General features: G+C 48.8%; 2 protein-coding genes across 3 annotated transcripts in view; one reads left to right on the top strand and one right to left on the bottom strand.

Moving 5' to 3' along the window:
• The first annotated feature begins 34,222 nt into the window (after nucleotides 1-34,222).
• LOC103647986 (EMB2756) lies at nucleotides 34,223-39,813 on the top strand. Of its 2 annotated transcripts, none has more exons than XM_008672499.3 (7): nucleotides 34,223-34,665; nucleotides 34,874-35,545; nucleotides 36,509-36,861; nucleotides 37,389-37,600; nucleotides 38,670-38,926; nucleotides 39,002-39,180; nucleotides 39,295-39,813. In XM_008672499.3, exons 1-7 carry the CDS (start codon nucleotides 34,428-34,430, stop codon nucleotides 39,373-39,375), a joined length of 1,992 nt encoding a protein of 663 aa, XP_008670721.1. In that variant the 5' UTR covers nucleotides 34,223-34,427; the 3' UTR covers nucleotides 39,376-39,813. The 2 variants fall into 2 exon arrangements, with proteins under 2 accessions (XP_008670721.1, XP_008670720.1); XM_008672498.2 differs by having other exon boundaries at nucleotides 34,874-35,557.
• A 31,053-nt stretch (nucleotides 39,814-70,866) lies between these two features.
• LOC606410 (protein disulfide isomerase 2) overlaps nucleotides 70,867-71,652 on the bottom strand; it is a 3,970-nt gene continuing 3,184 nt past the window's right edge. Inside the window, exons 9-10 of the mRNA NM_001112285.2 lie at nucleotides 71,501-71,613; nucleotides 70,867-71,415 (exon numbers count right to left, since the gene is read on the bottom strand). Coding sequence (NP_001105755.1) covers nucleotides 71,179-71,415; nucleotides 71,501-71,613 — 350 coding nt within the window. The 3' untranslated portion in view covers nucleotides 70,867-71,178. The remainder of the gene's footprint in view (nucleotides 71,416-71,500; nucleotides 71,614-71,652) is intronic.

Below are 71,652 nucleotides of genomic sequence, written 5' to 3'. Positions count from 1 at the left end.
GGAGAGCTCGGCCGCCGCTGCGGGTGCCGGGGCCGCGCCGCCGCGCCACGCACGCATGGGGCACTTGGCCGCGCCTGCAGGAGGCCGCGCCGCCGCCGCGGGCTACCGTGCCCTAAGCCGCTCGGCTGCCACGGCCGGCCGCCACCGCGGCGCTGCGGGCAGGGCGAGCGCGCGCACAGGGCTGGGGCCGCGCCGCCAGGGATCCGTGGGGAGAGAGAGAGGGGCTGCGCAGGGAGGAGAGAAGAAAAGAAGAATTAGGTTGAAATCCATGGAGGAAACTCACCGGGGAAGAAGACCCTCACCGGAGCCGAGAGAAAATCCGTCGATTGCCGGAGATTCGGGGATCCAATCGACGAACCGAACGCGCTGCGACGAAGCCCTCGACGAGACGAACGCAACGGTATCCTCGGATTCCGCAGACGATGCAGGGATTGGGAGTAATTGCTCGCCGGAGTTGTCACTGGAGTTGGAACCGCTCCGAACTTCGGCGAGCAATACCGAGAGCTAGGGATTGGATTTGGAGAAAACGTTTCGTATTCTAGAACGGGCTCGACGAGATAAAGCCGGACATGTATATATATCTAGGGTTCGGACGAGATGAAAATTCGGTTAAAATTCGGAATTTACCATTTTTAAAATTTGGAAAATCCTAGAAATCCATAATTTGTGCTCAAAATATTATATATGCTTTAAACAATTCCAGAAAAATTCCTACAAATGTTTTGGCACCTAATAAACTCAAAAACATAATTAGAATTTCTAAACACATTTTTAAGTTCCTCAAATAAATAGATTTTGGTTTCCAGAAAATAGAAAAATATTCCGAAAATATGAAAATTTACCGAGCGCTTCTACAAGATATGTTAACATGTTTCAAACACATTTTGTACTTAGAAACACCATGCAACGGCATGAATGCAACAACCAAAGTGCCTCTAGGGCTCATTCCACTAGGTTTACGCTAATATAAAACAAAATGATTCTCCATTTTTAGGAAAAAGAGAAAGGAAAGCGAAGAACTCAGAGAGTAACACCTGAATTTGGTGGATATTAGAAAAGAAATTTTATACCCCCAAATTCAGGGTGTTACAAATCTAACCCCCTTAACAGAATCTCGTCCTCGAGATTCAAGAAGAGGCTAGCAAGAAAATGAGATTGGTTCATTAGTCTTTCATAGCTTCTTCTAACTCAACTTTGACTCTGCCGGCTTGACTTGTGGATTGGTTGCTTTGACCATCAGATGCTTGAGACCGATTGATGCAATTCTTGAGGATCTCCTGGACCTGTGGGTTAGGACCCACACACGCTTTCGCTGCGCCACTCTGATCTTGTTAGTTGATGTTGATTGCATTGTGTCACACCCGGTTTTAGAAGGCAAACCGAATGCGAACCATGTACGTGCCAGGATCAGCAATTCACGTACACAGCAGTTACATAACATGGACATCATCACACAGTGCTCGAATAGTATTAAAAGGGAAATAGTAGTCGGTTACATCATATGTCTAAGACATCCACATAGTCTTTACAATAAATCAAAGTGCGGAAAAGAAACGTAGATAAACGCGGCCATCACAGGCAGCCGACTGGGGGTTGCCACTAACCCACGCCTAGAACTCGTCGTAGTCTTGAAACTCCTGGAAGTCTCCTTTCACGGCTTCGCCTTCTCCTGAGCAGGGGTTGCAATGCTGACAACCTGGGGATGGGGGGGGGGGTTTGGTGTGTAGAGCAAGGGTGAGTACACATCAACATACTCAGCAAGTATCCTGTTTGGCTGTAGTGGACTAGCTTTATGTGGGGGTAAGTCAAGCAGCTGCTTTTAGTTGGTAAGATTATTATTACTAGTAGAGAAAGCCAAGTTTTAGAGTTAACCCACGTTATTAACCCAAACGTACTCCTTTCCAAACGGAAAGAGTACCACTTACCATTACCAGAGTCAATACCAAGAACCATCAATCTCATTGCCACCTGCAAATCCGAACATCTCTAATCAAGTACCACTAATCACTGGAGCTCCCTTGACCACTCATAACCGCGAGCACGGCTAATATATCAGTTTTCAAACACTCTGCAGAGGTTGTGCACTTTACCCACAAGTCGTTATTCCCTTTCTACCCAGAGATCATGACTCTCCATTGATCACTACCAAGGTGACCCGGCAGGGTTTCACTACGTAGCCTTTACAAAGATTCCCCGGGGCTGTAGTCGCCCGTTAGGTTTCCTAAATGCACCGCACTCCTCCCCAAGGGGCGAACCCAAACTTGGCAGAGCGAGCCGCATACACCGAGCCCCATTAACGGCACGACGGCTAAGCGAACTACACCCCGGATCCTCCAATTATTCAGCTAAGGGCACCCCATTCCACCCTCATGGTTGCATTGTTTTCCCGGGCGGTCATCCAAAGAACAGGTCCTTACGGAGAGGCACTCGAGAAACCGCTCGAGCCCCCTTAAAGGCCACAAGTATAACATCATAATAAAAGAGGGGACAACAGCATATCATTGATAATTCTCATCATGTTCGTTGATTAGAGTTGAGCAATAGCATAAGACTAAGCAATAATAATCCAACCCAAATAGGTAAACAAGGACATGGATAACAAAAGCTAGTCAATCCTTAGGTATAAATGTGTAATGCAGGAGGTGAATTAAAGTATGTATAGGACAAAGATAGGTCAAGGGACACTTGCCTCCACCAACCGACTGCTGCTCAGGGGCTTCTCCTGCGAGTTCTTCGGGCTCTCCGACCGGATCGTTCTCTATGCGAGCGCAAACATACATACATCCACATATTTAATACAAAAGAACAGTACACCATATAATAGAAATGCAGTAAGTAAACAGACGTTCCACGCGGGCTCGCAACTACGGTTAAGAGAGAAAGAGGAAAAGACAGTCGAGCAACGATCACGTTACATTATTATAAATTAAACCACTCGCTCGATTGAACGGCATTAATGTAGACACTACGTTTAGCATAAAGTAAAGTCATGTTTCATGTCTAGTCATTATAAGCAGGTGAAGATAAATTAAAAGGATTGTCGCGCGGCGAGACGCGTGACATAGTACTCTAAATCGAAATAGGAAATCAACGACTCGTCGCGCGACGGAGCGCACGACGAGACACTTTCATTAATTAAAAAGAGATGTTAAGCGTCGCGCGGCGAAACGCACGACGACATACGTCAACATAACTGAGTTTAAAGCGGAACGTCGCGTGGCTTGACGCGCGACGTTACACATTAAACAACCTGAAATTAAAAAGGATCATCGCGCGACGAAGCGCACGATGCAACACATCAATAGAATATGAAATTACATAAACTCGTCGCGCGACGAAGCGCGCGACACAGCATGTTAACTAACGGAGTTTGAAATTAACTAAAACCTAAGAATAATCACCGCGTGCGTGGGGTTGCGCACGCGGGAACGCGTTAGGGGTAAACGGGGGAGCGCGAGGCCACGCGAGTCACGCCGAGGGCCGGGACGCTGCGCGCAGGGGGCCGAGACCGCGCGCAGGGGGGCGAGGCCGCGCCGGGGGCCGAACGCCGCGCCGGGGGGGCCGAGCCGCCGTGCCGGTGCCGAACCGCGCCGGGGGCGGGGCAGGGGGCGGGCACCGCGCTAGGGCCAAGGCGAGGGCGGGCGCCGCCACGGGGGAGGGGCAGAGGCGGGCACCGCGCTGGGGCCAAGGCAAGGGCGGGCGCCGCCGCGCAGGGGGCCGGGGCGAGCAGGGCGAGCGCTGCCATGGGCAGGGGCACGCGCGCAGGGGAGAGAGGGAGGGCGCGCGCAGGGAAGAGAAGGGGAGGGAGAGGGAGAGAGAGGGGAAGGGGAGGGGACCTCACCTCGGGATCCAACTCCGGCGATCACCGTCTCCAAAACCTAGGGCACCACGGGGAGAGAGAGAGGTGGAAGAGGGAGAGGGAGGTTGCTGCGCGGGAAATCCAAATGAGAGAGGGAGGAGAGGAGGGGGCGCATGGGGGGGTGTGGGGCGCCAGGGGCGCGTAGGGCCAGGCCGGGCCGGACCGGGCCGGGCTGGGCTGGGTTGGGTTGGACCGAGCCACTTCATGGATTGAAACCTACGACACGCACGACCCTCAAACGGGCTCCAATCGCGAATCGAAATCCGAGACGGAACGAGACGAACACGCGACATCAAACAAAGAAATGCGCTTTGGCATGATGCAACACCCATGACACTTAGGTTTTGTTCATACACGACACAGACACCTATCACTATACTGGTTTGAAATTGGGAAGAGGGAGCGAAACAGGAAGAGAAAAGAGAGTAACGCCCGAATTTGGTGAGAGAAAAGAAGAAAAAATTCTACCCCCAAATTCAGGGCGTTACAAACCTATCCCCCTTAAAAGAATCTCGCCCTCGAGATTCAAGGTTGGCTAGCAAAGAGCTCAGGGTATTTGGCCATCAGATCATCTTCACGCTCCCAGGTTGCTTCTTCCTCAGAGTGGTGATTCTACCTGACTTTGCACATTCTGATGGTCTTCCTTCGGGTGACTCTGTCTGCAGTCTCAAGGATTTGTGTTGGTTTCTCTGTGTAGGTCAAGTCCTCCTGAACCTCCAGACCTTCCACTGGCAACTGCTCTTCTGGCACACGCAGACACTTCTTCAACTGAGACACATGAAAAACATCATGCACTGCGGACAGACCTTCTGGCAAACTGAGCTGATAGGCCACTTCTCCACGCCTTGCGAGGATTTGATACGGACCGATGTAGCGGGGTGCTAGCTTGCCTTTCACTCTGAACCTTCTGACTCCTCTGATCGGTGACACTTTCAGATAGACAAAGTCTCCAACTTCGAAACTCAGCTCTCTTCTTCTTGTGTCTGCATAGCTTCGCTGCCTTGATTGCGCTATCTTCAGATTCTCTCGGACCATCTTGATGTTCTCTTCAGCTTCAAGCAGAATGTCTGGCCCGAACACTTGCTTTTCTCCAGGCTGATCCCATTGCAACGGAGTTCTACAACTCCTTCCATAAAGCGCCTGAAAAGGTGACATCTTCAAACTGGCCTGGTAACTGTTGTTATAGGAGAACTCTGCATAAGGCAATCACTTGTCCCATCCGGACTGATCTTGCAACGCACAGGCTCTCAACATGTCTTCAAGAATTTGATTGGTCCTTTCGGTCTGACCATCTGTCTGCGAATGATAAGCTGAACTGAAATTCAGATGTGTGCCCAAGGCTTCATGCAACTGCTGCCAGAAATGAGAGGTGAACTGTGTTCCTCTGTCTGACACTATCTTCTTTGGCACACCATGAAGACAAACGATTCGAGACATGTACAACTCTGCCAATACTGCACTGCTGTAGTTGGTCTTGATAGGTATGAAGTGGGCTGACTTGGTTAAGCGATCCACCACTACCCAAATGGAATCGTAGCCGGCTCGAGTACGAGGCAATCTGACTATGAAATCCATGTCGATTTCATCCCATTTCCACTGGGGAATTTGCAATGGTTGCAACAATCCAACTGGTCTCTGGTGCTCCGCCTTGATCCACCGACAACTATCACACATAGCCACATGCTCCGTGATTTCCCTCTTCATTCCGTACCACCAAAATTTCTTCTTCAGATCCTGATACATCTTCTCACTACCAGGGTGAATCGAATAGGCTGTCTCATGAACTTCCTTGAGAATCAACTCCCGAATAGACTAGACATTGGGAACACACAAGTGGTCTTTGAACCATATCACACCTTCTGCATCTTCCTGAAAATCTTTGCCTCTACCATCTAGAATCAGTCGCCGGATCTCACTAATCTTCTCATCATTCTTCTGCGCCTCTTTGATTTTCCCGCTCCAGGGTAGGTTCCAACTCAATTGTGACTCCTCGCGAGTTGTTCAGAAATCCGAGACTCAACCTGCCAAACTCCTTGGCCAACTCATAAGGCATCGGACGAGCGACCATCAGATTGACTTGACTCTTTCTGCTCAAAGCATCTGCCACTACGTTCGCTTTGCCTGGATGGTAATGGATCTCCAACTCATAGTCTTTGATTAGTTCTAACCATCTTTGTTGCCTCATATTCAGTTCTGACTGAGTGAATATGTACTTCAAACTCTTGTGGTCTGTGTAAACATCGCATTTCTGTCCATACAGATAGTGCCTCCATGTCTTCAGTGCGTGAACCACTGCTGCCAACTCTAGGTCATGGATTGGGTAATTCTTCTCATGAACCTTCAGTTGTCGGGACGAGTAAGCCACAACTCTTCCCTCTTGCATCAATACACATCCCAAACCTGTGTAACAAGCATCGCAATACACCGAGAAGGGCTTGTGCACATCAGGCAAGACTAGGACAGGCGTTGTAGTCAACTTCTCTTTCAGCGCTTCAAAGGCCTCTTGGCATTTTTGGGTCCACTTGAACTCAACCTTGTTGCCTTGCAACGTTGTCATTGGTTTCGCAATCTTCGAAAACCCTTCAATGAATTGCCGATAATATCCGGCCATTCCGATGAAGCTCTTGATTCCTCGGGCATCTGTTGGCGCTTTCTAGTTCAGAATGTCTGCCACTTTCTTCGGATCCACAACCAATCCTTCTTTGTTGATTATATGACCCAAGAACAGGACTTCACTGATCCAGAACTCGCACTTGCTCAACTTTGCATACAACTGGTGCTCTCGCAATCTCTGCAATACCATCCTCAAATGACTTGCATGCTCTTCTTCGCTATGAGAATAAATCAGAATATCATCGATGAATACCACCACAAACTTATCAAGATAATCCATGAATACACTGTTCATCAAGTTCATGAAGAAGGCCGGTGCATTGGTTAGGCCGAAAGACATCACAGTGAACTTATACAACCCATACTTGGTAATGAATGCCGTTTTCGGAATGTCTGAAGGTCGGATCCTGAGCTGATGATAACCTGACCTCAGATCTATCTTGGAGAACACGCTGGCTCCTCTCAACTGGTCGAACAGATCTTCTATTCTGGGCAAAGGGTACTTGTTCTTGATTGTGACCTCATTCAGAGCTCGATAATCGATACACATCCTTTTGGTGCCATCTTTCTTCTCCACGAATAGGACAGGGGCGGCCCAAGGCGAGGTGCTTGGCCGAATGTAACCTTTCTCTGACAGCTCATCAATCTGCTTCTTAAGCTCAACCAACTCTGGTCCTGATACTCTGTAAGCTCTCTTAAAGATTGGGGCGGTTCCAGGAAGAAGCTCTATGGCAAATTCAACTTTCCGCTCTGGTGGCATACCCGGTAAGTCCTTTGGAAACACATCTGGAAACTCAGACACAACCTTGATACTCTCAATTGGGTCTGCTTCACTGCTATCGACAGCCATCTGATAACAACTTCCTTTCTTCGGCTCAGGCGAGACTAATTCGGTCACCACTTCCTCTCCTAGTGGGGACACCAACTTGATTGTCCTCTTATCACAACTGATAACTGCCTGATACTTATCTAGCCAATTCATCCCTAGGATGACGTCTATTCCCTGTGCACCCATTACTATGAGGTTGGCGGGAAACGCTATCCCCCTTATTTCCACACATACATTCAAACAAATGCTATCGGCTCGAATTCTACCACCGGCTGAGTCAATTTGAATGGGGGTTGACATGGTAGTAATTGGAAGATTATGTGATTCTACCCATGATGCAGTAATGAAAGAATGCGTTGCTCCAGTATCAAATAACACTTCTGCAATATGGGAGTTGACTGGAAACATACCTACTATCATGCCGGGGGCCTCCTGAACTGTTTCAGCCTCCAAGTGATTCAGTCTCCCATGGTTATAACGCGGCTGAGAGCGGTTGCCTGCTCCAGGCTGAGACCCATTCTTCTTTGCTGGGGCATTGGGGCCTGACTGCTGCTAGGCTGCCTTCTTCGGACATTGCATCACCCAATGGCCTTGCTCTCCACAGTGGAAACATGCTCTGTTTCTGACCTGAGCTGGTGCTGCCTGACTGTTCTGCTGGGCTGCTGGGGCAGGAAGACGAGGTGCCTGCTGATTCTGCCTCTGGAACTGACCTCCTCCTGACTGATTGTTCTGACGATTCTGATACTGGTGCTGAGGATACTGCCTTTGGAACTGCTGATGCTGAGTTGGACGCTGGTTCTGCCTAAACTGCTGAGGTTGATTGCCTGAGAAACAAGGACGATTGCTGCTTCCAGGCTGGGGTCCACTGATCTTGCGCTTACGATCCTCCATCTCCTTATGCTTCCTCTCTGTTATGATTGCCCTAGCAATCAGGTGTTGGAATGTCGGGAAGGTATGATTCATCAGTTGGTACTGAAGAGGGTCGACCAAGCCTCTCAGGAAACGATACTGTCTCTTGGCGTCGGTGTTGACATCTTCAGGAGCATAGCGAGACAATTGCAGAAACATGTCTCGGTACTCACTGACAGACGATGACCCTTGCTTGAGGGCCAGGAACTCCTCCTTCTTTACTGTCATCAGACCTGCAGGAACATGGTACTGACGAAAGCTACCTCTGAACTCTTCCCAGGTGATGGTGTCGGGGTTGGCATGGGTGGTGAGATAAGACTCCCACCATGACTGAGCTGCTCCTCTCAACAGACGGGGACCATACAGGACTTTCTCCCTGTCGTCACACTGAGCGGTATGCAACTCCCGCTCCACAGTGCGCAGCCAGTCTTCAGCATCCATGGGGTTAGAAGAATGAGCAAACGTTGGGGGATGACCTCTCATGAATTCGACACGCTTATCCCTGGGCATCTGAGGCATCTGAGGTTGAGGTGGTGGCTGTTGTTGTTGTTGCTGCTGAATGGCGGCCAGAGTCTGACCGATGGCTTGGACTGCCTGAGTCTGCATTAGGAACATCTGCTTGATGGACATCGGGGGCGGGGCGGCAGTTGCTGTTGCTGAGGCACCTCATCCTGCTGAGCGGCTTGCTCCTACTGAGCACGCCTTCCTCCTCTGCGCCTGTTCTCTGACATCTGCAGAATGCAATCACACATCAGAACTGATCTTGCAAATCTTGCAGCATAAGAAAAGAGTATAGAATTCTTCAACAACCCTGACCAGATGAGCATCTTCACTGATCTCCAACACAGACCAACACAACTTCTCAGATAAAGAGGAAAGTGGAATAAAAGGCTTTCCAACTAGATAACTAACTCCATTAACATAACAGGTAAACCAAAATGCAGGGGATACCCGCACTCTGGTGACAGTCATTACAAAGATCCAAACCAAACATAGTTCATCATGACAAACATAAATGCACAGGATATAACAAACTATCCTGTCTAACTAAGACTAACTAAGAGCGAGACTAACGCTAAGACTATAGCTTCTATGTATATGTTTCGTATTAATTACAAGATCCGACTCTAACGATCTATGGTTCTAGATTTATCTTGGTCTTGCAGTCGGGATTGCCATAAGACTGGCGTCCACGTCGAGGTGAGCGGTACGGGTGCTGAGTCCCGACGGGAGCGGGGGAACCATCATCCAGGTGACGACGTTCCGCGCGCTCAGCCCGCAGCAGGGCGATCTCAGCATGAGCCCTACTTAGCTCGTCTAACGCATGGTCCAGCTCCGTGTTTAGCACGGCGGCTAGGTTGACTGTGCTGCTCAACGTAGGATTGTCCTCACCAATAGGTGAGACAATCACGCCTCCTGTGCTGCCAGATGGACGGTGGGGGTAATACTTCAGGTTGAGACCGTCAGCTACCCCGCCGAGAACTGAGCAGTAGTGCGGAAGCGCACGCCGTCTGGCATCTTGCATGGCCGCCTCAGCTGAGTCCCGCTTAGAGATAGAATAGTGCTCTAAGCAGGCCTCCGCACCCTGGAGACTGTTCTCCGGACGGCGCACCAAGCAGGTCGCCTCCCAGCGGTCCGGGTAGACCCCGCGACTATGCTGGTAGACCACACAGCGATACTCGATGGACCAAGTACGCCGGTTAAGTGCCTGACGTAGCAGGGTGTCGAGCGCATCGTGAAAGTGACACCCACGAGCAGCGTCGCGAGTGATGGGTCGAGCAACCCATCCTTCCGGTTCCTGGTCAGCAGAAAAGTCGGTGTCGTGGCTCGAGCTATCGTCGCCACCTTCGTCGTCTGGGTCTCCTCCAGCAGCTACTCCAGAGGCTGGGGCGCCCAGTGGTGGTGCAGGGGGCGCCTCCAGAGGAAGCACGGGGGAGCAGCTCCTCACAGACTCTATCTCCTGCTGGAGCGAGAAAGAAGAGCCCTGCTGCTCCTCATGCAGGCGGTGGTGCAGCCTCTCCAAGTGACTGGACTGATCGGCCACGGGACGGCGAAGCGGACGCTCCGCGTGACGAGAGGGTAAGAAGGGGATGATAGACTTCCGTGCGGTGTGTCTAAGACGAGCCATCTACAAAAGACACCGCAAGCAAAAGAGTGAGAACATAACTAATATGACCAGCAAGTAATGAACCATAAATAAATGAAGGATTAGAATAAAACACAATTTTCAGCAAGGTATAATATACAGTAGAACATAGTTTTGGTCGATATGACCAACTTTTGAAGGGATACCAAAGTCAAGGCAGGGACAGAGGTCTATAATCCTTAGAACGACCATTCAATTCTAGGTTAGCGGTCCTACAGTCAACCTGGCTCTGATACCACCTATGTCACACCCGGTTTTAGAAGGCAAACAGAATGCGAACCATGTACGTGCCAGGATCAGCAATTCACGTACACAGCAGTTACATAACATGGACATCATCACACAGTGCTCGAATAGTATTAAAAAGGGAAATAGTAGTCGGTTACATCATATGTCTAAGACATCCACATAGTCTTTACAATAAATCAAAGTGCGGAAAAGAAACGTAGATAAACGCGGCCATCACAGGCAGCCGACTGGGGGTTGCCACTAACCCACGCCTAGAACTCGTCGTAGTCTTGGAACTCCTGGAAGTCTCCTTCCACGACTTCACCTTCTCCTGAGCAGGGGTTGCAATGCTGACAACCTGGGGATGGGGGGGTTTGGTGTGTAGAGCAAGGGTGAGTACACATCAACATACTCAGCAAGTATCCTGTTTGGCTGTAGTGGACTAGCTTTATGTGGGGGTAAGTCAAGCAGTTGCTTTTAGTTGGTAAGATTATTATTACTAGTAGAGAAAGCCAAGTTTTAGAGTTAACCCACGTTATTAACCCAAACGTACTCCTTTCCAAACGGAAAGAGTACCACTTACCATTACCAGAGTCAATACCAAGAACCATCAATCTCATTGCCACCTGCAAATCCGAACATCTCTAATCAAGTACCACTAATCACTGGAGCTCCCTTGGCCGCTCATAACCGCGAGCACGGCTAATATATCAGTTTTCAAACACTCTGCAGAGGTTGTGCACTTTACCCACAAGCCGTGATTCCCTTTCTGCCCGGAGATCATGACTCTCCATTGATCACTACCAAAGTGACCCAGCAGGGCATCACTACGTAGCCTTTACAAAGATTCCCCGGGGCTGTAGCCACCCGTTAGGTTTCCTAAATGCACCGCACTCCTCCCCAAGGGGCGAACCCAAACTTGGCAGAGCGAGCCGCATACACCGAGCCCCATTAACGGCACGACGGCTAAGTGATCTACACCCCGGATCCTCTAATTATTCAGCTAAGGGCATCCCATTCCACCCTCACGGTTGCACTGTTTTCCCGGGCGGTCATCCAAAGAACAGGTCCTTACGGAGAGGCACTCGAGAAACCGCTCGAGCCCCCCTTAAGGCCACAAGTACAACATCATAATAAGAGAAGGGAAAACAGCGTATCATAGATAATCTCATCATGTTCATTGATTAGAGTTTGAGCAATAGCATAAAGCTAAACAATAATAATCCAACCCAAATAGGTAATCAAGGACATGGATAACAAAAGCTAGTCAATCCTTAGGCATAAATGTGTAAAGCGGGAGGTGAATTAAATAATGAATAGGACAGAGATAGGTCAAAGGACACTTGCCTCCACCAACCGACTGCTGCTCAGGGGCTTCTCCTGCGAGTTCCTCGGGCTCTTCAACCGGATCGTTCTCTATGCGAGTGCACACATACATACATCCATCCATTGAAATTAGAAAACCAACAATACACCATACAAGAGAACAAGTAGATTAAACATGCATAGAATATCACATACAATAATGAATTTACCATGGTTAGAAAGAGGCGGGGAAAGGTCTCGCGAGAGTTAAATCTTATGCCCGAGACGCACTACGGGTAAACAAATAACTAAACGCTACGTGCTCTAGTTCCAATTGGTTCTAACAAAAGAATTAGCTACATGCACTAATGTAAACGTGACCACTTTTAGTAGATTAACATTGAATGAGATAGATGATTAGTTGTACAAATTAACTAACGTAACCAATTTCCAAATTGAGACTCCTATCTTATTAATATAAACATGTGATTAGCGCACATAGGACACGGGGGGGGGGGGGGGGGGTAGACGGGGGCGTCTGGGGGGTAGACGGGGACACGACGGGTCGTGCCGAGGCACTGCGCACTACGCGAGCACGCGCGCGAGGCCGCACGCACACGCCACGAACTAGTCGTGCGCACGTCGGGGCCGCGCGCTAGCCGAGTTCAAGGCCACGCGCCATAGGCACGCTGGGCCGAGCTCGAGGCCGCGCCGGGGCCGTCACGACGCGAGCAAGGCACGCGGGGCGGGCGGACGAGCACGGCGCATGGGCGGGGCGGGGGGCACGGCTGGGGCCGGGACGGCACGGGGCCGAGGCGGGCGCGGCCGAGGCGGGCGCGGCGGAGACGGCCGAGCCGGGGCGGGCTCGCCGGGGGGCGGCCGAACCGGGTGCGGGGGCGGGCGGGTCGCCGGAGGGCGGCGGCCGGGCCAGGCACGGGGGCGGGTTCGCCGGGGGCGGCCGAGCCGGGCACGAGACGGGGCGGGCTCGCCGGGGCGCCGGGCGGACGGAGCGGGGTCGGGCTCGCCGGGGCCGGACGGGGTCGGGGCGGGGGCGGCCGGACGCGGGGTCGGGGCGGGTGCGGCTCGCCGAGGCGGGGTCGGGGCGGGGGCTCGCCGGGGGGGGGGGGGGGGGGCCGAGGCGGCTCGCCGGAGCCGGACGGGGTCGGGGCGGGGGCGGCCGGACGCGGGGTCGGGGCGGGGGCGGCTCGCCGAGGCGGGGTCGGGGCGGGGGCTCGCCGGGGGGCCGAGGCGGCTCGCCGGAGCCGGACGGAATCGGGGCGGGGGCGGCCGGACACGGGGTCGGGGCGGGGGCGGCTCGCCGGGGCGGGGCCGGGTGCGGCGGCGCCGGCCGAGGACGGCGCGGGAGCGGCCGGGGCGAGGCTGGACGCGGGACGCCGGGGCGGGTTCGGCCGAACCGGGTGGCCGGGCGGGCGAGGGAGGAGGGAGAAGGGGGAAGGAGAGGGGAGGAGGGGGGGCCTCACCGCGGCAGGGGGGGCGCGGCGGCGCTAGGGCAGGGGAGCGGCGGCGGCAGCGCTAGGGCAGGGGGAGGGCGGCGGCGGCGCTAGGGCAGGGGAGAGGGAGTTGGGGAAAGGGAGGGGTATGACAAGCGGGGCCCGCGGGGGAGAGGAGAGAGATTTGGGGGGGAGGGGGAGGGAGGGGCGGCTGGGCCGGCCATGGGCCCAAAGTGAGGGCGCGGGGGGGGGGGGGGGGGGGCGAGGTGGGCCGCGGCCAAGTCGGCCCACGACGCGAGGGGGGGGAGGGGGAGAGCCGGCTGGGCCGACCGGCCAGCTGGGCCGCTCGCGCCAAGGGGGGGCGGCTGGGCCAAAAGGGGAGGAGAGGGAGGAGAGAGAAAAGAAAAGATTTTCCTTTTTTATATCTATTTTCTATATGGATGCTTTCATACTTTCAAACAACCAAAAAAATGCATGGTTCGACATGATGCAGCAAATCAAAGAAATTAACCCTAGGGTTTACTATTATCACGTAACTTAAAGTTTTGAAGACGGTTGAGGTTTTAGCGAAAAGAAAAGGGGAAAGAGAGGTAACACCCGAATTTGGAGAGTGATATATAGAAAGAAGAAAAAAATCCAACTCGAAATTCGGGGCGTTACAATGTGTCTGTCTTTAGAAGAAGTGATGGTTCATTAGCTTTTAAGGGTGTACTAGACGGCAAACTTTATTTAGTTGATTTTGCAAAAGAGGAGGCCGGTCTAGATGCATGCTTAATTGCTAAGACTAGCATGGGCTGGCTGTGGCATCGTCGTTTAGCACATGTGGGGATGAAGAAACTTCACAAACTTCTAAAGGGAGAACATGTGTTAGGTCTAACAAATGTGACTTTCGAAAAAGATAGACCTTGTGCAGCTTGTCAAGCAGGTAAACAAGTGGGAAATGCTCATCACAGCAAGAACGTGATGACCACATCAAGACCCCTGGAGCTGCTGCATATGGACCTCTTCGGACCCGTCGCCTACCTTAGCATCGGGGGAAGTAAGTATGGTTTAGTAATTGTTGATGATTTTCCCGCTTCACTTGGGTATTCTTCTTGCAGGATAAATCTGAAACCCAAGGGACCCTCAAGCGCTTCCTAAGGAGAGCTCAAAATGAATTTGAGCTCAAGGTGAAGAAGATAAGGAGCGACAACGGGTCCGAGTTCAAGAACCTTCAAGTGGAGGAGTACCTTGAGGACGAAGGAATCAAGCACGAGTTCTCCTCTCCCTACACACCACAGCAAAACGGTGTGGTAGAGAGGAAGAACAGGACGCTCATCGACATCGCGAGGACAATGCTTGGAGAGTTCAAGACGCCCGAGCAGTTTTGGTCGGAAGCCGTGAACACGGCTTGCCACGCCATAAACCGGGTCTACCTTCATCGCCTCCTCAAGAAGACTTCGTATGAGCTTCTAACCGGTAACAAACCCAATGTTTCATACTTTCGTGTATTTGGGAGTAAATGCTACATTCTAGTGAAGAAAGGTAGGAATTCTAAATTTGCTCCCAAAGCTGTAGAAGGGTTTTTGTTAGGTTATGACTCAAATACAAAGGCATATAGGGTCTTCAACAAATCATCGGGTTTGGTTGAAGTCTCTAGCGATGTTGTATTTGATGAGACTAATGGCTCTCCAAGAGAGCAAGTTGTTGATCTTGATGATGTAGATGAAGAAGACGTTCCAACGACCGCAATATGCACCATGGCAATTGGAGATGTGCGGCCACAGGAACAAAAGGAGCAAGATCAACCTTCTTCCTCAATAATGGTGCAACCCCCAACTCAAGACGATGAACAGGTTCATCAAGAAGAGGCGCGTGATCAAGGGGGAGCACAAGACGATCATGTTATGGAGGAAGAATCACAACATGCCTCTCCAACTCTAGTTCGAGCGAGGATTCAAAGGAATCATCCCGTCGACCAGATATTGGGTGATATTAGCAAGGGAGTAACTACTCGCTCTAGATTAGTTAATTTTTGTGAGCATTACTCCTTTGTCTCTTCTATTGAGCCTTTCAGGGTAGAAGAGGCCTTGCTAGATCCGAACTGGGTGTTGGCCATGCAGGAAGAGCTCAACAATTTCAAGAGAAATGAAGTTTGGACACTGGTGCCACGTCCCAAGCAAAACGTTGTGGGAACCAAGTGGGTGTTCCGTAACAAACAGAACGAGCACGGGGTGGTGACAAGGAACAAGGCACGACTTGTGGCAAAAGGTTATGCCCAAGTCGCAGGTTTGGACTTTGAGGAGACTTTTGCTCCTGTGGCTAGGCTAGAGTCAATTCGCATATTGTTAGCCTATGCCGCTCACCATTCATTCAGGTTGTTCCAAATGGATGTGAAGAGCGCCTTCCTCAACGGGCCAATCAAGGAGGAGGTGTACGTAGAGCAACCCCCTGGCTTTGAGGATGAATGGTACCCCGACCACGTGTGTAAGCTCTCTAAGGCGCTCTATGGACTTAAGCAAGCCCTAAGAGCATGGTATGAATGCCTTAGAGACTTTTTAATTGCTAATGCTTTCAAGGTTGGGAAAGCCGATCCAACTTTATTCACTAAGACTTGTGATGGTGACTTATTCGTGTGCCAAATTTATGTCGATGACATAATATTTGGTTCTACTAACCAAAAGTCTTGTGAAGAGTTTAGCAGGGTGATGACTCAAAAGTTTGAAATGTCGATGATGGGCGAGTTGAACTACTTCCTTGGGTTCCAAGTGCAGCAACTCAAGGACGACACCTTCATCTCCCAAACAAAGTACACACAAGACTTGATCAAGCGGTTTGGGATGAAGGACGCCAAGCCCGCAAAGACTCCAATGGGAACTGACGGACACGTCGACCTCAACAAAGGAGGTAAGTCGGTTGATCAAAAAGCATACCGATCTATGATAGGTTCCTTGCTTTACTTATGTGTCGAATAGACCGGTATGCTTTTTGATCAACGGACTTACCTCCTTTGTTGAGGTCGGTGTGTCCGTCAGTTCCCATTGGAGTCTTTGCGGGCTTGGCGTCCTTCATCCCAAACCTCTTGAGCAAGTCTTGTGTATACTTCATTTGTGAGATGAAGGTGCCATCTTTGAGTTGCTTCACTTGAAACCCAAGGAAGTAGTTCAACTCACCCATCATCGACATCTCAAACTTTTGAGTCACCACCCTGCTAAACTCTTCACAAGACTTTTGGTTAGTAGAACCAAATATTATGTCATCGACATAAATTTGGCACACAAATAAGTCACCATCACATGTCTTAGTGAAAAGAGTTGGATCGGCTTTCCCAACCTTGAAAGCATTAGCAATTAAAAAGTCTCTAAGGCATTCATACCATGCTCTTGGGGCTTGCTTAAGTCCATAGAGCGCCTTAGAGAGCTTACACACATGGTCGGGGTACCGTTCATCCTCAAAGCCAGGGGGTTGCTCCACGTACACCTCCTCCTTGATTGACCCGTTGAGGAAAGCGCTCTTCACGTCCATTTGGAACAACCTGAAAGAATGGTGAGCGGCATAGGCTAACAATATGCGAATTGACTCTAGCCTAGCCACAGGAGCAAAAGTCTCCTCAAAGTCCAAACCTGCGACTTGGGCATAACCTTTTGCCACAAGTCTAGCCTTATTCCTTGTCACCACTCCGTGCTCGTCTTGTTTGTTGCAGAACACCCACTTGGTTCCCACAACGTTTTGCTTGGTACGAGACACCAGTGTCCAAACTTCATTTCGCTTGAAGTTGTTGAGCTCTTCCTGCATGGCCAACACCCAGTCCGGATCTAGCAAGGCCTCTTCTACCCTGAAAGGCTCAATAGAAGAGACAAAAGAGTAATGCTCACAAAAATTAGCTAATCGAGAGCGAGTAGTTACTCCCTTGCTAATATCACCCAATATCTGGTCGACGGGATGATTCCTTTGAATCGTCGCTCGAACTTGAGTTGGAGGGGCTTGAGGTGCTTCTTCCTCCATAACATGATCATTTTGTGCTCCCCGTTGATCACACGCCTCTTCTTGATGAACTTGTTCATCGTCTTGAGTTGGGGGTTGCACCATTATTGAGGAAGAAGGTTGATCTTGCTCCTTTTGTTCCTGTGGTCGTACATCGCCAATCGCCATGGTGCGTATGGCGGCCGTTGGAACATCTTCTTCATCTACATCATCAAGATCAATAACTTGCTCTCTTGGAGAGCCATTAGTCTCATCAAATACAACGTCGCTAGAGACTTCAACCAAACCCGATGATTTGTTGAAGACTCTATACGCCTTTGTATTTGAGTCATAACCTAACAAAAACCCTTCTACAGCTTTGGGAGCAAATTTAGAATTTCTACCTTTCTTCACCAGAATGTAGCATTTACTCCCAAAAACTCAAAAATACGAAACGTTGGGTTTGTTACCGGTTAGAAGCTCGTATGATGTCTTCTTGAGGAGGCGATGAAGGTAGACCCGGTTTATGGCGTGGCAAGCCGTGTTCACAGCTTCCGACCAAAACCGCTCGGGCGTCTTGAATTCTCCAAGCATCGTCCTCGCCTTGTCTATAAGAGTCCTGTTCTTCCTCTCTACCACACCATTTTGCTGTGGTGTGTAGGGAGCGGAGAACTCGTGCTTGATTTCTTCCTCCTCAAGGTATTCCTCCACTTGAAGGTTCTTGAACTCAGACCCGTTGTCGCTCCTTATCTTCTTCACCTTGAGCTCAAACTCATTTTGAGCTCTCCTTAGGAAGCGCTTGAGGATCCCTTGGGTTTCAGATTTATCCTGCAAAAAGAATACCCAAGTGAAGCGGGAAAAATCATCAACAATTACTAAACCATACTTACTTCCCCCGATGCTGAGGTAGGCGACTGGTCCGAAGAGGTCCATATGCAGCAGCTCCAGGGGTCTTGAAGTAGTCATCACGTTCTTGATATGATGAGAGCTTTCCACCTGTTTACCTGCTTGACAAGCTGCACAAGGTCTATCTTTTTCGAAGGTTACATTTGTTAGACCTATCACATGTTCTCCCTTTAGAAGTTTGTGAAGGTTCTTCATCCCCAGATGAGCTAAGCGGCGATGCCACAGCCAGCCCATGCTAGTCTTAGCCATTAAGCATGCATCTAGACCGGCCTCCTCTTTTGCAAAATCAACTAAATAAAGTTTGTCGTCTAGTATACCCTTAGAAGCTAATGAACCATCACTTCTTCTAAAGACAGACACATCTACATTTGTGAATAAGCAATTATAACCCATATTACATAATTGACTAACAGACAACAAATTATACCTGAGCAATTCAACTAAAAACACATTAGAGATAGAATGCTCGGATGAAATAGCAATCTTTCCTAACCCTTTAACCTTGCCTTGATTCCTGTCACCGAATATGATTGAGTTTTGGGAGTCTTTGTTCTTGACGTAGGAAGAGAACATCTTCTTCTCCCCCGTCATGTGGTTTGTGCATCCGCTGTCGATAATCCAGCTTGAGCCCCCAGATGCATAAACCTGCAAGGCAATTTAGGCTTGGGTCTTAGGTACCCAACTCTTGTTGGGTCCTACAAGGTTAGTAACAATGGTCTTAGGGACCCAAATGCAAGCTTTATCTCCCTTTCATTTTGCCCCTAATTTCCTAGCAATCACCTTCTTATCCTTTCTACAAATTGCAAAGGAAGCATTGCAAGTATGATAAATTGTAGAAGATTCATTAACTATTTTCCTAGGAACATGAATAACATTTCTTCTAGGCATAACACTTTTCTTAGCCAAATTTCTATCATGCATAATGGAAGAACTTGAAGCAAACATGGCATTTGAATCATAAGCATTACAACTCCTATCATAATGAATATTTCTAGAATATCTCTTATCACGATAAATGAAAGCATGATTCTTTTGACTATTGTTAGTCATAGGAGCCTTCCCTTTCTCCTTTGCGGGAATGGGAGCCTTATGACTCGTTAAGTTCTTGGCTTCTCTCTTAAAGCCAAGCCCATCCTTAATTGAGGGGTGTCTACCAATGGTGTAGGCATCCCTTGTAAATTTTAGTTTATCAAATTCATTTTTGCTAGTCTTAAGTTGGGCATTAAGACTAGCCACTTCATCATTTAACTTTGCAATAGAAACTAGGTGTTTACTACAAGCATCAACATTAAAATCTTTACACCTATTGCAAATCACAACATGTTCTACACAAGAGTTAGATCTATTTGCTACTTCTAGTTTAGCGTTTAACTCATTATTAACACTTTTTAAACTAGAAATGGTCTCATGGCAAGTAGATAGTTCACAAGAAAGCATTTCATAACTTTTAACTTCTAAAGCAAGAGATTTTTGTGCCTCTACAAATTTATCATGTTCTTCATACAAAAGATCCTCTTGCTTTTCTAACAATCTATTCTTATCATTCAAAGCATCAATCAATTCATTGATCTTATCGATTTTAGTTCTTTCTAAGCCCTTGAACAAACTAGCGTAGTCTATTTCATCATCGCTAGATTCATCATCACTAGAAGAAGCATAAGTAGACTTTTGAGTGTTTACCTTCTTCTCCTTTGCCATGAGGCAGGTGTGATGCTCGTTGGGAAAGAGGGACGATTTGTTGAAGGCTGAGGCGGCGAGTCCTTCGTTGTCGGAGTCGGACGACGAACAATCCGAGTCCCACTCCTTGCCAAGGTGTGCCTCGCCCTTAGCCTTCTTGTAAGCCTTCTTCTTTTCCCTTTTCTTCTCTTGTTCCGGGTCACTATCATTATCGGGACAATTAGCGATAAAATGACCAATCTTACCACACTTGAAGCAGGAGCGCTTTCCCTTCGTCTTGCTTTTGTTGGGATGCTCCTTGCGACCTTTGAGTGTCGTCTTGAATCGCTTGACGATGAGGGCCATTTCTTCCTCATTGAGCCCCGCCGCCTCAACTTGTACCACCTTGCTAGGTAGCGCCTCCTTGCTATTTGTTGCCTTGAGAGCAATGGCTTGAGGCTCATGAATTGGACCATTCAACGCCTCATCGACGTATCTTGCCTCCTTGATCATCATCCGCCCGCTTACGAACTTTCCAAGTATTTCTTCAGGCGACATCTTGGTGTACCTGGGATTCTCACGAATATTGTTTACCAGATGTGGACCAAGGACAGTGAAAGACCTTAGCATTAGGCGGACGACGTCGTGGTCCGTCCATCGTGTGCTTCCATAGCTCCTTATTTTGTTGACGAGGGTCTTGAGCCGGTTGTACGTTTGGGTTGGCTCCTCTCCCCTGATCATTGCGAATCTCCCAAGTTCGCCCTCCACCAACTCCATCTTGGTGAGCATGGTGACGTCATTTCCCTCATGAGAGATCCTGAGGGTGTCCCAAATCTGCTTGGTGTTATCCAAGCCGCTCACCTTATGGTATTCATCCCTGCACAATGAGGCTAACAACACAGTAGTAGCTTGTGCATTTTTATGAATTTGTTCATTAATAAACAAGGGACTATCCGTGCTATCAAATCGCATTCCATTTTCTACTATCTCCCATATACTTGGATGGAGAGAGAACAGGTGACTACGCATTTTGTGACTCCAAAATCCGTAGTCCTCTCCATCAAAGTGTGGAGGTTTGCCAAGAGGAATGGAAAGCAAATGAGCATTTGAACTATGCGGAATACGAGAGTAATCAAAAGAAAAGTTCGAGTTAACCGTCTTCTTTTTCTCGTAGTCATTGTCGTCGTTGTCCTTTTGGGAAGAAGAGGACTCGTCGCTGTTGTCGTAGTAGACGATCTTCTTAATGTGCCTCTTTTTCTTCCCGTCCTTCTTATGACTTGAGCCAGAGTCAGTGGGCTTGTCGTCTTTCGGCTTGTTGATGAAGGACTCCTTCTCCTTGTCGTTGATCACCATCCCCTTTCCCTTAGGATCCATCCCTTCGGGCAATTAGTCCCTTTCTTGAAGAGAACGCCTTTGATACCAATTGAGAGCACCTAGAGGGGGGGTGAATAGGTGATCCTGTAAAAACTTGAAACTTAATGCCACAAAACTTGATTAGGAGTTAGCACAATAAAGCCAAGTGGCTAGAGAGGAGTTCTTGCAAAACACAATAACCACAAGAAGATCAACACAGATAGGCACAATGGTTTATCCCGTGGTTCGGCCAAGTCCAACCCTTGCCTACTCCACGTTGTGGCGTCCCAACGGACGAGGGTTGCACTCAACCCCTCTCAAGCGGTCCAAAGACCCACTTGAATACCATAGTGTTTTGCTTTGTTTCACTATATCCCGCTTGCGAGGAATCTCCACAACTTGGAGCCTCTCGCCCTTACAATTTGATGTTCACTAAGAAGCAAGGAAGTAAGGATGGGATGAGCAACGCACACAAGACACAAAATCAGAGCACAAACACGCACACAAGTCACAACTCGAGCTCACAACACAACCCGAAGAGTTCTCTACTCAAATGGAGCTCTAGTTGCTATCACAAAGAATCAAATGCGTGGAATTGGAGTCTTGGTGCTTAGGAATGCTTAGAGAATGCTTGGTGTAATCCTCCATGCGCCTAGGGGTCCCTTTTATAGCCCCAAGGCAGCTAGGAGCCGTTGAGAGCATTCCAGGAAGGTATTTCTTGCCTTCTGTCGACTGGCGCACCGGACAGTCCGGTGCACCACCGGACACTGTCTGGTGCAGATTTCTTTCCTATTTTGGCGCAGCCGACCGTTGGCGATTTGGAGCCGTTGGCGCACCGGACACTGTCCGGTGCACACCGGACAGTCCGGTGCCCCCTTCAGACCGTTGGCCCGGCCACGCGTCACGCGCGGATTGCGCGGCCGACCGTTGGCTCACCGGACAGTCCGGTGAATTTTAGTCGTACGCCGCCGACGAAATCCCGAGAGCGGCCTTTTCACCAGAGCCAGCCTGGCGCACCGGACACTGTCTGGTGCACCACCGGACAGTCCGGTGCTCCCAGACTGAACTGTCTTTGGCTGAACAAAAGCCATCTCTTTTCCAAATTGATTCCTCCTATTTCCAGCACTTAGACACAATACATTAGTCCTTAAAACAAAGTACTAAGTCTTAGAAACATACCTTTATGTTGATTTTCACTTTGTCCATCATTTGGCATAGATTAACACATGACCACTTGTGTTGGCACTCAATCACCAAAATACTTAGAAATGGCCCAAGGGCACATTTCCCTTTCACCAGCCAGTCCTTCAGCTTTGAATCATTCTCTAGAATATATTATTCGGGTTACGGTGAGAGAGCAACTGCGTAAAAAGCATTTGCATCAAGCAAGTACAAACAACTACTTGAAGCCTTAATGAGTAAGTAAACAAAATACCTTCGAGTTCTTTCAACCTTAAAGCTTCTTTTGTTTCTATAGCCATTTTTGTAGCTCTATGAATATGCAGGACATGCACAATGTGTGAATATTAAGGTGCCATTTGGTTCACAAAATGTAACATAAATGGTAATGATAATGATTCACACTCCAATACCGGCGGTAACAAGTTTGAATAAGACGATATCCATTTATAGTGTGGTATCTGATTTTGGTTAAACTTAAACAAACATGATTTAACATTATCAGTTACCCATTACGTTACCAATATGTGAACCAAACGACACCTAAACTTCGTAAATCGATGGTAAAGTGTGAATGTTATAAAAAGGAACATTTCCCACATTTTCTCTAGCAGCTTCATCATCTAGCTTTTCCCCCGCCAAAGACATGCATCTGTATAGATTTTCCTCCCAAATTATATAGCTTAGGCTAAAGGGTATTTGATATTTTCAATAGAGAATTAAAACTCTAGCTGGATAACAGCTTTTATATGTTCGCACCCAGCCTTCTCTAGGATCAAAGCTACCCCTCGAGCCCCTACACTTGTGCAATAGTCACTGTGGGTAGATAGGACTTCATCAAAAGCCTCAACTTCCCCTTCAATCCACTTCACTACCCCGGACGGATCACCTCGCACAAATTCATTTTCACTAGAAAAGGCCCATATGAGAACGAAGTTGTTTTTTAATTTTTAATAGCACTGGGCAGCAGTAGAAGAGCATTCCTCTTTAGTTTGCCGAAGCTCGTTGATAATTTTTTGCAAGAGGTTTCGCTCATCTTCGGCAATCTCACTCTTGCAATTCAAAATTGTACTTTGTCTCTTCAAGCTTATCCTTCAATAGAGCCATTTCAACTTTGTGCTCTTTGGCTTGCTCCTTTATTTGTGCCTCGAGCTGGTCCTTCGGCATAGCAGATAGCCCACACTCCAGTTTAGGATAGCCCATTTTATCCATCATCTCGTGGCACACTTCAAGTTCTCTAGTGTCTAGGAGACAGTAGAGATACTCATCCTTGTCATTTCCTCGGTACACTAGTGACCCCGATGGGTATTTTATATCTTCAGCAAAATCATGCACCTCGGCAATTTGCTCGGCGGTCAGATGCCCTCCGGAAGCATGACAAATGATGTATTCGTGTGGCCCAGCTGGTTCCTCTTCAACTACTACAGTTGTTTCCCCTTCACAATCTTTAGCCTTCTTAGCCTCCTCTCTTGATTTTTTCTTGAATGCATCTTAAATGTTGTAGGACCTCGAAGTAGCATATTTTTTTGGAGCAGCATCGCTCTTCGGCACATCATCTGTTTTCTTCGTCAGATCATTTTTTCGGTTAGATCTTTGGGCACGATATCTTTTGACGGAGAAGGTAGAGTAACCTTTGTATTAATGGGCCCTTCTTTGTGGGTTTAAGGATGACCTTCAAAATGTTAGTCATCCTCTTCCCTTTCTAAGGCATTCCTTCAGTGGCTATTTTCAACTTCGACTCAACCTTGGCTTCGGCTCATGCTGTAGGCTGGCTATGGAGACTTTGTCATGGATAAGCAGTTCCACCACCTCTTCATCCCCCTGCATCAAAACCAAAATTAACACTAAACCCTTCAAAATAGACTCAATTTTTATGAAATCAAAACATTTACCTTCATTGAACCAGAAGAGCCAATCTTTGGCTCAATATTAGACGTTTCTTGGGCGACGACTTCTTCAATAGGAGTAGTTGCTACAGACAACATTGGCTCAACAACAGGCGCGCTCTCTTCATAATAAGATTTTGGTCGCTTTGTCGAATTTTCACTCTTTACTGCTTTGGAGCACATGCTGATGATTTCAAAGCACCTTTACTTTTCTTCCCCTTGCCTTGTATCGGGAAGGAATACTTTGGGTAAAAGAAGCGAGTAGCTTCAAAAACCTGATTTAGTCTTCTTTTGCCTTGGGCTCCAAAAGAAACCATTAAGGCTTCATCTTCCTTCTTCGTATAATTACCCAAAATTTCATTGCATGTTTACTCGATGGCCTCCAACCAGTCATCATCTAGCTCACCAAATTGATTTCTGTATTGGTATGTATATTTTAGATTCATTAAACCACCCTTCTCCGCCCCTTGCTTAGACGAGCTACCTTCTTCCCCCTTCGGCCATTCCCACTAATTTACAAGTGGCCACACCTAAGGATAGGTGTTCCTAGACTAGATCCCTTGTGCCGATATAGCTGCACACGACATTGAAAGCCACCAAACAAGATTGAGCTTTGTAAGTCATGACACTCGTTGGCCTTTTTATACCGAAGCAAGACACCACATGCCTTTGAATGATTCCCCTAATGTCTTCTCTCTTTTCCAAATCATTCTTCACGTAAAACCATTCCTTCAACCAAGCTTTTGGTTGTTGATCAACAAACAAACGGGTCTTGGCCGGTCAAATGGTATTGTTGTTGCCGATGAAGCTTTCTGGAGGGAAAACACAAATGTACTTGTGGAGCCTGCCTTCTGTTTGTGTTTTTTATGACACACAAAGGTACTAATAATTCTAAATTTTGCTAGAATCACTAGGAATGGAAGAAGTTACAATATGGACCACCTAAAATCTTGATCAACTTCAACAAATGTATGAGCACACTGCTATTGATGGTTCATCTTCTTGTATTATTGGAGAGCATATGATTGAAGGTGATGACTTGGATGAGGATACTACGAGTCCAGCTAGTGGAGCAAGAAAGAAGCGGGTATGCAACAAGTCCATTAAAGAGAGGACAAAGCCCTATGTTGAAGATTGTGAGGGGAATGTGGGGAACTTTGCAGTCTAATAGTGCTACTGCAAAAAGGGTTCTAGAGGAAGAATTAAGGACAGAGTCAATCAAGAAGGTGATGAATCTGGTTAAGGAATGTGGTGAAGTGTTGAGCATTACATGGCTACAAAATTGTTCGTGAAAGCTGAAAACCGAGATATGATCGAGATATGTTCTTTACTTTTGAATCAAATGAAGTAGATTGTCTTGGTTATATAGAAATTGTAAGGACTATGGGTTGTATTGAGTTGGTAGTTGTCATGAGTGTGTCACAAACCTTTTATGTACTGTTGTGTAAACCTTTTATGTACTGCTTCATGAACCTTTTATGTACTAGTTGCATGAACCTTCTATATGTGTCTGTTGTCATAAACCTTTTATGTACTACTGCCATGAACTTTTTGTGTACTACTGTCATGAACCTTTTATGAATCTTCTATGTGTTCCAAATCATATGTATGTGCCTTGAATGAGTAAGTTTGACGATCCCTTATTATTGTCTATGTAGATTGATTTTTTCCCAAATGATGAGGATGAGACATCTCTACTACTTCTTAAGTTTGTATTGTAGGTGTCCACTTCTCAACGGTTCTGCCATCGCGTTGCGCTGCGCTGCCGCCCCCTGTCTCATCGATCCGCGGCTGCCGCTCCACCGCTGATGACGGGTCCCTCTCCCACCGCCCTCGCCCTGGCCCTCTCCCTCTCCCCTGATAATCTCACCCGCGCCCGCCCCATCCAAGCTCGGATCCATTGCTCGCTCTGGTCTTCCTCGCCACTACGCCGTCATAATTACCGGCGCCCTGCACGCTCTTGCCTTCTTCGCCACCACTCCGACGCGCACCCTCCTCGCCACCAGACCATCCAAATTTCCGGCGCCGACTGCGCGCTCTTGCCTTCCTTGCCACCACTCGGACGCGCCTAACCTCGCCCTATTCCCGGCTCGCCCAACATCAACACGAGCCGCGCTCGCCATCCGCGCTCCAAATGCTGCTCCGCCCTTCCCCTGACGCGTCACCTACCTCCTCCTCCCCTGCGTGCTTCTCACCACCACTGGCCTCGTCGTCCTCGCCTTCCCCTACGACCTCCCGCGCGGCACCAACATCTACGGTAGAGCCAAGACAGGCAAGAGCTCCCACGAGGCCGACAGTGGTGGTGAAGCTCTTGGAGTTTGCAGCTACCTCGACGCCTAGATCCCACGTTTCACGAGGCCACCGGTGGTGGAGAAGCACCTTGGGCGAAGAGTTCGACAAGGTACGCCCCGATCCCCCCGCCCCCGTTCCCCGTGGCTTTGGTCGTGCCCCGTCCTCCCAGACACCGTGGGCCGCCGCGCCACCTGGCTCATGATACTCCCCACCCCCCGTGCCCAGCGCTGCTGTCTATCAACGCGTGATGCTGAGCGGTGAGTTCCTGGAAAGGATAGAGGATAGGAGAGTCCGGGAACGAGGCACGCGTCGCGACGCGGGAGGCACACCACACCGCTACGCGCTGGCCATGCCCGTGCCGGCGCCGGTCGGCCATGTCCCCGAGTAGGACGTGGAGGGGAGGACAGATAACAGTGGGGAGGTTCAAGAACAGATGCTTGTACAGACCTACAGATGTTCTGCACTTGAACAGACATACCTTTTCGAGCAGATGAACAACAGTGGGATTACTGAATTAGGGGAAAGCGAGAAGGTCTTGTTGGGCACGGATGCCTCGCCCAATGGGACGTCGTTGTCGATTGTGGTGGTGGTCACGGCGAAGTCGTTGTAGACGTAGGCGAGAAGATGTACTACCAGCCACCGCCATCCCAAAGCCAACGAGGTTCACTCACTGGTGCTAATCCATACAATATGCCTTTACCAGACATCCAACTACAATGTGTTATTGACTAAGAAATGATATTTTTAACATGGATTTTTTGGTCGCTGGCGAATGAGTTGTGAGGCTCTTCAATGCGGTAATCACACCAATCTTATATCATTCTCTATAACTTTTAAACTTTGCATGCTACTTTCTTCATTGTAGTGAGTTGATCTATGTTTACTCCACCTATTCTTACTTCAGTAATGTTTTTATGTGTTTCATCGATTATATGAAAGTAGATACAGTAACATTCTAGGTCTTAGGACAGATAACCCTATGATCTCCATGTTTGTTCAACAGATACAATAGCAGACATTTTTATCATTGTCAGATCAATGTATTTTTCTGTTGCATTTGTTGGTTCTGAAAATTGTATAATTGCTCGACCTATTTTTGTCGTGGAAGGAAAACGAGCTAAACTAAAATGAGACAGGAAAATGCTCGAATAAATGGACTTGCAGCTTAGCTTGACACTATGTTGTACAACTGTAGTATCTGTTCATAACATCTGGTTACAAGACCTGAAAGCAGACGTTACCTATAGTTAGTGTGAAAGTTTTGATTTAATGGAGTTGTGTTTATATTGACTGTGATGGGTTTTATGTTTTCTACTGTTTGTACAATGGACATCAGTTCACTTGTTTTAGTCGCTTTCACATAGGCTTTTCAAAGACCTTGATACTGTATTCACATAACTCTCTAACTCATTGCTTACCTCCATTGAGTTTTGGCGCAGGTTGGCAGGTCTACTGCATTTTCAGATGTCAATGACTTCGTGGAAGTACATTTCCATTAACATCCTATTCACCACACCGCTTTGTACTTCTTCTATAAATTTCTACTTGACATCATTCTTTTATTGTAGAAAAAAACATGTGTTTTCTAGACATCTTCTATTCAAAAAATACTTAAGCTACCAGGTAACGATTCCTCCTTCCCTTCTTCTCAAGACTGCCCATGATCTGTGCATGTGCTTATTTGTGTGTGGGATTCTATAGGACAAAAGGGGTAGTTCGTGGAGTTCTCTATGGAGGTTTAGGTCGTGGGGTACATCCACAAGGGGTGAGTGTGATTTCTTCTCTGGATCCTTTTGTGTCCATCTCAGGTCAGGAAGAAGCATGGACATCAAGGACTTATGAAACGACTATTTAGGAGTGCTGCTAACTAGAGAGTTCTGTCTGAATTTTTCTGAAGCAGAAAAACTCAGGAAGGAGCTGAGGAAGGAGTGCCTGCAGAAGGGGACGGAACTAGGGCAGGCGGTGGCCGATGCCCTCTTCGCTCTACAACCCACCGAGGACCGCGACGGCCCTATCGTATACCTCCCACCGCCCACTGTCCGACTCCTGCGAGAGAAGCATGTGAGAACCTATCTCTTAAATATGATGTGCTATACAAGTATTCAGTCACATGGGATGGACTGCAGTTTGGCATGCTGCTATAAATCTGGTGCCTTCTCCCTATCGTTGTACAAGTATTCAGTCACATAATGAATTGTTTTGGCTGACCCTTACCTTCTCCATATCATTTCTATTTTGTTAACAATGTTAATACAGTAGATGTAAGTGAGTGTTGATAGGTGTTGGATGGAAAACGTTCTCTGCAAATAGAATTGTTTGTTTGAATCAATTAGACCTACTTGAGCAACCAAGTTATTGCTAAGGAGAACATTGGTTGTTTGATTCATATTGAGGTCATGTATCAAAATCACAATCAACTTAAAGTGAAACATGTCCCAAAAAAGAATAAACAAATCACATTACAATCCATAACTACTACAATAATTTTAGGTGCAATAGAATTGATAATGTGCAATGCAACTCAGTTGTGACAGTGGATAATAAATAAATAGGAAGATATTTTGGTGATGATAATCTTCCTTGTGAGGTGGCTTGTTGCTGGTGTAAACTAGGGATGGTTGCAGTCACCCCAGACGATGGAGGCAGCGGTACTGGAGTTGGACCAGTGGCGGCGTGCCCATGGCCACAATATATATGCTGCAAATAGAATGTCATAGATGTTTGCCTTGGTTTGGCAAAATTTAAATTACTGAGGTTGCAGTGTATTGCTGCTGAAGGAAGGGGCCAAATCATATTTGCAGCTGTTCTTTTGTCCAGTTCTTCTTTTAAAGTATCTTTTTATTTTATCCATATTGGTATGTTGTTACATTTGTCAGCATATTCATGGCTCTATTGTTGTGGCGGCTTCGACGGCTGTGGTGGCGGCTGTGGTTGTGGCGGGTTTGTTGATGGAGCTAGGGACGGTGATGGTCGCTGCTTTGACGCTGGTCCTGGACCACCGCTGCTCCCACCTCCAAGTGGTTTCTGGGACGGTGACGGTGATGGTCGCTACGTGAGTCCATTTCCTCTGCAATTTGCATCCCCTCTGTTCCTCGCTGCATTTTGTTTCTTGGGCTGCAAGCCAGGTGTTTGACAAAATGCCTTGCCGTATCTGTTATGGCATACTAGCTCAGTTCTTTTTTTTATTTGTCACGTTTTAGTTTAAAAAATATAGAGTTAGTATTATGTTGTTTGGTTCGTCCACTCTTATGGTTTGAGCTAGCCGAGTAGTTCCGCGTAATTTGATCCAATTGTACATTGCAACACTTGCGTGCAGCCTGGTTAGAACATCTCCTTGTTTTATGGGGCCTAATTTTAGACGCAGTGCAGAGTTTACCAATGAGATTTTCATTTTGCTCACTGGTTTCTAGCAGCCCCATCTATCTGGACTGCATTTCAGTTGTATATGTTCTATTTGTGATTCTACTTGTTTCTTGACAGACGGGTTAGCGTGGTACTCAGATTAGTAGTTGATGGTCGAGTTCCTATTTAGTAACTTATGCAGTGTAGAATCCACACATGCTGCAAAGCGTTACCTCAACTAAGAAAATTGAATATGGTGTTGTATTGTTAGATAAAGCATGGCATAAGTGACAGTGCATCACATTGTTCTTTGACTACATCACATTCAGCTTTTTCTTTTTTTGATCAAATTATTACAGCATTAAAATTATTTTCTAATATATGTCATTGCGAAGCTCTCTCAGTTACTCAAATTATTCCTTCCAGATGGATTCGCTGGAGAAACTGACTGCATTGCTTGATGCGTGTAGTGAGCTGGGTGTGGATACATGCCCAAGAACAATAGGTGACTTGGGAATCATACCATTGTTCTGTCCAGGTAATATTATGCACCATTCAAATTATCAACTAATTCTTTTAATTCAAAATAAGAAAATGGACCAAGCTCATGCCCAGTGCCATCAAGGTAGTACCAGTTACCCTAATTAACTGATAGCTCATCATAAGTGCATACACAGTCCTTTGGAATGCTTGGAACATGCTTGGACTTGTGCAAACTTTCTGAATCATGGTCATGGTGCTTCTAGAAATCAGACAAACCTTCAAGGACATAACTTATCTCAGCTCCAATTGAATGGAACGTGATGCATTTCCTCTTAAATCAGTGTTAAATACCACCTTATATATTTTATCTATTTCTACAAACTCAGTTAGTATTTATTCTCTCTATTCCATGACATAACTATTTTGGTCTGACCATTTAGCTTAACATTACCTGAAAAGGAATAATAAGACAATGATATTGTCTTCCTTTGTTAGCACTAGCCAAATTATATTTTTAATAATCAGATGAAGTTAGAGCTTAAACTATTTTGGTGTGAATTAGATGTACTCTACTTCAAAAACAAATTATTCATTTAGAAGTTAGTGGATCTAAAAAAGTCTCTTCCTTGATATTTTATGTGTAACTCTGCTTGTTAATTGTTGCACATACGTTTCTTCATTTTGCAATGGTCCTTTTGCATATGAGAATTTATTTATGTTCTCTTTTTGCAATAGGGAGTTTTACAGAAGCAGCATAAGTGGGACAATACCCCCTTGACTGGGGAACCTGACTAACCTGGTCAGTTAGTATTTATTCTCCTGTTCTGTGACATAACTATTTTGGTCTAGCCATTTAGCTCAATATTACCTAACATAAACACCTATTTATCTGGTTTGTTCAGTGTTCTGTAACAACCAACAGAACCACCTGAAACGAAATGATAAGACAAGACCCCAGTTGATGAAGCAAAGGAATTCTACCCGTTATTTGGCCTTGGGGCTACTATTGACCTTATCTTTTTCGGGCGTACATTGAAGTATTTTTTAAATTTGCGCAAGACATTGGGTCCTGGAATTGATGGCTGGGAAGTATCTTTGAAAGTAACGATGAGCATAGTGGTACTTCTTGGACTTGTCATAACTTCCATCTATTGGGGAGTGAACAAGTTTGTTTTAGCGGTCCTTCACTTCCAAAGTCTGATCGTAAGAAGAAAAAAAGTTAGTACCACTATATATCATGCTTTCCTTTTTCCCCTTACTCAAAGCAATCTGCTAACAGTTTATTCAACCAGGAAAACCCTAAACTTGCATGAAAGAGAGTCTGAAGGTTCTGCTCTCCACGAGATATGTGAGGGATATAGCTACCCTCGGTGCCCTCGATAACCCTGGTCTCATCCGCGTCTACTAACATATCTCGGCCGCCACCTGCCTCGAGATATGTGAGGGATCTAAGTGTCTACTAACATCAGATGCATTTGTTGATGTCTTGATAAGCTGTAGCAGGTTAATCTCTATATCTATGTCACAACATCATCAAAGATGTGATACTTAGTTATTTTTGGAAACCGTAGCAACACACATCAGTGTTACGATGATATTTTGCATATCATAGTGATATTTGTCGTTCCGTTTCTATATTTCGTACAAAATTTTTACTCCCGTCGCAACGCACGGGCATATACCTAGTATGTAATATGATGCTACCTTGTTTAATAAAAGAAGTCGTAGGGAACCTCAAGTCACTGGATATAATTGGGTAGTGATGACACTTAATGAACCTATAGAGTGCTTTAATATGTTTAGAATGAGTAAGCATGTATTTGAAAGCCTTCATGATGTGCTCGCATCAACATATGCATTGTAGTCAACATGTCAGATGAGTTCCATAGAAGCTTTAGCCATGTTTTTGTGGATCATTGGTACTCCTCAGTTAATTAGACAAGCTGTCAATCGTTTTGAGAGGTCAAAAGAGACGATTTGTAGAAAATTTGAGGAAGTGTTACATTGTGTTTATAAGATGTCTGCTGATATCATTAAACCAAAAGATCTAGAATTTTCTAATGTGCACCCAAGAGTACAAGCTTCCCAATTTTCACCGCATTTCTATAAATGTATTGGAGCTATAGATGGGACACATGTGCTTGTTGTCCCATCATCGAAGGTGCTGCAACATACATGGTGTCATGGGTATACAACTCAGAATGTATTGACCATATGTGACTTTGATATGAGGTTTACCTTTGTGGTCACTGGATGGCCAGGGTTAGTTCATGATATGAGAGTGTTTAATAATGCTCTGCGTAAATATGGCGACAAATTTTCCCATCCTCCTCCTGGTAAACATATATACTACAAAGTTATTTTATGGTCATGGCTTTTCTCATTTTCTAATGGTATAACTTTTTGTAGGAAAATTTTATCTTGTTGACTCGGGGTACCCTAACCGTGATAGTTACCTAGCTCCATACAAGGGAATTAAGTATCATGTACCAGAGTTTTGGCAGGGTCCTAGACCAAGTGGGAAGGAGTTATTCAATTTTTGTCACTCGTCTCTTCGCAACGTCATCGAGCGTTTGATTGGCGTGTTGAAGATGAAATGGAGGATCATGTTACAATTACCATCGTATCCAATAGTAAAGCAAACAAAAATTATACTTGCGTGCATGACTCTCCATAATTTCATTAGGGAAAACACTATGGTTGATGCAAATTTTGAAATGTGTGACTATGATGAGAACTATATACCAATTCAGAACAACAATTTATCTAAAGAAGATGGTGATGAAGAACATGACATGAACGCTTTTCGTGATAACATTGCAAATGTGTTGTTCATCATAGGAGGGATGCTATTTGTGTTTACAAAGTAGTTTATGAGACAAGTTTGTATGATTTTAATTTTTAGTGATTTTTTGTTGGCTGATTGACATTGAAAAAAGGGATATTTCAAACTGCTGCTACTAGGAATTCGAAAGAGCAAGATGCTATGTCAACAACGAAGTAATTGCTAACTATACTGCATTATGCCCCAAATGCAACAATTGCACTACGGCTACCACATAAAAACAAACCTGCGAAATGACTGCTGCTAGTTATTTCAAAGTGCTAGAGAACCCAAACCGCTAGGTTGACCCATTAGCTTTGATATCTAAACAACACCTAACTAATAGTTAGTAGCTAATAATTAGCCAACTATTTTTGCTAGCAACTTAGGTCCTATTTGGAACCCTAGAGCTAATAGTTAACCAATTAATATATTATTAGTTATGTTGAGCGAGCTAATGAATTAATTGTTAGTTGTGAGATAACTAACATATAACTGCAGTATTAATTGAGATTGTTTGTGAGATAGCTAACATATAACTGCAGTATTAATTGAGATTGTTTGGAACCCAATAACTAAGGGCATGTACACACAACTAAAACATAACATAATACAGTGGACATGTCTAAAATATGTGTTTTACTATATTCATTGTACCAATTAGAGCATTCAATAAATTAAATTGACCCGTCATCTAGTCCCCTATCTCAAACATAGAGCTAAGACACTGTGTTTTCGTCAAAATATATGTCTTGAGTTTTTTTACATCCTCCTTAGGCACACTTGAAGAAGACACAACTCAAGATATCCATTATGCATGCCTAATTTTTAGTAGCTAATTATTAGTTTTAAAGATTACAAACAAAGTTTTATTAGCTAATTATTAACTCTAATGTATTTAAATACTCTGCAGTATTGTTTCTGTAGTATTGTTGTATTTAAGTTGTTTGTTGCAGTCCTAATTTATAGGACAAAGCCCGCTATGGTAATACTTATGGACATGTCGGCTCGCATGTCTTCCCGTCTCACCAAACCCCCATATGATTCTGACGGTAATAGTCATTCGCCGCCGCTCCTAATCCTCACCATCATCACGTGCAATTAACAACCCTCTCCGACCAATCCCCGTCATAATTACAAGGAAGACCTTGCTTCCCGTTCCCCCTCCTCTGCGTTCATGGTGCTGGTGGCCGTCGACCGCCACCTCCGCTGCGGGGGCCTCTAATGGCGCAGTACAGGCAGCAGTACGGCGGTGGCTTCTCCGACTCCCGCGGCCATCAGCACCAGGCGCTCCCGGACTGGCACCGGCCTCACCACGCCTCTGCCAAGCCATCCTCCCGGATCCGCCGCCCCGGGAAGCCCGCGCCGCGCCGCCGATCGCCTGCCGCTGCCGTTGCCGCCGCGCTCCTCCTCCTTGCCGCCGTCTTCCTCCTCTCGCGCCGCATTTCACGCAGTTCTGCAGGTTGGGTTCCTCGCGCCCGTTGGCCTTCCTCCTCTCGCTTTTCTCTCCTATAAAAAGATCGCATTTTGGCGCGTCTGGGCTCTTTTGTGGCGCGATTCGGTACCGTCCGAGAGTTCTCGATCCAGTTTCATGTTTGGTTGAAGCTCCCATTGCCCGCTTGATTTGAAAATTTCTCCGCTTGGTTCTTGTCGCTTGTGTGATTTCGTAGAGGTCAGCCAAGATTCGAGCGCCGGGGAGGCGTTGCCAGAGTGGAACCAGAGCAAAAGCTGGAAGAAGCTCAAGTTCGGGCAAGGCGGAGGTGGCCGGAGCGCGCGAGACTCCAGGTACTGGGACCGGGACGATAGGCGCCGCGACGAGGACTACACTGAGGACGAGAAGGAGAAGAACTCAGGTGGAACTGGGGCCTCCACAGATGCTGGTGGCAGTGGCGATAAAGGTACCACCTCTGAGGCAGGTGGCGAGGATAAAGGATTGACTCTAGAGACTGGCAGTGGCGCTAAGGATGTTCCAGAGGCGTCTGAAGGTGGGAAAGCAGGGACCTTGTACAATGAGGGTGGCAGGAAGGAGCTGGCGCAGTATGAGGCTGCAGCCATGGGAGCCACAGGAACAGGGGTGAAGGAGGTTGATCCAGACGATGAGTATGATGATGGCATCGATATGCAGGATGATTTGGAGGATGCTCATCTGCATTCATCTGATGGTGGGAGGAAGCTTGGTGGTGGCAGCCATGAGAGTGTTGAGGAGAAGGACGATGTAACTACTGAGAGGCGCACAGAAGCAGGTGGAGGGATCGCTGATAATCATGATATTACTAGTCCAGACAAAAAGAAGGTTTCAGGTACTGGAGATAAGAAGCATGTGTCCAAGAAGAAACCAAAACGTAAGAAGTCTGGTGAGTTGTTTCACTCTTTGAAGTTGCTTACAATATGAAACTTTTTAATCCTTATGTAATAGTTTAACTTCTTAGACATTTTGATTCCAATGAGGCACTAGCATGGGATAACTCAAACTCTCTGCATTTTTCTACTTCGCTCTAATATTGCTCTGTAGCTAATTGGTAATTTTATGTTGTAAATGAGGTTAATTTTTTTTGTTTCATATTTGATTTGAGCTGTGCTGACTCATAAGATTTTTATTTTGTTTAGAAACACAAATTCTTCCTTCTGGATCTTCTAACAAGTGCTGTAGCACCTAGTAATTACCAGTGTCTTAGAGCATGAACAACATGCCTATCGTACATTCGTACCTAGTGACAAAGTGTGTCTTGCATCATTAATAGCATGACTTGAATATTGGACCCCTGGTGTTGGACTGCCAACTAGTATGATGATGTCACAACATGTTCGTAATTTTGTTCTTGGACTTGGAACTTAATAGCTGCGTGAAGACTAACCCTCTCCAGCTCGGGATTCTCCAGCTAACTATTTATATGCATGGGGCTGGTGTTATATGAGCATGTTTGCAGCATGACAGCTTTTGCCTTAATATTTCGTGTAAGTCAAATTGAAACCATTATTCATGAGCTTCATTTTGAGGTGTTTGCATATGATTTCAACATTTGATAAGGAAAATAATCACTCCCTCCAATCACAAAACACAGTTGTTTTCGACCTTTTCATGGTCTTGAAAATGTACTTTTCACATATGTTAAACATGTATAGGACATTATGAAACTACTTTTCAACACAATTCTACATTTTCAACATCAATTTGTAAAAAGATGTTGATGGTCAAGTTTTGGATAGTTTGATTGCCAACAACTTAAAACTCCACTTTTTCTGACATGAGCGAGTAGCATATTGTTTTCATATTGTTGTCTAATCAGTTGGCATAAATTTAACAGGTTCAACTTGTGAAATGAAGTTTCTCAACTCAACCGCTCAGCTTGTGGAGCCTGGGAGAAATGAGAGATTCTCTAGTTTTAATTTGAAGTATGTAGAAGTTGAAGAAAGACCTATTGGATCAGAATATTGGGAACCGAGATTTGCCGGCCACCAAAGTCTGCAAGAAAGAGAGGAGTCATACAAAGCCCATGACCAACAGTTGACATGTGCTTTTGTTAAGGGTCCAAATGGTACAAGCACTGGTTTTGATATATCTGATGATGATCGAAAGTACATGAGTAAATGCCACATTGCTGTATCATCCTGCATCTTTGGAAATTCTGATCGACTGAGGACTCCATTTAGCAAAACGGTATGATATTTTTGTGGACACTAAGTTCTTGACTAAATTTTTCACGCTTCCTGTGTCCTGCTTACGTTGCATTCGACAGCTTATGTCGGTTTTCTCTAGGTTCCTTAGTATATTTTGGCAGGTCAAAAGATCATCATTTTGTTGTTTCTTATATCTAGTTCGGCGCACTTTACGTTGAACTTTTATTGTTTTCTATTTTCAGAGGAAAACATAACAAAAGTGTCAGAGATTATAGGGCTATGAAATGCAACTTCTCTTATAATAATGTGCTGATTATATCTGTCATTATTCAATAAGTCTTTTAATATGGATATATAGTACACTTTCAACATCCTTTTGCATTTGTTTTTACCATAACCACATTCTCTAATATCTACTAAGTTTAGCTGTTAATCTTTCCTTTGCATCGTTCCAGTGTTGCCATAAATTTTAAGATGCTTCTGAAGTTGCTGTTTGAGGATTTGTTTCATGACTTGCAGAATCCAATAACATCTCTTAGAAATGTATTTCTTATTACACTTTCACAGATTACAAGCCTCTCAAAGAAGACAGTTTGCTTTGCTATGTTTTTGGATGAAGTCACATTGCAAACTTTAGAATCTGAAGGCCAGAAAATGGACGGCATGGGTTTCATTGGTATATGGAAGATCATATTGATTAAGAATATGCCGTATAATGACATGCGTAGAGTGGGGAAAATACCAAAATTTTTGGCACACAGGCTATTTCCATCATCGAGGTAAGAGTGAGTTTCTCTATGACAATGCATGTCTAATTTTATAATGAGTTTCTTGGTAGTCCTTTTCTTGAAATATTTTATTTTAGTGAGTTACTCAAATTTTAACCTTATATACTCTTAAAAATAATTTGGTTGACACACTTTTTGAGTGTTGTTATTTCATATGTGCATGCATATCATCTTTTCAAGAGAAAACCAGTGTTTTAAAGGCGTCGCCTAGGCGTCCAGACGGTGGTCTAGTGTCTTGCCTCGCGATACCGCCTTAAGAACCATGGAGAAAACAAAGTTGTTTGCAACCTTTTGCCTTTCTCTGGGGCCACCTCTCTGCCCGCAGTTCACATTACACATTCCAACAGTCCCACTTTTGGAACTCATCCTGATCACATGGCTCCACATGCTTTTCTGCATGACTGATACTCGAAGTAGTAATCCATTCTTCAATTCTTGAGATGTCAGCTTATCACTGTTACTGTTATCACTTTCCAGGTCCGTCAACATCTTCTGGATGTATATGATTGTGATATTTATTTGTGGTTTGCTATATTGTCCAATTGCATTACAATCTACATGCAACAAATTTTTTTTGCACACATAGATATACTGCTTTTGAGTTCATCCGTGTAATAAGTTTATAAATATATCACTTGATTTAACTATTAGGATACTTACAGTTGAAGCCGTAAATGTTTACAAATTTTACAAATATTCTATGAGAGATTTAGAGAAACACGCAACAATCCTTTTTGATATATTTTGCTGCAAATACGAGTAAATTTGCATATTCACTTTATGGAAGTACTAATATGCTCATTCATAGTACTGTATGGAAGTAATAATTTGTATATTCACACATATATATAATACATACACCGACTCACTGAGTATTGTATTAATTCACTAAAAAGGCAAAACGGATTTTATTTTGGTACAGAGGGAGTAATAATTTAGAATACCTTGTGCTCAACTCCGCATCCTGCAAGGATTCCTTGTATTTGTTCTTTAATTTTATTTATTTGTACTTACCACCTGTAATGATGCTGCCATCTAAGCACATTGTTACTTGTATCAGGTTCTCAATCTGGTTAGACAGCAAACTGAGACTACAAACTGATCCTATCCTTATCCTAGAGTATTTTCTCTGGCGGCATGGTTATGAATATGCTATTTCCAATCACTATGATCGCCATTGTGTTTGGGAGGAAGTAGCACAAAATAAAAAGCTGAACAAGTTCAACCACACAATAATTGACCAGCAATTTGAGTTTTATCAAGCGGATGGACTGACAAGGTTCAACCCATCGGATCCCAGCAGGCTTCTACCAAGCTGTATGCTCTGTTACCTGCTAGTATTAATACTACTTTACTGAGTTCTATTGACCTAACAATTCAAACTTTCTACAGATGTCCCTGAAGGCTCTTTTATCGCAAGAGAGCACACACCGATGTCCAACTTATTTTCCTGCCTGTGGTACAATGAAGTTGATCGATTCACACCTCGTGACCAGCTCAGCTTTGCATATACATACTTAAAACTGAGAAGGACAAATCCTGACAGACCATTCCGTCTCAATATGTTTAAGGTGGGCACGGTTGACCGCCGAAGTAGCTACTTCGAAAATTGCAAGCGTTAGTCATTTCGACTTCAATGGATGATTTTGTTTGAGAATTTATTTAATTGTTCTACAAATTTTCAGGATTGTGAGAGACGATCAATAGCGAAGCTATTCCATCACCGGACAGAAGAGAGACACAACAGTGCACAATTAACAAGATGACACATCCTTCCTAGTGATGGAGGGCAGAAGAGAGAGGTCAGGGATTGTATTCTTTGATATAGTTCAGCTATCCACAAGACTCTCCATTGAAACTTTATGCCCCTGTCTAGGAGTTTGTACTTTATATAATGCAAGCCTTCTTTCCTTTGTCACTCCAGTCCTGCAGGCCAGTTCCCGCCTAACATTTTTTTGCAGTTGACAAGGCGGATTAGGAGTTTCTAACTGTTTGGTTTTTCTTTGTTCTCCGTAAATCTCTGTTTATTCTTTTGATAATATGGCCCATGGATGATCTGGGGAAGCTATGAGTGATCATGGACTTTTCCCAGATTGCCCATGCACAATGTATTATTACCACACCACTGTAGGACTGTGTAGTGAGGCCATTGTTCTCCTGCAATTCTGACTGAAATGTACCATACACAACTAGTAAATTACTCACCCCTTACGCGAGTCTTTGATCGATGTATTTACACAGTTAAAAGAATATTGCTTAAGCATATAGAAACAATAATATATGGATACATGTAAACAGAAGTGATAGAATTATCTTAAACAGTAGTAGAATGGTTCAGTCTAGAAATATAACAACATAAGCAGGATATATGTTATATTACATCGGTACTGCTTGTAGAGATTGAGTGACTATAAACATGCACAAAAGCAACAAAATATTGATCTTAAAGATCAAAGAATAATGAGGCGCTTGAAGAAAGTTTGCAATGAGTTTTTCAAGCTACGCATTGAGAATGAATCAGGCATATGTACATTTTTTTAGACATTAAAGGCCACAAAGTATAGATAAATAGAACAGACGACCATGTTTAATCTTTATGGAGTTTATTGTTCTCCCTTCCGATATATAGTGTTCCTTTCTTCAGCTTATATGTGTTGTGTAAAGTAATAAATATTGTTCAACATGCCAACATAGTTGCATCGTGTATTTTAATACATTAGATTTTTATGAGATCGTATTATAACTTGAGTAAATTCTATTCATGCGACTAAAGGTTTTACATATGGGCATGAAATAGAAGGCATATGTTTAGGAATATAACCTTAGTGTTGGTCTTCGACGGGTCTAGGAAAAAAACAAAATGGTAATTATAAGAACATTTTTTTATTAGTCACTTATTTTTTTTTACGTAAAGCATAATGAACAATTATGGGAAAACATAAAATACGGAATGCGGAGAAGGAAGGAAACGTACCTTTGTAATTTCTTCGCCACTGTCAGAATTGGAATGATGTTGCCTATAAGTATGAATTAATTGTTAGTTTATTTCTATGACAAGAGAGAAAAAAATGCTTTCCTTTTCTATAGAAATTAAAGAGGCAAAATCCCACTCATTGTTTGCCTATGATGGACTAACCTCCGGCCAGCTCCATTAGAATTTAGAAATGACATGGGAAATACCTTATACAGGATACTGCAAAACCAAATCAATCGAGTCAGTAAATGAAAGTAGGCGTCTGTAAAACCCCAAAAAAATTGTTGAGTGTTATTGGTGCCCGAAGAAACGGAAGCCAAATGAAAGTAGGCATCTGTAAAACCCAAAAAAATTGGTAGAAGAAAAAAAAATATATATATAATAAACAAATATATTTATGATAGTGTTTTGAGAATTATGAAAACCTGGGAAATTTATTAGGGCCCTTCTTAGTCATAATCAATTAATAATATTGAATTAGTTAAGCAGCCAGTAAATAAAGAAAAGATGCATCTCCCGCTGATAATTTTGTGAGAGACATTTTATTGAAAATATAAAATAGAAGGTAAGAAAGGAAATTTTGATGAAGTCATTTATTCTTTTTATAGATAAATAATAGAGAAAAGAATAAATAATAACATTGTAAACAGTAGAGTTTATATTCACATTAGTATTAATTTTGACACTTGGAAATTTGAAGTTTAAAATAGGAGTTTGAATTTGAGTTGGATTTGAAAAGAGAATAGAAAAACAAAAGAAAAACAGAAAACCACGCGGATGTGGCGACGATTTTCCCTGGGGCTGCTGGCCGACCACCCTACCTCGCCTCGGCCGTTATAAGAGTGCACCAGTTGTGACCCTCTCCTTCCCTGGCCCTCGCGTTCAACCATAGTTAGGCATCCATACCCATGCCGCCGCCGGTGGCGTTTCTGCTCCGCTTAAGGACCGCTCTTGTCGCTGTGCGCCGTGCCTCCGCCCGGGGATCCGAAAGCGGATCGGCGTGGTTCGTGGAAGCACTAGGGGGCCATACCTACAGCCTACTCTCGGGCTGAAGGTATCGGCGGCTGGGTTACCAGAATTTCTCACCAGAGGCGCTTGCCGAGCCGCGGATCCGCCCCTCGGTGTGGTTGGTACTCACGACTCCACAATCGTCGTTAAGAGATTTCTAATGGTTTCACCTTAATCTCCAGTGCGCGTGGTACTCGTCCGCGTTTGGATTTGTGCGCTGGGTGTGCTGGTCTGGTTGCGCCGGCGTGTTGCGCCGCCGCGGCGCCCTACATCACCGCCGGGGTCCGGCCAGAGCTGGGAGAAAGAGTTGGGCCATCCGATTCCCGATGGGATTAGGTTTTGGCCTACCCCTTCGCGCGTGCGATTCGGACCGTAGATCCTAGATGGAGGGCCATGATTAGATCGCTGGTGTTTTAAATCGTGGCCGCTGATCTTCGATCTGAGGGGTAACATTTCATACCGGTTTGCTTTATGAAGAGTCTAATCTGGTCGTTGAGGTGTGATCTGGCGACCGAGATCCACCAATACCCTTTCGGTGCGCCTGTTTTTCAAAGTAGACCCTGGGGTATTCCAAAAGTAACCCGTCGTCCAGTCCTGTGATATTATCCTTACATTAAGGTCCTAGGTTTTACGCTTTAGACCCTGAGTTCTCTAGTATTTATGACCAAAGTACAAATAAAACTCAGGTTTAATAAAATAAACCAGGAAATGAATTTTAAAATAAAAATTTAATCCTAAAACCTTTCTAAATTCATAACTTCTCCATTTTAACTCCTTTTTTATCCATTCTAGTTGCATTAGATCCATAATAATATTGTTTATCCCCTGGTAACTTTATTTTGTTATGAAACCTAAATTAAAATTATGCACATAATTTCTTTTGTACCCCACTCCTAAATCTTTAGAAAATCAGTAACTCCGAATTTAGTGGTTCTCGAACATGCGATCTCGTTACGATGCGTAGAACATCCTGGTACTTGGAATCTCGAGTCTCAGGCAAGTTGTGCCCTTGATTACTTTTCTTTGCCTAATAATGTTCCTATTAATCACTGTGATATGCTCAGGTTAATTTGATGGGACCTAATAGGTTTCCTAGTATTGTTTATCCCACACCTTGTCTACCACTGCACCTTTGGGTAGTTTTACTATTGCTCTATCTGGTTTTGGGATTAATATTACATTATGATCATGTTCCAGTTATACTGTTGTTTGAATTGTTATTCATGACAAGATCATTGTGTTAATTGGAACAAAGAGCTTAACTTGAGTAAATAGTGCTACCACAAGGGTGGAATGTGATGCCCTTGGTCAAGTAATTAGTAAAGCTAGGGAGAGATTACCTTACCCGGTTAGGGGCAAGCGGAGAGGTGTCGCTACTAGAGTGTAGGGAGGTCCTCGAGTCGAACTGTCTATAAAGCTTTTCAGACGAGGGATTTCTATGCTTCCTTTTTCCTGAATCCGTAGCGGGTTTTCTCGAACTAGTGGACTTTGGAAAGGCCTCGTAGTGCTATCCTGCCTCGCTTTCTTGGTAGAGGTGTATGGGATCCGTACAACCCCGTGGCAAATGGGTAACACGGCTTGTGGGTAAAGATGTGCAACCTCTGCAGAGTGTAAAACTGGTATATCAGCCGTGCTCACGGTCAAGAGTGACTCAGGACTCTCGCATGATTAACTTATGTAACTAAACTTAATCTGCCATATGCATTGCATTGTGTGTGTTATTATCAATTGTGATCTCTTATTGAATTGGGTTGGTATCTACTTATACCTAGTAACTGCTAATAAATTTTTGACCAACTTTAAAAGCAATGCTCAGCTTCAACCATCCTCTTTGGTAAGCCTTACACTTCACATGGGCTCCCACTTCGGGGCTACTACAGGAAGATATTTTTCTAACCGAGGCGGCGGTAACGAGGCGCCCCGCGCATAACCCGATGGAACCGCCAGACGTGGGGCCGTGGGTCAGTCAGCCGCAGGGACAGATGTGGCAATCGACGTGACCGAGGGCGAACTGACAGCGCATACGTCACCAGATGCACTGAGTTAATGCAGCGCTCGCAGAAGAGGCGCCCCAGTCTCTAGTCATGCCACGTTGATGCGGAGTACAAGTTTTGGCCCCACCTGCAGGCTCGCATTCTCCCCTGAGGTGGGCGCGGGGGCCACTGTCAGTACCCTGAAACAGGGGTACCCCTTACTACAGTATGAAGGCGCGGTGCCCATGCGGCTACCTCTAGTCGCGTGGTAAACAGCGCCCGACCCCACCATGTGGTCGACTCCTGGGTCGCCACGCGGCCAGAAAAGACGATATACTCCAAGGTATCAGCAGTGGGTCTAGACCCCCATGGGGAAGTGCCGGACCCCTGTACGTACAGACCGGACCTTCGAGTAAGGACCAGAACCTCCACGGGCGTGCCCGGACCCCTGGGACGGGTCCTGGACCCCCCCTGTGCAGGGTCCGGGCCATGCACAGCAAGGTCCCAGGACAGAGCATGCACGGGCCTTGGACAGGACCCAGGCGGGGGTCCGGCGACGACACATATCCAGACCCAGTCTGGTGCGGACCTGTCCGCTTGCGCCACTGCTCCCCGCCCGGGCGGAGACCCGATGCTGCCGCGTGGCCTACTGCGTGTGACGTTAGCCGGCGGGCGGAGCCTGACGTAAGGCCTCCGGGTTACGTGGCCCCTGCATTTATTGCAGATAAGGCGTGTCGCCTGTCCGTCCCGCTGACAAGCGATGTGCCACCTCAACATTTAATGAGCCCTATCTATTCCGCTGGCAGGAATGTGCCACCTCGGCATTTAATGTGCCCTGTCCACCCCGCTGGCAGGCGTCGACCGGGCCGTCCCGCAGGCAGCGTGACTGTCCATTCCGTTGGCAGGCAGTATGCCCGTGCCGCGGAGTGCAATGTGCTCATCATCACTCGTACGTTGCCAGGGGAGCTTGAAAGTCGCCTAGAGGGGGGTGAATAGAGCGAATCTGAAATTTACAAACTTTAAGCACAACTACAAGCCGGGGTTAGCGTTAGAAATATAAATGAGTCCGAAAGAGAGGGCGAAAACAAATCACAAGCAAATAAGGCAGATGACACGGTGATTTGTTTTACCGAGGTTTGGTTCTTGCAAACCTACTCCCTGTTGAGGTGGTCACAAAGACCGGGTCTCTTTCAACCCTTTCCCTCTCTCAAACGGTCACTTAGACCGAGTGAGCTTCTCTTCTCAATCAAACGGGACACTAAGTCCCCACAAGGATCACCACACAATTGGTGTCTCTTGCCTTGGTTACAATTGAGTTGAACACAAGAAAGAAGGAAGAAGAAAAGCAATCCAAGCGCAAGAGCTCAAATGAACACAAGTATCTCTCTCTCACTAGTCACTATTTGATTGGAATTGTCTTTGGACTTGGGAGAGGATTTGATCTCTTGTTTGTGTCTTGTATTGAATTCTATAGCTCTTGTATGAGGTGTGAAGGATGAAAACTTGGATGCAATGAATGGTGGGTGGTTGGGGGTATTTATAGCCCCAACTACCAAAAGAACCGTTGGTGGAGGCTGCTGTCGTATGGCGCACCAGACAGTCCGGTGCGCCACCGGACACTGTCCGGTGCGCCAGCCACGTCACCCGGCCGTTAGGGTTTGACCGTTGGAGCTTCTGACTTCTGGGCCACCGGACAGATCCTGTAGACTGTCCGGTGCGCCTTCTGGCGCCTGCTCTGACTCCTGCGCGCGCAGGCGCGCACTGTAGCGCATTTAATGATATCTGCGGACGACCATTGGCGCGAAGTAGCCGTTGCTCCGCTGGCACACCGGACAGTCCGGTGAATTATAGCGGAGCGGCTCCCAGAATTCCCGAAGGTGGCAAGTTTGGAGTCGGGTTCCCTGGTGCACCGGACACTGTCTGGTGGCGCACCGGACAGTCCGGTGCGCCAGACCAGGGCACACTTTGGTTGCCTTTTGCTCTCTTTGTTTGAACCCTTTCTTGGTCTTTTTATTGGTTTGTTGTGAACCTTTGGCACCTGTAAAACTTATAATCTAGAGCAAACTAGTTAGTCCAATTATTTGTGTTGGGCAATTCAACCACCAAAATCAATTAGGAAAAGGTGTAAGCCTATTTCCCTTTCAATCTCCCCCTTTTTGGTGATTGATGCCAACACAAACCAAAGCAAATATAAAAGTACAGAATTAAACTAGTTTGCATAATGTAAGTGCAAAGGTTGCTTGGAACGAAACCAATAATTATTTCTACTAGATTTGCATGGATGGCTTTCTTCTTATTAGACATTTTGGACCACGCTTGCACCACATGTTTTGTTTTTGCAAACTCTTTTGGAAATTTTTTTCAAAGTCTTTTGCAAATAGTCAAAGGTATATGAATAAGATTTTGATAAGCATTTTCAAGATTTGAAATTTTCTCCCCCTGTTTCAGATGCTTTTCCTTTGACTAAACAAAACTATCCCTTAATGAAATCCTCCTCTTAGTGTTCAAGAGGATTTTAGATATTAATTTTGAAGAGGATATACCAATTTTAAATTATATCACAAATAAGATACCAATTGAAAAATATTAATTGAAAAATCTTTTCTTAACACAAACTTGAAAGACTATATTTTTGAAAATTGGTGGTGGTGGGTGGTGCAGTCCTTTTGCTTTGGGCTAATACTTTCTCCCCCTTTGGCATGAATCACCAAAAATGGATACTTGTGAGTGAAATATAAGCCCTTTACTTTCTCTCCCTTTGGCAAATAATATGTGAGTGAATTATACCAAATTGGAGAGCGTTGCGGAGCGATGGCGAAGGATGAATAATTCGATGGAGTGGAGTGGAAGCCTTGTCTTCGCCGAAGACTTCTTTTCCCTTTCAATCTATGACTTGGTATGAAATGTACTTGACAAACACATTATTCATAGCAAAGAAAGAGATGATCAAAGGTATAGATGAGCTATGTGTGCAAAATATCAATCAAAATTCCTAGAATCAAGAATATTTAGCTCATGTCTAAGTTTGGTAAAAGTTTGCTCATCTAATGGCTTGGTAAAGATATCGGCTAATTGTTCTTTGGTGTTAATATAAGAAATCTCGATATCCCCCTTTTGTTGGTGATCCCTCAAAAATTGATACCGAATGGCTATGTGTTTAGTGCGGCTATGTTCAACGGAATTATCCGCCATGCGGATTGCACTCTCATTATCACATAGAAGAGGAACTTTGGTTAATTTGTAACCATAGTCTCTAAGGGTTTGCCTCATCCAAAGCAATTGCGCGCAACAATGGCCTGCGACAATATACTCGGCTTCAGCAGTGGAAAGGGCGACAGAATTTTGCTTCTTTGAAGCCCAAGATACCAGAGATCTTCCCTAGAACTGGCAAGTCCCTGATGTGCTCTTTCTATTAATTTTATACCCTGCCCAATCAGCATCGGAATAATCAAATAAATCAAAAGTGGATCCCCTGGGGTACCAAAGGCCAAACTTAGGAGTATAAACTAAATATCTCAAGATTCGTTTTACGGCCCTAAGGTGAACTTCCTTAGGATCGGCTTGGAATCTTGCACACATGCATACGGAAAGCATAATATCTGGTCGTGAAGCACATAAATAGAGTAAAGAACCTATCATCGATCGGTATACCTTTTGATCTACGGATTTACCTCTCGTGTCGAGGTCGAGATGCCCATTAGTTCCCATGGATGTCTTGATGGGTTTGGCATCCTTCATCCCAAACTTGGTGAGTATGTCTTGAATGTACTTCGTTTGGCTAATGAAGGTGTCCTCTTGGAGTTGCTTCACTTGAAATCCTAAGAAATACTTCAACTCCCCCATCATAGACATCTCGAATTTTTGAGTCATGATCCTACTAAACTCGTCACATGTAGATTCGTTAGTAGACCCAAATATGATATCATCAACATAAATTTGGCATACAAACAAATCATTTGCAAGTGTTTTAGTAAAGAGAGTAGGATCGGCTTTTCCTACTTTGAATCCATTAGCGATAAGAAAATCTCTTAGGCATTCATACCATGCTCTTGGGGCTTGCTTGAGCCCATAAAGCGCCTTAGAGAGTTTATAGACATGGTTAGGGTACTCACTATCTTCAAAGCCAGGAGGTTGCTCAACATAGATCTCCTCCTTGATTGGTCAATTGAGGAAGGCACTTTTCACGTCCATTTGATAAAGCTTAAAGCCATGGTAAGTAGCATAGGCAAGTAATATACGAATTGACTCAAGCCTAGCTACGGGTGCATAGGTTTCACCGAAATCCAAACCTTCGACTTGTGAATAACCCTTGGCCACAAGTCGGGCTTTGTTCCTTGTCACCACACCATGCTCATCTTGCTTGTTACGGAAGACCCACTTGGTTTCTACAACATTTTGGTTAGGACGTGGAACTAAATGTCATACCTCATTCCTCGTGAAGTTGTTGAGCTCCTCTTGCATCGCCAGCACCCAATTCGAATCTTGAAGTGCTTCCTCTACCCTGTGTGGCTCAATAGAGGAAACAAAAGAGTAATGTTCACAAAAATGAGCAACACGAGATCGAGTGGTTACCCCCTTATGTATATCACCGAGGATGGTGTTCACGGGGTGATCTCGTTGGATTGCTTGGTGGACTCTTGGGTGTGGCGGTCTCGGACCCTCATCATCTTCCTTGTCTTGATCAATAGCATCTCCCTTGATCATTGTCCTTCTCTTGAGGTGGCTCTCTTGATCTTCATCATCATCATCTTGAGTTTGATCCTCATCTTGAGTTGGTGGAGATTCTTGCATTGAGTAAGATGGTTGATCTTGTGCTTGTGGAGGCTCTTCGGATTTCTTAGGACACACATCCCCAATGGACATGTTCCTTAGCGCGACGCACAGAGCCTCTTCATCATTTAGCTCATCAAGATCAACTTGCTCTACTTGAGAGCCGTTAGTCTCATCAAACACAATGTCACAAGAAACTTCAACTAGTCCAGTGGACTTGTTAAAGACTCTATATGCCCTTGTGTTTGAATCATATCCAAGTAAAAAGCCTTCTACAGCCTTAGGAGCAAATTTAGATTTTCTACCTCTTTTAACAAGTATAAAGCATTTGCTACCAAAGACTCTAAAATATGAAACATTGGGCTTTTTACCGGTGTGGAGTTCATAAGATGTCTTCTTGAGGATTCGATGTAGATATAACCGGTTGATGGCGTAGCAAGCGGTGTTAACCGCCTCGGCCCAAAACTGATCCGAAGTCTTGTACTCATCAAGCATGGTTCTTGCCATGTCGAATAGAGTTCTATTCTTCATCTCCATTACACCATTTTGTTGTGGTGTGTAGGGAGAAGAGAACTAATGCTTGATGCTCTCGTCCTCAAGAAAACCTTCTATTTGTGAGTTCTTGAACTCTGTCCCGTTGTCGCTTCTAATCTTCTTAATCCTTAAGCCGAACTCGTTTTGAGCCCGTCTCAAGAATCCCTTTAATGTTTCTTAGGTTTGAGATTTTTCCTGCAAAAAGAACACCCAAGTGAAGCGAGAATAATCATCTACAATAACTAGACAGTACTTACTCCCGCCGATGCTTATGTAAGCTATCGGGCCGAATAAATCCATGTGGAGTATCTCCAGTGGCCTGTCAGTCGTCATGATGTTCTTGTGTGGATGATGAACACCAACTTGCTTCCCTGTTTGACATGCGCTACAAATCCTGTCTTTCTCAAAATGAACATTTGTTAGTCCCAAAATGTGCTCTCCCTTTAGAAGCTTATGAAGACTCTTCATCCCAACATGAGCTAGTCGGCGGTGCCAGAGCCAACCCATGTTAGTCTTAGCAATTAAGCAAGTGTCGAGTTTAGCTCTATTAAAATCAACTAAGTATAGCTGACCCTCTAACACTCCCTTAAATGCTACTGAATCATCACTTCTTCTAAAGACAGTAACACCTATATCTGTAAAGAGACAGTTGTAGCCCATTTTACATAATTGAAAAACAGAAAGCAAATTGTAATCTAAAGAATCTACAAGAAAAACATTGGAAATAGAGTGGTCAGGTGATATAGCAATTTTACCCAATCCTTTGACCAAACCTTGATTTACATCCCCGAATGTGATAGCTCGTTGGAGATCTTGGTTTTTCTCATAGGAGGAGAACATCCTTTTCTCCCCAGTCATGTGGTTTGTGCACCCGCTGTCAATGATCCAACTTGAGCCCCCGGATGCATAAACCTACAAAACAATTTTAGGCCTTGTTCTTAGGTACCCAAACGGTCTTGGGTCCTTTGACATTAGAAACAAGCACCTTGGGTACCCAAACACAAGTCTTTGACCCCTTGTGTTTGCCCTCAACATATTTGGCAACTACTTTGCCTGATTTGTTAGTTAGTACATAAGATGCATCAAAAGTCTTAAATGAAATATTAGGTTCATTTGATGCAATAGGATTTTCTTTTTAGGCAATTTAGCACGGGTTGATTGCTTAGAACTAGATGCCTCACTCTTATACATAAAAGCATGATTAGAGCCAGAGTGGGACTTTCTAGAGTGAATTTTCCTAATTTTATGCTCGGGATAACCGGTAGGGTACAAAATGTAACCCTCGTTATCCTGAGGCATGGGAGACTTGCCCTTAACAAAGTTAGATAATCTTTTAGGAGGGGCATTGAGTTTGACATTGCCTCCCTGTTGGAAGCCAATGTCATCCTTAATGCCAGGGCGTCTCCCACTATAGAGCATACTACGAGCAAATTTAAATTTCTCATTTTCTAACTCATGCTCGGCAATTTTAGCATCTAATTTTGCTATATGATCATTTTGTTGTTTAATCATAGCAATGTGATCATGAATAGCATCAATGTTAATATCTCTACATCTAGTGCAAATTGTAACATGCTCAACTGTAGATGTAGAGGGTTTGCAAGAATTTAGTTCAACAATCTTAGCATGTAAAATGTCATTCTCATCTCTAAGATTGGAAATAGAAACATTGCAAACATCTAATTCCTTAGCCTTAGCAATTAATTTTTCATTCGCATTTCTAAGGCTAGCAAGAGAGGCATTCAATTTTTCAATCTTAGCAATTGAACTAGCATTATCATTTCTAAGATTGTCAATTGAATCATCACAAATATTTGATTTCTCAACCTTAGCAATTAATTTGGCATTTTCATTTCTAAGGTTGGAAATAACATCACGGCAAGTGCTTAGCTCACTAGATAATTTTTCACATTTTTCTACCTCTAGAGTATAAGCATTTTTAACTTTAACATGTTTTTTGTTTTCTTTAATTAGGAAGTCCTCTTGTCTATCCAAGAGTTCATCCTTCTCATGAATAGCACTAATCAATTAATTTAATTTTTTCTTTTGTTGCATGTTTAAGTTGGCAAAAAGGGTGAGCAAGTTATCCTCATCATCACTAGAATTATCCTCATCACTAGAAGTTGCGTACTTAGTGGAGGATTTTGATTTTACCTTCTTCCTTTTGCCGTCCTTTGCCATGAGGCACGTGTGGCCGACGTTGGGAAAGAGAAGTCCCTTGTTGACGTCGATGTTGACGGCATCCTCGTCGGAGGAGGAGTCGGTGGAGCTCTCGTCGGAGTCCCACTCCCGGTAAACATGGGCATCACTGCCCTTCTTCTTGTAATACCTCTTCTTTTCTCTTCTCTTTTCCTTCTTGTCGTCGCCCCTGTCACTATCACTTAATAATGGACATTTTGCAATAAAATGACCGGGCTTACCACACTTGTAGCAAACTTTCTTGGAGCAGGGCTTGTAGTCCTTCCCCCTCCTTTGCTTGAGGATTTGGCGGAAGCTCTTGATGATGAGCTCCATTTCCTCGTTGTCGAGCTTGGAGGCGTCGATGGGAATCCTACTTGGTGTAGAATCCTTCTTCTCTTCTTCCGTCGCCTTTAATGCGATGGGTTGCACCTCGGGTTTGAGGTGGTGCCTTGCTCGATGATTTTCTTGGAGCCTTTGATCATCAATTCAAAGCTCACAAATTTTCCTATCACTTCCTCGGGAGACATTAGTTTATACCTTGGATCACCACGAATTAATTGAACTTGTGTAGGGTTAAGAAAAATGAGTGATCTAAGAATAACCTTGACCATCTCATGGTCATCCCATTTGGTGCTCCCGAGGTTGTGCACTTGGTTCACCATGGTCTTGAGCCGGTTGTACATCGCTTGTGGCTCCTCCCCTTGGTGAAGCATGAATTGACCGAGCTCCCCCTCGATCGTCTGCCTCTTGGTGATCTTGGTCACCTCGTCTTCTTCGTGCGCGGTCTTGAGCACGTCCCAAATTTCCTTTGCACTCTTCAACCCTTGCACCTTATTATACTCCTCTCGACTTAGAGAGGCGAGGAGTATAGTAGTGGCTTGGTAGTTGAAGTGTTGGATTTGTTCGACCTCCTCCGAATCATAATCCTTGTCCCCTTCTTTTGGTACCTGCGTTCCATACTCAACAATATCACATATGCTTTTGTGGAGTGAGGTTAGGTGATGTCTCATTTTACCACTCCACATAGAATAATCTTCACCATCAAACATAGGTGGTTTGCCTAAGGGGACGGAAAGTAATGGAGTGCGTTTTGAAATACGAGGATAGCGAAGGGGCATCTTACTATACTTCTTGCGCTCATGGCGCTTAGAAGTGGCAGATGCCGATTCCGAGCCGGAGGTGGAGGGTGACGAAGAGTCGGTCTCGTAGTAGACCACTTTCTTCATTTTCTTCTTCTTGTCACCCATCCGTTGGGACTTGATGGAGGAAGATGATTCCTCTTTGTGCTTGTGGGCGGACTCCCTTGAGTGCGTTCTACCTGAGCTTGCGGACTTGTCGCCGGTCCCGATCTCCCTTTTGGCGTGTTCTCCCGACATCACTTCGAGCGGTTAGGCTCTAATGAAGCACCGGGCTCTGATACCAATTGAAAGTCGCCTAGAGGGGGGGTGAATAGGGCGAATCTGAAATTTACAAACTTTAAGCACAACTATAAGCCGGGGTTAGCGTTAGAAATATAAACGAGTTCGAAAGAGAGGGCGAAAACAAATCACAAGCAAATAAAACGGATGACACGGTGATTTGTTTTACCGAGGTTTGGTTCTTGCAACCCTACTCCCCACTGAGGTGGTCACAAAGACCGGGTCTCTTTCAACCCTTTCCCTCTCTCAAACGGTCACTTAGACCGAGTGAGCTTCTCTTCTCAATCAAACAGGACACTAAGTCCCCACAAGGATCACCACACAATTAGTGTCTCTTGCCTTGGTTACAATTGAGTTGAACACAAGAAAGAAGGAAGAAAAAAGCAATCCAAGCGCAAGAGCTCAAATGAACACAAGTATCTCTCTCTCACTAGTCACTATTTGATTGGAATTGTCTTTGGACTTGGGAGAGGATTTGATCTCTTGTTTGTGTCTTGTATTGAATGCTATAGCTCTTGTATGAGGTGTGAAGGCTGAAAACTTGGATGCAATGAATGGTGGGTGGTTGGGGGTATTTATAGCCCCAACTACCAAAAGAACTGTTGGTGGAGGCTGCTGTCGTATGGCGCACCGGACAGTCCGGTGCGCCATCCACGTCACCCGGCCGTTAGGGTTCGACCGTTGGAGCTTCTGACTTCTGGGCCACCAGACAGTCTGGTGGTGCACCAGACAGGTCCTGTAGACTGTCCGGTGCGCCTTCTGGCGCCTGCTCTGACTCCTGCGCGCGCAGGCGCGCACTGTAGCGCATTTAATGATCTCTGCGGACGACCGTTGGCGCGAAGTAGCCGTTGCTCTGCTGGCACACCGGACCGTCCGGTGCTACACCGGACAGTCCGGTGAATTATAGCGGAGCGGCTCCCAGAATTCTCGAAGGTGGCAAGTTTGGAGTCGGGTTCCCTGGTGCACCGGACACTGTCCGGTGGCGCACCGGACAGTCCGGTGCGCTAGACCAGGGCACGCTTCGGTTGCCTTTTGCTCTCTTTGTTTGAACCCTTTCTTGGTCTTTTTATTGGTTTGTTGTGAACCTTTGGCACCTGTAAAACTTATAATCTAGAGCAAACTAGTTAGTCCAATTATTTGTGTTGGGCAATTCAACCACCAAAATCAATTAGGAAAAGGTGTAACCTATTTCCCTTTCAGAGCTTCCGCTGCACGCCAATGCTACGCAGACCGCAGATATCAGGGCACAAGGAGATCGCACTGGCGACCAGCATTAGTTGCTTCAAGTATTACATTTGTTATGTCCCTGGGCCCGCATGTCGGATCTCAACACCCTTGTATGTGCCCCCCTTTAGCTATAAAAGGGGAGGCACGCAACGTTACAAGACTCAGACACACTCAGACCCAGCTCAGGCTCACAAGTTCATACAAGCTCTCAAGCTCAATACATCACACAGTGGAGTAGGGTGTTACGCTCCGGCGGCCCGAACCACTCTAAACCCTTGTGTGTTTGTCGGCGTTTCGAGACCGGGGGGTCCCCGAGCCGACGAGTGAATGCGCTGCGTGCCCCAGCCCAGATGGGTCGAGCGCGTGGGCGAGCGCGAAGGGGGGAGAGGCGAGGTGGCCGGAGACGGGCGTGAGAGAGGTGGAGATCCCGCGGCCTTCGTGTTCGTCCCGCGCCCAGGTCGGGTGCGCTTGCAGTAGGGGGGTTACAAGCGTCCACGCGGGTGAGGGAAGCGAGCGGCCCCAAGAGAGCGCCTGTCTCGTCCTCGTCCCCGCGCGGCCAACCTTCTCTAAGAAGGCCCTGGTCCTTCCTTTTATAGTCGTAAGGAGAGGATCCAGGTGTACAATGGGGGGTAGCAGAGTGCTACGTGTCTAGCGGAGAGAGAGAGCTAGCGCCCTGGGTACATGCCAATGTGGCAGCCGGAGAGGTCTTGGCACCTTGCTGGCGTGATGTCGTGGCTGTCGGAGGAGCGACGGAGCCTGGCGGAGGGACAGCTGTTGGAGCGGTCGAGTCCTTGCTGAAGTTGCCCTGCTTCCGTAAGAGAGCTGAGAGCCACCGTCGTCACAGAGCTTGCGGGGCGCCATCATTGCCCATATGGCGGAGCTGGCCAGATGGGACACCGGTCTTGTTCTCCGCGACCCGAGTCGGCTCGGGGTAGGATGATGATGGCGCTCCCCGTTGACGTGATGGGCCTGTGCCTTAGGTCGGGCGACGTGGGAGCTCCTCCGAAGCCGAGGTCGAGTCTGTCTTCCGTGGCCGAGGCCGAGCCCGAGCCCCCGGGTCGGGCGAGGCGGAGATCGTTCGGCCGAGGCCAGGGCGGAGTCCGAGCCCTGGGGTCGGGCGAGGCGGAGTTTCGTCGTCTTCTGAGCCCGAGTCCGAGCCCTGGGTCGGGCGGAGCGGAGTTCGCCGTCTTCCGGGTCTTAGCCCGAGTCCGAGCCCTGGGGTCGGGCGGAGCGGAGTTCGCCGTCTTCCGGGTCTTAGCCCGAGTCCGAGCCCTGGGGTCGGGCGGAGCGGAGTTCGCCGTCTTCCGGGTCTTAGCCCGAGTCCGAGCCCTGGGGTCGGGCGGAGCGGAGTTCGCCGTCTTCCGGGTCTTAGCCCGAGTCCGAGCCCTGGGGTCGGGCGGAGCGGAGTTTCCTATGGCGCCTTTGGCAAGGCCTGACTGCCTGTCAGACTCACTCTGTCGAGTGGCACTGCAGTCGGAGTGGCGCATGCGGCGCTGTCCTTCTGTCAGACTGGTCAGTAGAGCGGTGGAGTGACGGCGGTCAATTCGGCTCTGCCGGGGGGCGCGTGTCAGGATAAAGGTGTCAGGCCACCTTTGCGTTAAATGCTCCTGCAACCTGGTCAGTCGGCGCGACGATTTAGTCAGGGTTGCTTCTAAGCGAAGCCAAGGCCTCGGGCGAGCCGGAGGTGTGTCCGCCGTAAAATGGGGGGCCTCGGGCGAGACGGAAGTCTCTCGAGGTCGGCTGCCCTTGGCCGAGGCTAGGCTCGGGCGAAGCGTGATCGAGTCACTCGTGTGGACTGATCCCTGACTTAATCGTACCCATCAGGCCTTTGCAGCTTTATGCTGATGGGGGTTACCAGCTGAGAATTAGGCGTCTTGAGGGTACCCCTAATTATGGTCCCCGACAGTAGCCCCGAGCCTCGAAGGGAGTGTTAGCACTCGCTTGGAGGCTTTCGTCGCACTTTTTTGCAAGGGGACCAGCCTTTCTCGGTTGCATTTTGTTCCGGTGGGTGCGCGCGAGCGCACCCGCCGGGTGTAGCCCCCGAGGCCTCGGAGGAGTGGTCACACTCCTTCGAGGTCTTAATGCCTTGCGTAATGCTTCGGCTGGTCTGGTTGTTCCCTCATGCGAACTGGTCGTAGCCCGGGTGCACGGTCGGGGCCCAAGCTCTCGGGCTGGTATGTTGACGCTGTCAACGGTTTGGCCGGAGCCGGGTTTGCGAGAGCAGCCCCCGAGCCTCCGCACAGGGCGAGAGGACGATCAGGGACAGACTCGGCTTTTTTACATACGCCCCTACGTCGCCTTTCCGCAAGGAGGAGGGGGGAGAGCGCCATGCTACCCTCGATGGGCACCGAACATGGTGTCTCCGGTGAGCTGCAAGCGGGTAATCCGAGTGGACGTCCGTGCCCCGTTCGTTGGGGGTCGGCTAGGGGCCCAGAGGCACGCCCAAAAGTACCTGCGGGTGATTTGCCGGACTCGGTCCCCTGGCGACGGGGTCCGAGGGCTCGATGCCTCCCTCCGATGGGATTCCGTTACAAGATCGTTCCCGCTGGTCTCGGAAATGTCCTAGGGTACCTCGGGAGCGCAGCCCGAGCCTTGGTTATGTATCGAACGTACCCCTGGTCATCCCTCGCTCGGCGTCTGAGGCGACTGTGAACCCTTCGGGGGCCAGCCTTCGAACCCCTGATCAGTAATGGGCGCGGAGCCCGAGTAGCCTGAGGCGGCCATGGAGCCCTTCGGGGGGCCGGCCTTCGAACCCCTGACCAGTAGTGGGTGTCGGGCCCACGCGATCTGAGGCGACTGTTGAACCCTTCGGGGGCCAGCCTTCGAACCCCTGATCAGTAATGGGCACGGAGCCCGGTTCCTTCACAGAGAAGGATCCTTTTCGGGGTATCCCCCTTTCCCGGTCCCTGTTGCAAGAGATAGAGAAAGAGGAAAAAGGAAAAGGATACGAAATCGAACGACGTGGCGTACCTTTTTGACGCGGTTATTTCGGCGAAGGCGAAGCGTCGTTCGCTTCTCCTGCCAGAGGCGCCGCATGTCCTGCCGCGGAGTTAATGCGACGGGGCGAGTGGTTCGCGGGGCGGCCGTTACGCGTGCGCGAGCCGTTCGAGGAACGGATCACGGGTGCTCCGTCTTCACGCCGTGGGAGGAGGCCCTCTTGCTGTCCCAGGATGGGACGTGAGCCTGGCTGACGACGTGACCGCTGCGCCCGCCCGCCTGCCACCGCCATTACTGCCGGCCCACTTTCGGCCGCTTTGACCATCGCGCCAGGCTGGCGCTGCTGGGTCGTGCGCTGGGTCGCCTCAAGTCGTAGCATAGGCTCCGCAACCGAATAGGTGCGACGGGGGCACAAGTGGCGGTGTGGCTGCTTGCATGCAGCAACTGGTGCGCTGGTTGCGCGACGCGTGGGCCTGGGCCTCCAAGCCGGTGCGTCAGAAGTCGGAGAAGCGCGTCCACCTGGCGCGGTTGCATGCCGCCTGCATGGCTGCCCGCCCCTCCCGCCCGTTGGTCTGGGCGAAAGTGGGGAATCGCTTGCAACCGCCGGGCGGTTGTGTGCGCCGCGCGCGGCGGTTTGGCTTCTTCTGCTTCTGAGTCGGTTTGCATGACATGCGGGACCCAGCCCTCGTGCCGCAGGGGAGGGCCTTGGAGCGTGTTTGGAGAAGACTCAGCCCGTGGCGTCTGGGGGCGCACGTAGGGAGAGTTGCCTTTAAAAGGAGGGAGACTCCTTTCAGAAGGCAACCATGTCTTCTTCCTCCCTTATGCGTCGCGTCTTTCCATCTTCCAAGCCCCCCGGATGGGGAGTACCCACCGTCTTTCCGCCTCCTCGTTGGAGGAACGCAATTTCGTGGGAGTTGGTACCTTTCAGCCATCGTTCGGCTTCAAGGATTTTCATCATGCAGCCTGGTTGCTCCCCTCCGCCGGTGGTCACCCAAGACGGTGACCTCCAACTCCTGGATGGGGAGAGGCAAACCAGGCTGTGATCCCGCCCCCAGCATCGGGGGTGTTCGTCATCCTCGCTGGGGCGGGGAGCGAGACGAGCCGGGGCTCTACCTCCTGCGCGGGTCGGCGGACCACCTCCTCTTCCAGCTTCTGGTGGTGGCAATCGCCCTCCCGTGCTGCGACGGAGACGTCCTCCAGTCATGCCGGGGAAGGCGAACTGTTGCTACCCAGCTAGGATGCAACATTCCGTCCTTCCCCTCGCATTCGCGGCGAGGACGGCAGCGAGGATCTGTCGGAGCGCTCGGGAGCGGCCCGCTCTTTGGCTTTGATGGCTGGTTCGCGTCCATTGAGCGGGATCGCGAACAAGAGCCCCCCGGTGGCCGCGCTCGCCTGGGACCATGGCTGCTGCCGCAGAGGTCACTGGCGAGCCTCCCGATGTTCGTCGCCCCGCAGGCCCGAGGCCGCTCGTACCCGCGGGGATGGAACCAGAGTTCCGTTTGTGATGGCACCTTGAATGCCAGTGTTTTTGTTCATTGTGGCTGTCGAGGCCTGAACATGTATGTAATTTCGGCACGGAGCCGTGTTTTTTCCTTACTTTCGAGCACTAAGTCTCGCCTGTTGATTATCTGAACCGCTTCACCAAGCGTGAGTCGCCCCGTGTCAAGGTGACGAGTGAGGTATCCGTATCCCGGAGGCGTAGGAATCCCTCGGCTCGATCGGCCTTGTTGCCTGAGGCTCCTCTAGCTTAGTTAAAGGGACCCTTGGCCGCTCTTCGATGAGCCGAGGCCAGGGGTAGCGATATCAGTATGAACAGAGGCGGAGTTGGCTCGAGAATGGGAACCTGGTTGGCCGGAGCCTAGCCGGGTTGTCCGTCAGCGGAGTCGGCGTCGGAGTCGATCAGCCGAGGCCTCGGGCCGGGCCGGCGCCCTTGGAAGATGCTTGGCCGAGGCCTCAGGGGTAACCGGCCGAGCCGCCTGCTCGGGCCGGATTCCCGGAGAAGTCCCTGGACCGCGTCGCCGTCCGAGGCTGGGTCGGACCTCGCTGAAGGCGTCGTCGATGCCGAGGGTGCTTCGGCTCCCTTCAGCGTGAAGACCCGAGCCTGCAGGATCAGATCGTCTTGTAGCGTGTGCCTTCTGCGGCCGCCGAGGCCAGAAAAACACACCCTCGCTGCGCTTGTGAAGCTGCGTCTTTTTTCCTCTTGTTTCGAGCATCTGGACTTTCCATCGGTAACGGGGATGTTTGCGCGAGCGAGAGTTGCTTCTCGCGGAAGGTGATGAGTGAGGTATCCGTATCCCGGAGGCGTAGGAGTCCCTCGGCTCGGTCGGCCTTGCCGCTTACGCGTACTTTCACCCGTCCATGAGGCCCTGTCGCCGACTTAGTCGAGAAAGCTTGAGGGACCACTTTTGGCAGAAGAGCTTCCGAACGTGAAAACTTGTTCGGTCTACGGAGTCGCTTTATTCGAACGCGAGTTACTTATCGCAGAAGGTGATGAGTGAGGTATCCGTATCCCGGAGGCGTAGGAGTCCCTCGGCTCGGTCAGCCTTGGCTGCTTACGTGTACTCCGTCGTTTCCAGGATCCGCTTTCCGAAGTAGTCAAGAAGCACGAAAGAAATTCTGCTAAAAAGAGATCCTTTTTTCGAGGAAAAATTCGACGCAAAGGGGGTCTCCCCCCTTTTAGCCCCCGAGGGAGGGTCGGGCTTTGCCGAGGCGAGGCCGACCCTTCCTTGACGACTAAACTTTGCGTTGGTGCGAGGTATACGAATAACTTGAAAACATCTTAAGGGTAGAAGCGACGTAGCTGTTTGATGTTCCAAGCGTTGCCGTAGATCTCGCCTTGATTGTTGGCCAGCTTGTATGTTCCGGGCTTCAGAACTTTGGCGATGACGAATGGCCCCTCCCAGGGGGGCGTGAGTTTGTGCCTTCCCCGGGCGTCTTGCCGTAGCCGAAGCACCAGATCGCCCACCTGGAGGTCTCGGGACCGGACCCCTCGGGCGTGGTAGCGTCGCAGGGACTGCTGGTACCGCGCCGAGTGTAGTAAGGCCCTGTCCCGAGCCTCCTCCAGCTGGTCCAGCGATTCTTCCCAGCTAGCTTGGTTGCTTTGATCGGTGTAGGCCCTCGTCCTCGGGGAGCCGTATTCCAGGTCAGTGGGCAAGATGGCCTTGGCCCCGTAGACCAGGAAGAACGGCGTGAAACCCGTGGCACGACTCGGGGTCGTCCTTAGGCTCCAGACCACCGAGGGGAGTTCCTTCATCCATCGCTTGCCGAACTTGTTGAGGCCATTGTAGATCCGAGGCTTGAGCCCTTGTAGAATCATGCCGTTGGCACGCTCCACTTGCCCATTCGACATGGGATGAGCCACGGCGGCCCAGTCCACCCGGATGTGGTGATCCTCGCAAAAATCCAAGAATTTTTTGCCGGTGAACTGGGTACCGTTGTCGGTGATGATGGAGTTTGGGACCCCGAAGCGATGGATGATGTTGGTGAAGAACGCCACCACCTGCTCGGACCTGATGCTGTTCAGGGGTCGGACCTCGATCCACTTGGAGAATTTGTCGATGGCGACCAGCAGGTGCGTGTAGCCCCCGGGCGCCTTCTGCAAGGGTCCGACGAGGTCCAGACCCCATACAGCGAAAGGCCAGGTGATGGGAATGGTCTGCAGAGCCTGAGCGGGCAGGTGGGTCTGCCTCGCATAGAATTGGCACCCTTCGCAGGTGCGGACAATTCTAGTGGCGTCGGCCACCGCCGTTGGCCAGTAGAAGCCTTGCCGGAAAGCATTTCCGACAAGGGCTCGAGGCGCTGCATGATGGCCGCAAGCCCCCGAGTGTATTTCTTGCAGGAGTTCCTGACCTTCGGCGATGGAGATGCATCGCTGGAGGATGCCCGAGGGGCTCCGGTGGTAGAGCTCCTTCTCGTCGCCCAGCAAGACGAATGACTTGGCGCGTAGCGCTACCCGCCGAGCCTCGGCTTGGTCGAGGGGTAGCTCTCCCTGGCGGAGATATCGCAGGTACGGGGCCTGCCAGTTTCGATCAGGCGTGGCCCCGCTCTGCTCCTCCTCGACGTCCAGTACCTCGGCCTCGGGGGCCGAGGGTTCCTCGGGCTGAGCTGAGGGTGCCTCGGGCCGAGCCGAGGGCGCCTCGGGCTGAGCCGAGGGTGCCTCGGGCTCGGGCGCGTCGTCGATCTTGACGGAGGGTTGATGCAGATCCCGGGAGAAGACGTCCGGGGGAACCGTTGTTCGCCCCGAGGCTATTTTAGCCAGCTCGTCTGCAGTCTCGTTGAAGCGCCGAGCGATGTGGTTGAGCTTGAGCCCGTAGAACTTGTCTTCCAGGCGTCGAACCTCATCGCAGTAGGCCTCCATCTTCGGGTCGCGGCAGTGGGAGTTCTTCATGACTTGGTCGATGACGAGCTGCGAATCACCGCGGGCGTCGAGGCGTCTGACCCCTAGCTCGATGGCGATCCGCAACCCGTTGACCAGAGCTTCGTACTCGGCCACATTGTTGGACGCCGGGAAATGGAGGCGCAGCACGTAGCGTAGGTGCTTCCCGAGGGGCGAGATGAAGAGCAGGCCCGCGCCGGCTCCCGTCTTCATCAGCGACCCGTCGAAAAACATGCTCCAGAGCTCCGGTTGGATCGGAGCCGTCGGCAGCTGGGTGTCGACCCATTCGGCCACAAAGTCCGCCAACACCTGGGACTTGATGGCCTTCCGAGGGGCGAACGAGATTGTTTCGCCCATGATTTCCACCGCCCACTTTGCGATCCTGCCGGAGGCCTCTCGGCACTGGATGATCTCCCCCAGGGGGAAGGATGACACCACAGTTACCGGATGAGACTCGAAGTAGTGTCGTAACTTCCGTCTTGTCAGGATCACAGCATACAACAGCTTCTGAACTTGTGGGTAGCGGATCTTGGTTTCGGACAGTACTTCGCTAACGAAGTAGACTGGCCTCTGAACGGGCAATGCATGCCCTTCCTCTTGCCTCTCGACCACAATCGCGGCGCTAACCACCTGAGTGGTCGCGGCGACGTAGACCAAAAGGGCTTCTCCATCAGCTGGGGGCACCAAGACAGGCGCCTTTGTAAGGAGCGCCTTCAGGTTCCCGAGGGCTTCCTCGGCCTCAGGGGTCCAAACGAAACACTTGGCCTTTCTTAAGAGGCGGTACAGAGGCAGACCTCTTTCGCCGAGGCGTGAGATGAAGCGGCTCAGGGCCGCGAGGCATCCCATGACCCTCTGTACGCCTTTTAAGTCCTTGATGGGTCCCATGCTGGTGATGGCTGCGATCTTCTCCGGGTTGGCTTCGATGCCTCGCTCGGAGACGATGAACCCCAGGAGCATGCCCCGGGGTACCCCGAAGACACACTTCTCAGGATTGAGCTTGACTCCTTTCGCCTTGAGACATCGGAATGTCACTTCAAGGTCGGAGAGGAGGTCGGAGGCCTTCCTTGTCTTGACTACGATGTCATCGACGTAGGCCTCGACTATGCGTCCGATGTGTTCGCCGAACACATGGTTCATGCACCGCTGGTACGTCGCGCCCGCATTCCTCAAACCGAACGGCATGGTGACATAGCAGTACATGCCGAACGGCGTGATGAAAGAAGTCGCGAGCTGGTCGGACTCTTTCATCCGGATTTGGTGATACCCTGAGTAGGCATCGAGGAAGGACAGGGTTTCGCACCCAGCAGTGGAACCCACGATTTGATCGATGCGAGGCAGAGGATAGGGAACCTTCGGACATGCTTTGTTGAGACCAGTGTAGTCTACGCACATCCGCCATTTCCCCCCTTTCTTCCTCACAAGCACAGGGTTGGCAAGCCATTCGGGATGGAATACCTCTTTGATGAACCCTGCCGCCATTAGCTTGTGGATCTCTTCGCCAATCACTCTGCGCTTCTCCTCGTCGAATCGGCGCAGAGGCTGCCTGACGGGTCGGGCTCCGGCCCGAATATCCAGCGAGTGCTCGGCGACATCCCTCGGTATGCCGGGCATGTCCGAGGGACTCCACGCAAAGACGTCGGCGTTTGCGCGGAGAAAGTCGACGAGCACTGCTTCCTATTTGGGGTCGAGCCCGGACCCAATCCGGATCTGCTTGGAGGTGTCACCGTTGGGGTCGAGAGGGACGGCCTTAACCGTCTCCGCTGGCTCGAAGTTGCCGGCGTGACGCTTCACGTCTGGCACCTCCCTGGAGAGGTTCTCCAGGTCGGCGATGAGGGCCTCGGACTCGGCGAGGGCCTCGGCGTACTCCACGCACTCCACGTCGCATTCGAACGCGTGTTTGTACGTGGGGCCGACGGTGATGACCCCGTTGGGGCCCGACATCTTGAGCTTCAAGTAGGTGTAGTTGGGGACGGCCATGAACTTCGCGTAGCATGGCCTCCCCAGTACAGCGTGGTAGGTTCCTCGGAACCCGACCACCTCGAACGTCAGGGTCTCCCTTCGGAAGTTGGAGGGCGTTCCGAAGCAGACGGGGAGGTCGAGTCGCCCGAGGGGCTGGACGCGCTTCCCAGGTACGATCCCGTGGAAGGGCGCAGCGCCTGCCCGGACGGAGGACAGATCGACGCGCAGGAGCTTGAGGGTCTCGGCGTAGATGATGTTGAGGCAGCCGCCCCCATCCATCAGGACCTTGGTGAGCCTGACGTTGCCAATGACAGGGTCGACGACGAGCGGGTATTTCCCCGGGCTCGGCACGTGGTCGGGGTGGTCTGCCTGGTCGAAGGTGATGGGCTTGTCGGACCAGTCTAGGTAGACTGGCGCCGCCACCCTCACCGAGCAGACCTCCCGGCGCTCTTGCTTGCGATGCCGAGCCGAGGCATTCGCCGCATGCCCTCCGTAGACCATGAAGCAGTCGCGGACCTCAGGGAACTCTCCTGCTTGGTGATCTTCGTTCTTGTCGTCGTCGCGGGCCCTGCCACCCTCGGCGGGTGGCCCGGCCCTGTGGAAGTGACGCCGAAGCATGATGCACTCCTCGAGGGTGTGCTTGACGGGCCCCTGATGGTAGGGGCACGGCTCCTTGAGCATCTTGTCGAAGAGGTTAGCACCTCCGGGGGGCTTCCGAGGGTTTTTGTACTCGGCGGCGGCGACAAGGTCCGCGTCAGCGGCGTCGCGTTTCGATTGCGACTTCTTCTTGCCTTTCTTCTTGGCGCCGCGCGGAGTAGACGCCTCGGGAGCCTCTTCCGATGGGCGGCCCTGGGGCTGCTTGTCCTTTCGGAAGATAGCCTCAACCGCCTCCTGGCCAGAGGCGAACTTGGTGGCGATGTCCATCAGCTCGCTCGCCCTGGTGGGGGTCTTGCGACCCAGCTTGCTCACCAGGTCGCGGCAAGTGGTGCCAGCGAGGAACGCGCCGATGACATCCGAGTCGGTGATGTTGGGCAGCTCAGTGCGCTGCTTCGAGAATCGCCGGATGTAGTCCCGGAGCGACTCTCCCGGCTGTTGCCGGCAGCTTCGAAGGTCCCAGGAATTCCCGGGGCGCACGTATGTGCCCTGGAAATTGCCGGCGAAGGCTTGGACCAAGTCGTCCCAGTTGGAGATCTGCCCCGGAGGCAGGTGTTCCAACCAGGCGCGAGCAGTGTCGGAGAGGAACAGGGGGAGGTTGCGGATGATGAGGTTGTCGTCGTCCGTCCCACCCAGTTGGCAGGCCAGGCGGTAGTCCGCGAGCCACAGTTCCGGTCTCGTTTCCCCCGAGTACTTCGTGATAGTAGTCGGGGGTCGGAAACGGGTCGGGAACGGCGCCCGTCGGATGGCCCGACTGAAGGCCTGCGGACCGGGTGGTTCGGGCGAGGGACTCCGATCCTCCCCGCTGTCGTAGCGTCCCCCACGCCTGGGGTGGTAGCCTCGGCGCACCCTTTCGTCGAGGTGGGCCCGACGGTCGCGTCGATGGTGCTCGTTGCCGAGGTGGCCCGGGGCCGCAGGCGCGGTGTTACGCGTGCGCCCGGTGTAGACCGAGGCTTCCCGCATGAATCGGGAAGTCGCGGCATGAGGTTCCGAGGGGTATCCCTGCCTTCGGGAGGCAGTGCTCTCGGCCCGTCGGGCCGCAGCGCCTTCCAGGAGATTCTTGAGCTCTCCCTGGATTCGCCGACCCTCGGTGGTTGATGGCTCCGGCATCGCGCGGAGGAGCATCGCTGCGGCTGCCAGATTCTGGCCAACCCCGCTGGATGCGGGCGGCGGCCTGACCCTGACATCGTTGGCGACGCGGTGCTGGAGACCTTGGGGCAGGTGACGTATTTCTCCGGCCGGGGGTTGGCCCGCCCATACCTGCCCGACGTCCCGACGGATCGGCTCAAGCGCTCCTGTTCCCTCGTTGAGCCTGGCCTGCGCCTCGCGGACTTGCTCGAGTTGTGGGTCGTAACCCCCCGTCGGAGCGGGGACCACAGCTAGCTCCCGCGGGATATCGGCGCGAGGCACCGGCCTAGGAAGATCACCGTCCTCCGGCATGCCAAGACGGTTGCCTTCGGAGGGATCCCCTAGCTCGATGTGGAAACATTCGCGGCTTGGGCCGCAGCCCTCGTCGTCTAGACTGCGGCTTCCGTCGGAACCGTCGGAGAGGCAGTAGTCACATGCGGTCATGAAGTCCCGCATGGCACTGGGGTTGCCAAGTCCGGAGAAATCCCAACAGATGCTGGGATCGTCATCTTCCTCGGACCCAGAGGGCCCGTAGGTTGAGACGTCCGTCAACCGGTCCCAAGGCGACCGCATACGAAACCCCAGTGGGGTTGCACTCGCCTCGATGAGAGCGCCCGCCAAAGCGAGTTCGCTTGGCGGGTTGAGGCCGAGTCGAAATGACGTAACATGGGAGTTAGTCAGTACCTTTTGGTCGACGAGGAGCGACGTAGTCACATCGGGAACTGGTTGCACCGTCATCTCAGGTACGAGGGCGACGTCCTGCAGGCTTTCCGCGAGCGCGCTGGCGTCGTCTTCTTGCTCGGGGTCGACGTGTCGCGGGGGGACGGCGCTTGCCTTCGTCTCGAACGCGAGGTCGACGTCCGGCGTGCCTTCCGTCGGGGCGCTGGGGACGTCGATTCGCCCGACAGCCGACGAAGCGCGGCCTCCCGCTTGGCCTTGGTTGCCCCGCCTCCTCCTCCGTTGGCGGGGGAGAGGACGGGACGAGCTCGAACGCTGTTCTTCCGCCGCGCGGGGAAGATGTCGCCGATTCCGCCGCCGGCGGGCGGGTTGTCGGCCGCCATTGTCGTCGTCGCGCGGCGGTGGGAGAAGTATCATGTCGTAGCTGCCGTCGAAGGACATGAACTCAAGGCTCCCGAAACGGAGCACCGTCCCGGGCCGGAGGTTGCTGAAGACTGCCCATCTGGAGCTTGACGGGAAGCTGTTCGTCAACACGCAGCAGGCCCCTACCTGGCGCGCCAACTGTCGGCGTTTCGAGACCGGGGGGTCCCCGAGCCGACGAGTGAATGCGCTGCGTGCCCCAGCCCAGATGGGTCGAGCGCGTGGGCGAGCGCGAAGGGGGGAGAGGCGAGGTGGCCGGAGACGGGCGTGAGAGAGGTGGAGATCCCGCGGCCTTCGTGTTCGTCCCGCGCCCAGGTCGGGTGCGCTTGCAGTAGGGGGGTTACAAGCGTCCACGCGGGTGAGGGAAGCGAGCGGCCCCAAGAGAGCGCTTGTCTCGTCCTCGTCCCCGCGCGGCCAACCTTCTCTAAGAAGGCCCTGGTCCTTCCTTTTATAGTCGTAAGGAGAGGATCCAGGTGTACAATGGGGGGTAGCAGAGTGCTACGTGTCTAGCGGAGAGAGAGAGCTAGCGCCCTGGGTACATGCCAATGTGGCAGCCGGAGAGGTCTTGGCACCTTGCTGGCGTGATGTCGTGGCTGTCGGAGGAGCGACGGAGCCTGGCGGAGGGACAGCTGTTGGAGCGGTCGAGTCCTTGCTGACGTTGCCCTGCTTCCGTAAGAGAGCTGAGAGCCGCCGTCGTCACAGAGCTTGCGGGGCGCCATCATTGCCCATATGGCGGAGCTGGCCAGATGGGACACCGGTCTTGTTCTCCGCGACCCGAGTCGGCTCGGGGTAGGATGATGATGGCGCTCCCCGTTGACGTGACGGGCCTGTGCCTTAGGTCGGGCGACGTGGGAGCTCCTCCGAAGCTGAGGTCGAGTCTGTCTTCCGTGGCCGAGGCCGAGCCCGAGCCCCCGGGTCGGGCGAGGCGGAGATCGTTCGGCCGAGGCCAGGGCGGAGTCCGAGCCCTGGGGTCGGGCGAGGCGGAGTTTCGTCGTCTTCTGAGCCCGAGTCCGAGCCCTGGGTCGGGCGGAGCGGAGTTCGCCGTCTTCCGGGTCTTAGCCCGAGTCCGAGCCCTGGGGTCGGGCGGAGCGGAGTTCGCCGTCTTCCGGGTCTTAGCCCGAGTCCGAGCCCTGGGGTCGGGCGGAGCGGAGTTCGCCGTCTTCCGGGTCTTAGCCTGAGTCCGAGCCCTGGGGTCGGGCGGAACGGAGTTCGCCGTCTTCCGGGTCTTAGCCCGAGTCCGAGCCCTGGGGTCGGGCGGAGCGGAGTTCGCCGTCTTCCGGGTCTTAGCCCGAGTCCGAGCCCTGGGGTCGGGCGGAGCGGAGTTTCCTATGGCGCCTTTGGCAAGGCCTGACTGCCTGTCAGACTCACTCTGTCGAGTGGCACTGCAGTCGGAGTGGCGCAGGCGGCGCTGTCCTTCTGTCAGACTGGTCAGTAGAGCGGTGGAGTGATGGCGGTCAATTCGGCTCTGCCGGGGGGCGCGTGTCAGGATAAAGGTGTCAGGCCACCTTTGCGTTAAATGCTCCTGCAACCTGGTCAGTCGGCGCGACGATTTAGTCAGGGTTGCTTCTAAGCGAAGCCAAGGCCTCGGGCGAGCCGGAGGTGTGTCCGCCGTAAAATGGGGGGCCTCGGGCGAGCCGGAAGTCTCTCGAGGTCGGCTGCCCTTGGCCGAGGCTAGGCTCGGGCGAAGCGTGATCGAGTCACTCGTGTGGACTGATCCCTGACTTAATCGTACCCATCAGGCCTTTGCAGCTTTATGCTGATGGGGGTTACCAGCTGAGAATTAGGCGTCTTGAGGGTACCCCTAATTATGGTCCCCGACAGTGTTCTTGTGTTCGTTCATCGCTTAGTAGACAGACAAAACGCTTAGGCCCCTCCTCATCTTAGGATTTAGGGCGGGTGCGTTCCATCACACGGCCGGAGAATTTCCTCTCCGACAAGTGTCAAATAGTGTAATCTATAGTTTTGTGTCCCTTATTTTACCCTATATAGTGGAGACAATCTTAGGGCAAGGGCATACAAATCGGCAATGACAAGAAATGGAAACTGAAACGTCGTTCGGTTGCGCCTGCGTAAACTTTATTTGGTGGGCTGGTACTTGAGATAAGGCCCCACTCACCTAGGGGCCCAAATCAAGGGCACCACTTGACCCTCGCTAGGGTCGGTGCTGTGTCTCTGACCGACGGTCAAGGTAAGGGCGCTGAGCTTTTTCTTCTTTCTTTATTTGCTTGGGTGAGTATGATTTATGATCTTTTGGTTAGAGTTTGTGGAATTAAGGATGGATGCGCATACGCAAAAAAGAGATCGCTTTCGGTGAACATGCATGGGATGCGTACATAGACCTATGGAGGAGAGAGAAACCTGTAGATATGGGGTGCCGAGAGCCCAAGCGCTTATTTTGTGCGTCCTCATTCGCTCTCTGTTGGAAGGTGAATAGTGGAACGTGGACACATAAAAATGCATGCGAGGACCTTTCCGTATCTAGACATAGTCTTAGGGTTAGGGATTGGGCCACATGAGTAATTCTTTCTCCTACTTGCTATAGATTAAAAGGACTCGACCATATCGTAAAAGCCGAAGAATTTAGAGGCCAAATCTTGGCTCTGATGGTCTTATTAGACCATCTCTAACGGAGCGTGGATATGGACATGCAAAACACTATTTTGCACTATAAATTGCATTATTTACATAGTGGATTTTGAAATAAGAGGTGGGATATAGAGACTGCTGGAGATAGACGGATAGCCTTAGAACTATAAGATCTTAACCCTGTAGCTCTAACCAGCGAATAAAACTTAAGTGCGTACCTTTAGGATAACCATAGGTGAGGCTAACTCGCTAAGATCGACATCCGGGACAATGTTAAAATGGTGGCAGCGGTCTTTCCCCACTAACCACGAAGAGTCGATGTGGACAAAAAGTGTATCAGCCCTCGTTTTGTATTTTTATTTTCTGCGCTGTGTTGTTATGCCTCACGAATAGAGGTGGTAATGAATCGTGATCTAAATATTTATTCATAACTTTTTAGAGCTCTAAATTATTTTTAATTTTAAAATAAATAAAAATAGAGTTCGATTCTCATCCCATTTGATCCTTCAATTTTATAGCGTAAAATTTAGAGTATATTGTTACCCTACTCACAAGAGATCTGCCTCGGCCTCTAACTCAATCCAAATGAGATAATCCAACACCCGAATTTTTCACCCAGTTTAAACACAATGTAACAGCCTCAACACAACGTACAGAGTGAGCCAAAGAGCTTTGGAGTTGCTCCCAGCGGGGACACATTAGTAGTGTTGCTTCCAGCGTTGGTGTTGGGTACATCTAGAGATGGCAATTGACACTAATCTCTGATTCCCCGTATGAAATTTCTTTTATTAGGGAATAGAGATGGGGATGGGGTGTTTTTTTCCAATGCGATATAAACGGAATAATTCCCACCTCCCACAGTTAAGGCTTTGTTCGGTTAATCCCGATACATATGGATTGGACGGGATTGGAAAAAATTAAGAAGAAATTTGACTTGCTTGGGATTTAAACTCATCCAATCCCACTCAATCCACATGGATTGAGAGCTAACCGAACAAGCCCTAAATGAGGATAGGGACGATAAAGTATTCTTTATTACCATTCCTGGTGGGGACCCATTAAATATGTCTGTGGTGATATTTTCGTGTAAGAGATAATAATAAAATAAATAATTACCCGATCATTTATTATACAAATGTGTCTATTTTAATATACATATTTACATCTAACAATATATATAGTGACATTTTTTGCAATAATAACAAAGAACCTATGTCCTAATTATAATTTAAACGAGAACGAGAATCTCCGTCAGGCCCTATTCGTTTTCTAGATTGAGGTCAAATCCCCTAGAAGTCAAAATCCTCTTCAATCTCTTTCAATCTTCCTTAATCCATATGTTTTATTGATGAAACGAACATGGCCTTAAGGGTTTTTCCCACGAGGACAGGGATAGAAAAGAAATATCCCCGACAAACGTTTCACATAGACAATTTTTTTCTTGGCATGGATAGAGATTAAGCATGTGTTTGGTTTTGGAACGATGTGGGTCAGGTCGGAGCTGACCCATTTTTCTGGATTGGGTCGGTCCTGTTCCTTGTTTGGTTTTAATGACAGGTTGAACCTAGTTTCTTGTTTGATTACAGGGTTAAAGTGTGTTGGAGCTGCACCATCTCTTATTTATTTTGTGATGAGGGATGGACTAAATATGGTCATCTTCCTGGTCAAATTACCACACTCAGGATGATATCTTCAATTCAATAAGATAACACCATTCAAAATAAATGAAACCGACACTATTTTAATATTTGATAAATCCATCAGCACACGATATACATAAATTAAAGCCATTATTAACCAAGTCATAAATTTTTAGTGATAAGGTCTCACTATTACATTTCAGTCATAATTAAAGGAACATCCCAACAACATCAAAATGCATTTCATTGATGTAACATTTGTCATGACTAGCAGGCTTGTCTAGATGATGACGAGCACTGACCTTTACCTGTTTGACGACAATACTAACAAGACTCGTGGGTTATGCCTACTAGAGAACACGCCGGCATCAGAGGGCAGGCCAGCGAGGGATTGACGGTGGGAGGTGTAGCTTCTGACTGCGTTGACGAAGGCCAGCACTATAGAGGGCAGGCCAGTGGGGGGACGACGGGAGACAGACAAGGGTCAATGTCGGAGGGTAGGACGGCGGAGGTCCCTCGTCCCAGCAGTGGCGACGCGTCGTGTGCTGGTCTCAAGTGGATAAGGTATGTGTGAAAGGAGGGTGAAGAGTAGGTGGAGGAATCACTAGAACCTACATTTTTAATAAGCATTTCGACCCAGAACTAACCTAACCGTGAGCCTTTTTAAACCAAACGCAGGTTGTTGTGGATTGAACCCATTCAAACCCGCATCAACCCGCTAACCAAACACACGCTAAAAGCTATTCTCCACGGAAATTTCCCCATTACCATCCCTCCTCAAAAGTGCCCGTTTCATGATGCATCCAATGAGGCAGACTCGCCATTTATTCGTCCACTCAACCTCACCACAATCAGTTTCTTTCTACAGTCATCTCTGATAATTAACTAAAAAGGTACCGCTCTCTGTTTGCAATTGTACAGAATCTCAATGGGATACACAGGCATGCCGCACCAGAGCAAAACACGCCACAGACCCCTCCCTCCCATTCTCTTACTTTGCCCTCTTCCCTCGCAAAAACTAAAGCCGGAGGCTTGGCGAGTACGTTGGCGCCAGCTTTTGTCCCCCCTCCTCTGTCCCATTACCCATAGCGTCCACGCCAAGGCTGTTTACAGCTCGTCCTTGACGGGCTCGGTCTTCTCGGCTGCGTCAGCTGCCTTCCCAGATGCCGTCGCCGTCGCCTGGACGGCGCTGGCGGTCTCCTTGCTCTTGTTGATGAAGTCGACGATGTCATCCGCCGTCCTGCCACTGTCGTAGGAGGTGACCTTCCCGCTGGGAGTCACGAAGTACATGGTTGGGTAGCCTTGGACCTCGAACTCACTGGGCACGTCATTGGCGGTCGCGTCCTGGAAACAGGAGTAGGGTTAAGCCACAATGGGTTTTTTTTGTAAGAGGCGTACGGTGATCAAGACTCATGGGGAAGAAGCAGACCATCTTAGCAATCACAACTTCCTCGTCACTTAGAAGAGTGGTGGCTGCCTCTTCCAAGATGGGCGCCAGCTTCTTGCAGTGCCCACACCAGGGGGCATAGAATTCAATAAGAACTGCAACGGAATTAGGTATGTCAAGATTATTTCAATCTA

This window comes from Zea mays, chromosome 2 (genome assembly GCF_902167145.1).
Source record: "Zea mays cultivar B73 chromosome 2, Zm-B73-REFERENCE-NAM-5.0, whole genome shotgun sequence".
NCBI lineage: Eukaryota > Viridiplantae > Streptophyta > Magnoliopsida > Poales > Poaceae > Zea > Zea mays.
Note: the sequence above shows the minus strand (reverse complement) of the source record. Positions and strands in the feature narration are given on the sequence as shown.

What these genes read in the sequence shown, in the direction of transcription:
- LOC103647986 (XM_008672498.2), top strand. Translation starts at nt 34,428, where the DNA reads ATGGCGCAGTACAGGCAGCAGTACGGCGGTGGCTTCTCCGACTCCCGC. An exon ending in CATTTCACGCAGTTCTGCAG is followed by an intron (nt 34,666 to 34,873) that starts GTTGGGTTCCTC and finishes GTGATTTCGTAG; the next exon opens with AGGTCAGCCAAGATTCGAGC. An exon ending in ACCAAAACGTAAGAAGTCTG is followed by an intron (nt 35,558 to 36,508) that starts GTGAGTTGTTTC and finishes TAAATTTAACAG; the next exon opens with GTTCAACTTGTGAAATGAAG.